Source organism: Pinus tabuliformis, chromosome 8 (genome assembly GCF_031772625.1).
Source record: "Pinus tabuliformis cultivar Carrire ecotype Pingquan chromosome 8, CPIR1, whole genome shotgun sequence".
Classification (NCBI taxonomy): domain Eukaryota; kingdom Viridiplantae; phylum Streptophyta; class Pinopsida; order Pinales; family Pinaceae; genus Pinus; species Pinus tabuliformis.
The window spans coordinates 214,192,491-214,264,579 of NC_142294.1; the positions used below are offsets into that span (position 1 = coordinate 214,192,491).

The 72,089-nt window shown below is 38.7% G+C and overlaps 1 protein-coding gene across 1 annotated transcript; it reads right to left on the bottom strand.

The window, feature by feature from the left end:
• Positions 1-15,575: 15,575 nt before the first annotated feature.
• Positions 15,576-42,579, bottom strand: LOC149234895 (zinc transporter 5-like). The gene is made up of 3 exons (XM_089371988.1): positions 41,832-42,579; positions 41,541-41,693; positions 15,576-16,047 (listed from the first exon to the last, which is right to left on the bottom strand). Exons 1-3 carry the CDS (start codon positions 42,420-42,422, stop codon positions 15,757-15,759), a joined length of 1,035 nt encoding a protein of 344 aa, XP_089228114.1. The 5' UTR covers positions 42,423-42,579; the 3' UTR covers positions 15,576-15,756.
• Between the last annotated feature and the right edge of the window lie 29,510 nt (positions 42,580-72,089).

The following is a 72,089-nucleotide window of genomic DNA, read 5'->3' on the forward strand; positions in this document are numbered from 1 at the left end:
TTTTGGGAAAATTATTATAACTTTACCTTGGCGCATCAAATTTTGGTCAGACCGTATATAAAAGACATATCAAGGTACTAGATGCCCAAATTTCAAACTTGTAAGGGTTGAAATTGTAGAGATACTCCATAATTAAGGTTAACCACTAGGAAAAACTTCATAATAGTGTTTTAAAAGGCATGTTAACTTAAAACTACCATAACGTTTGATTGGGATGTTCGATTAAGGTAATTCAAAATCCATTGTAAAGATAAAAAAAAAAATTGAAGAATATATGTGTGAAAGGATGATAATTGTTTATATCATTGTCTTTTTTTTTAATGTGGTTCACGAACCCTAGAGATTGGTGACTGCTATATCCACGAAATTTTGTACTAGGCAAATCCACCCAAAGAGATTGATTTTTTGTCGACTCAACCATGAATCCTAAAACTTGAGAGTGACAAGAGAATTGAACCCATGACCTCTCAATAACAACATTTCTTTAACGATGGGGAATCGACTAATTAAGCTAACCCTCAAGGCTATCATTATTGTTAATATATTGAAGATGTAATATAAGTGTTTGGGTTAGACCTCAATTAATAAATAATGGCAATACCTAAATTTGGTGAACATGAAGAAAAATATGCAATCAATCCCATAGAATGGCTGAGGATAGTAAAGGAATATGTCAATTATCCTTTATTGGAAAGTCAATATTTTATTGGTGAAGCTCATGAGTGGTGGTGGAGTTTTGACATGGATACTAGATGGAACATTACATGGGAAGCATTTGAAAAATTATTATCCAATAAATGGATAAAGGATACAAAAATGGAGGCATTGTATAAAATTCAAGATGAATTAAACAAAGATCAAGAAGAAAGGTGATGAGCTATCTAAGATACAAAACCTTAATGAAGCACTCATTAAGGAGATTGAACAATTAAAACAGGGAAAGAGTAGCAAGGGGAATTGGAAAAATGATGACTCAAGGGAAGAATTGAAAAAGAAAGATGAATAAATCTAAAGATTATGAAACCATAATAGGAAACAAATAGATGAAATTAAGAGAGTGAAGGACGAAAAGAAGCAGTATCAAATTCAGGAAGCCTACAAGGATCATAGATGAAGAGACTACCAAAAGACTTGAAGAGGAAATTTGTAAAATGATTGAAGAATCCATGGACATGAATGTGATAAAATCATAAATTCATTCGCGAATTGAAGAAGGATGTCAAAGTTTGATAGATGATGTCACATTGGAGCTATTGTCACTCACTGCTAAGTGTGTTTTCAGCTGTGAAAAGTGCCAAAGAGTAGTGAATTTTGAAGCCACCTTCCAAGCCACATAAACTCTATAAGATAAATCGGACCCACTCCATCAGATAGTGCTCGGAATAAGCTTTCCAGCAGTATGTGGAACTCCTCAAATGGGCCCCAGAATCAGAAGATATGGTTCGTTAAAGATGGGGGTTTTGTTGCCTTGAAATGGAGGAGAAGAGCATATCGGAGGTCCAGGAGCCCATCGCAAATCGCTATCAGCCCATTCCTCTTGTCATACATCTCCGCTCATCTCCCTTATCCTTTTTCAATTGCGATATCACATATCGCAAAGTTTCCTGCTCACCACAATAGAGCTTTGTCTCCCCTCGCCGATTGCGATATCGCAAACTCCGCCAATATCACATATCGCAATTTCCCTGCCGATTGTCACATCTAAGTCCCTTCTCCGCCCACCAATTGCAATAAGATCCTCTCCGTTGATCGCGATAAAACCTCCCCCTGCCGATTGTGATATCACAATCGGGGGTCGCACAAAAACATAAATCCCTCCTCCGCTGAAATCCCTTCCGACTTGTGATTGCGATGGACCCAAAAGGTTTTGTATCATGGTTTTGAGAAATTTCAAATCTGACATATTGGGAAATCACCCTAAAATCAGTGTTAAAGCCCCTTTTCGCCTTCCGATGGCGATATACGAGTCTTGGCTCCGGATGCGATATTTTATGTGTGTCATGCTTTATTGAAGGTTCACGTCCAAACAATCGGAAGGCACTATGAAATGTGGTAAAAAGGCCCTCTCCTGCATTTGCAATTGCGATATCCCAGGGGGGCCCAACCTCGCATACCGACGATCGCAATTGTCAAGGGGAGGCACGCCCGTCCCGTAAGGACTTTTAATGTAAAACTTGATGCGATAGCTCTACGATGTAGTAACAAAAAGCTTTAAAGGCATGGTGGGTCAAAAATTGAGGCATTTAAGAAAGGAGGTGCAGCATTCAAAATCGGCATTGGTTGACCCAGAAAGGCCCACTGTGACACGAAACCAAGGTCAATAAATACAGAGTAAATGAAGACATGGAAGGTCAAGGGGACTTGATGATCCAGCATGGTGCTCCATACAGAGGGAAGATGAAGTATTACCCAGGTTCCCTCTGCGTTTCTATTGTGGTATTAAACTAATAAGCTGACTGCTCCCAGTTTTGAAGAACAGATGATCCGAGTAGTAAAGGCAGAAGCGACGGGACCAGTTGAGTAGCTAGAGGGATGCATAATGACAAAGAGGTGGTCTGACCAGGGGTTTTCACAAGAACAGCAGATGGATACTTCCTCCCATCATCTTTCAGTTTCCTTTATTTTTTATTATTCTGTAATTTTTGTTTATTTCCAAGAAGGGATCAAATCTCGATTGTAATAATTTTTGGGCAGCAGAGCCTTACACACCAAGACGGCTAGTCTGTGAGACAACTGGAGCTAAGGCAAAGATATTTTTGAAAATTGTTAATTCAAATCCCCCCTTCTCTGTATAAATAAGGGGGAGAAACACTTAATAGAGGTTCCGGAATTCTGCACCTGCAGTGGTCCAAAGTCTATGATTCCATTTTTGGTTCTAAGTTATCTGTTCATGAGGGACTTGACTGATACACTGCTAAATGTTATGGAATGGTTATTTGGACCCTCCAAATATTAATGAAACTATCCTAGTGATTCCAAGCATATCAATGTGCAGTATGTTTCCTCTTTGTCAATCTCATTTCATTTGTGTTTTCTTTTATCTAAAACAGTGTAATGAAGCGATCAATTTCTCTCCGATGCATGGATTTATCTAGGCTACTAAATAAGAAAATAGACCCTGTTGTATCTCTGAGATGATAATGGTCAGCTATAATGCCAGAGCATCTAAGATAATTGTTTTGGGGGTTTTGTTTTAATTTGGAGGCCCAATGTATGAAATAGATGTAACACTGTAATGCCTAACCTTGTGAATAATATTAATATCAAAGCAGAGGGCTGCTATAAAATTACACAGTGATATAGCTTGTATGGTGGCGAGGAGAAACAGAGAAATAATATGATTATCACAGTTTTCAAATTGAAAATTAAATAATCATAAGTATGAAAACCTTTAAATGATGTTCAAAAGGTTTAAGAGAATGTGCTTAAGCTTACAAAAGATGTTGATGATTTATTGATTCAGAGGGAATTAATTAAACAAACAATCCATTAATTCATTCTCTTTATAGATTATCACTTCAGAAGCTTATAGGAATAGATTGAAACCTAATTATTCCTACTTAGTTATCTCTGTAATACATAAGAATATGAAGAAAAACATAATGAGTGATAGTGGAAAAACTTACAAGAAACACAAACTGTGTAAAACAGAGTTCAAAATCCTTTGCTTTGTATTAATGACCCAGAAAAGTCAAGTACATAAAGTGTTTAGAAATGCTTCATCAAGGGCGCAACCCTTAATAACTCATGAAGAGAGTTATTTATACAACAATAGAACTAAGAAAATATCCTAAACTGTTTTTACAAAACATAGATTATTATAAAATAGAAATAAAGACTGCTAGTTGATCTGGCACTATTTTGATGTTGCGCTCTTAGTGACTATCATTGAAAAAACTGAAAATTGTTGAAGCTGGTTGATTGTTCTTCCAAAAGCTGAATGCTATTCAATTTTCACGTTGGATGTCATATTTACTGATGAGCTTTCATCTGATACACTTTCATCTAATACACTTTGACTTGTATTTCTTTATCTGTCTCCTCTGTTTAGTCTTTTACTTTTACTAGTCACAATAAATCACATCATCATGGTATCTTTTACTCTTATCATGCATTTATGTCTTTAGTAAAAGTGAATTTCACTGAAGACCTGTTTAACTTCATGTAAAAATGTGATATGTTGTTGCTGATTTATCTATGTTTTAACAGTTACTGCCTCTGTGAATGATTTCTTCTACTATGTGTATAATTGTCTTTTCCTTTTGAATAAAGCCTTTTGAGTAGATTTCTTTGCGAATCTCGGAGTAAACAGGTTTTGGAACTAGTATCAAAATTGTTTATCCAAGCTTCTGGCTTTCTAATCACCTGCAAAATAAAACAATTTATAAAACAGGTTGGCAGGGAGGTGATAATGGTTTCAGGGAACAGGAAAGTCTGTGGACGGAGTCTGGAGCGTGTTCAGGAGGTAAACAGTGGTGAAATTGGGTTGCAGATGCTCTGTGTGGCACAGGAAATCTTAGGTAGGTTTCACTGTGCAAACGGGCGAAAAGAGCGAGAATGAGGGTCTTTGGCTTTTTAACGGGTAACAATTAAAATTTGCTGCAAAATTCGATAAGTGAATAGTGGATGGTTTCGACCTACGCGGGGAGGCAGTATTAAGGTTCATCGCACCGCTTTTGGCACTCGGGCGGTTTTTTTATGAGAGCACGCGAGTTAACCTAAAGATGCCACGTAACCGAAAGAGGCCCGAGCAAAACCACGAATCTCGCGTGCTCTCAAGCTTTTAACTGTCGGACATCGGGAACACGCGATATGGATGTGGGTCGTTGGATTTTGAAGCGGGTGATCAAAGGGCTGTCACGCGGTCGAGATGCACCGAAGGAAATCGGGCGGATATTAGCGGGGCCTGGGGATAATTACAAATTATTTGTAATTATTTAATGATATAAAGCGGGGTTTTAAATATAATGAACGGGTTTAATATAGTGGGACCAGGGTTAAATGTGGCAGGGATTTGTTAACCGCACCAAGGGGGTGGGTTAAAAGGTTTTATATCGGGAAAATGTGAATTGGCAGAGTTAATTAAACAAAAGCAGGGGGAAGACAAAACTTAGGATAAAGGGCTTTTTTGGGTTTTTTGGGTGAAATAGGGAAATTAATAAGGGGAAAGTGATTTCTTCAGAGGGGAATGGGTTTCACGCTAGGGAAAAGGGGTTTTGGGTTGGAAAATTACCTTTGGAGAGTAATTTGCTAAGGAAATGTGTAAAACCAAGGGGCAAGGATGAAAATGAAGGGAAAAGGGTATTTAACAAGAAATGATGGGATAATGGGGAAATTAGTAAGTATGTAGTGGGGATGAAATGAAATGAGGGGAAGTTCATTAAATTAGCTTGTGAACATCCTTTCACTTTCATAACTACTCCTGCACATTGAAACATTGGATTATGCATGATGAATGTGCTTATGCTTCACCAACCTTGTACTTCTGCAACCTTTCTTCTACCTACACTTTACTTACCCTAACATTTTTATTCACTTAGTTGGGTGCATTTAAGCTAGCAACCCAATATTTCCTTTCATGAATAATCTACCTCTATACCTTATTCTCTCCATTGCCTTGGATTAAACTGTTGAGCCAATTTTATTTTCTACCTATGACAATCAATTTAAAACAAATCCAATTATGATTAAACTGTATAATTGGATTAAATAAACTAGTGTGCCATCTAAACAAACTGCACACAACTATTATTTTCAAAAGCGAATTAGAGTAGAAATAGTGGCATTTAGATTTGCAACACTTTCAAAGTTTATTTCTTTTTGCTTTTCTCTCTAACCTAACATTTTATCTTTGCCTTCATTTTTTAGGGCATCTATTCTAACATTTTCTTTGATATGGACATATTTATCAAAATATTTCCTAACATTTTTATTCAGTATTATTTTTGTCCATATCCTAGCTTAACATTTTTTGAAAAATATTTTCACTTTTTGGACTAATTTATTTTAACTTGCAAAAACCAAAAAATGCCACAACAGTCCCTACGTTTAAGACAAAGTTACTTCTCTTAGTCTGTAACCTATAGTACCCATACAAGACAGATTTACTAATGTTATTTTATTAACATGCGGTACCTATGCGAGCCCGGATTGATTCATTCTATTTGGCGATAATGGTACCCATGTTATATTTGGTATGAAACCTTAATAAGCACTTTGTTGTTTCTACCATTCCATCTCCTCTCTCTTCCATATTTCTGCTGGAACATTGTTGCTTAGGATTATGTTCATCTACAACCCTATGCATCTATTTCCCTCCTTCCTCTCCTCCTCTCCACCTTTACTACAACTTTAGTATTAAGCTATCTCATTGTTGTGTGTCGGCCACCAAAACAAAACATTTCTCTTTGAGGTCACCCCAATTTACCCCCTGCATTTGGATCCATGTGTTAGCTTGAGTCTACCTTAATGAAGGCCTATTGAACGAAGCCCTTTTTATTATCTTTTAACTACGTGATAATTGAAGTGCTGCAAAAACCCCTCACTGATAATCTCCTATGCACTCCTCTATTCAAGATCGCATAAGCACTGGTCTACAATCAACTTAGAGGTTATCTCTAGGAAGATTTCTATGTCTCCCGAAGCACTTGTGCTACGAGTGTCGTTAAAAGCGACAACATCTTTCTGGTGTCGTTGCTAGGGAACATATTGAAGGATTTTTCCCCTGGGATACGACAAATTTTTACATTCCCTCTGTCAGGTGAGCAAGGGAAGTGTGGGTTGAAGATATATCATCTTGGCAACTCCGCTGTTTCAATCTTATGGTAAACATCTTGGCGACTCCACTATCCATATCTCTATTTGATCGTCATGTCTTTCAAGCAGCCTCATACTCATTCTGATGCTAAAATAGCCAGAAACTTTCCCTACCTGTGAAACTGAGATCACTCATCTAGGGAGGTTTTCTAAATGTCCATTCTTGAATTCATGGCCAACAAATTTGCCCCATTGGATTTTTCTTCTATCATTGGTTATCCCAATCATGTCCCTTCATTTCATGAATGGAATACCTATTTGCCTAGATTCAGTGGGAATACAAATAGAAGGCCTGACCAACACCTTAAATATTTTCATGAATGCATGGAACAGCAAGGTATTTTTCTTGAAGATGTACAAATGAAATTGTTCATGTATTCTTTAGATGAGGATGCTAGAGTTTGGTACAAAACCATACCTCGTGGCAGCATATCTTCCTTAAAGAGTTTTCATATAGCATTCAATCAATATTGCAAAAGATTATATTCACCGAATGCTCTATTTGAAGATTGTTGCACACAGTTTAATGTTGAAAATATTCCTAAGTTTAATGATCATGTTGAAGATGTTTGTGAGACTCCATTCCAAGAAGATACCTACTCACATCAAGAAGCAATGCCCACTAATCAAGAAAGTAAAGAAGGAAACATCATCGAGTTGCAGATGAACCCTCAGAGATCTAATTTAGTCGAATTTGATGATTCTCCTTCTTATCATGAGTATGACTCCGATGGGAAGTCAAGTGATGCAAAACTATAACAGTCCCAATCATGGGAAGATGCATAGAACAAAGAGACTCCAATCCACAATGCACATCCTTCACCTGGAGCACAAGTTCAAGAACCTCCTCTGATTTATGATTCGTACGATTCTCAAAAGGATGAGATGGTCATGAATTATCAAAGGGACCTACTTACAAACAAGTGGAGAGAGGGCTTCTATCGACAAATTTTTCAAGAAGAGCCCAAAGTTGAAGAGTCAAGCAAAGTGTGTGGTTTCCTGTTGCAGAAAGATTCATCCCTGGAAACTGTTCATGAAAGGGAGACAACTACAAATTGTCCCCATCAGTTTCATGATCTAGTAGCTGACTACATGGTATCTTTCTTTGGCCTGCAACAATATACATCTATTCCAAGGTATGTGGCAAACCTTTGGTCTGAAGCTCTTATGGGGTGCATGCACATATTAGCCACTCATTTTCAAGAACCCAACCCCATTAGAAGGTTCATGGAGGAGATTAAAAGAGTTGATCATCAATTACCAAGGTGGGGACACATATCAAAAATTTTGTCCAAAGATTTTTCATGGTGCATGTTGGTTGTAATTGTTAAATTTTAGCAGCATGAAGGCATTAGGTCCAGCACCCAAATGCTGGCCTAGCTCCATTGGAGGGTTGAACTCACTTAGGTGAATTGAGCCATGTATATAAGTAGGAGTGTAAATAAATAAGCTCATTAGTTGAGCATTTACTTTCCAGTTGTTAGAATTTTTATTTATGCATTTTAGTTTGATGAGGAAAGTACCTCCAGCGAATAAAGTCCCATGGAGATTTTCTAGTTGTATTGGTTTATTATATTTCTAACTCCATGCCAATGGTAAAGGCTACTGGTCTGCAGGTTCTCAGCGCCTTATCAGCAAGGCACTATCCCCAGTTGGAGCCAATGTTGTCACTCATTGCTAAGTGTGTTTTCAGCTGTGAAAAGTTTAAAATAGCAGTGAAGTTTGAAGCCACCTTCCAAGCCATAGAAGCTCTCTAAGCTAAATCAGACCCACTCCAATGGATAGTTCTCGGAATAAGCTTTCCAATGGTATGTGGAACTCCTCAAATGGACCCCAGAATCAGAAGATATGCCCTGTTAAAGATGGGGGTTATGTTGCCTTGAAACAGAGGAGAAAATCATATCGGAGGTCCAGGAGCCCATCGCAAATCGCTATCGGCCCATTCCCCTTTGTCATACATCTCCGCTCATCTCCCTTATCCTTTTGTGATTGCGATATCGCATATCGCAAAGTTTCCCACTCACCATAATAGATCTTTGTCTCCCCTCGCCAATTGCGATATCGCCGACGATATCGCATATCGCAATTTCCTCGCCGATTGTCACAGCGAAGTCCCTTCTCTGCCCTTCGATTGCAGTAAGGTGCTCTCCGCCGATTTCGATAAATCCTCCCCTCGTCGATTACGATATCGAAATCAGGGGTCACACAAAAACATAACTCCCTCCTCCGTTGAACTCCCTTCCGACTTGCGATTGCGATGGACCCGAAAGGTTATGTATCATGGTTTTGAGAAATTTCAGATCCAGCATATTGGGAAATCACCCTAAAATCAATGTTAAAGCCCCTTTTCGCCTTCCAATGGCAATATATGAGTCTTGGCTCCGGATGCGATATTTTATGTGTGTCATGCTTTATTGAAGGTTTGCTTCTGGACAATCAGCAAGCACTATGAAATGTGGTAAAAAGGCCCTCTCCTGCATTTGCGATTGCGATATCCTAGGTGGGCCCAACCCTGCATACCAGCGATCGCAATTGTCAAGGGGAGGCACCCCTGTCCCGTAAGGACCTTTAATGTAAAACCTCGATGTGATAGCTCTGCAATGTAGTAACAAAAAGCTTTAAAGGCATGGTGGGTCGGCAGCTGAGGCATTTAAGAAAGGAGGTGCATCATTCAAAATCGGCATGGGTTGACCCAGAAAGGCCCACTGTGACATGAAACCAAGATCAATGAATACAAAGTAAATGAATACATGGAAGGTCAAAGGGACTTGATGATCCAGCACGGTGCTCCATACAGAGGGAAGACGAAGTATTTCCCAGTCGCCCTTTGCGTTTGTACTGTGGTATTAAACTAATAAGTTGACCGCTCCTAGTTTTGAAGAACGGACGATCCGCGTAGTAAACGCAGAAGCGACGGGACCAAGCAACTAGAGAGACGCACGATGATAGAGACGTGGCCTAACCAGGGGTTTTCACAGGAACATCAGAGGGATACTTCCTCCCATCATCTTTCTGTTTTCTTTATTTCTGATTATTCTGTAATTTCGCTTTATTTCCAAGAAGGGATCAAATCTCAATTGTAATCATTTTTGGGCAGTAGAGCCTTACACGTCGAGACAGATAGCTTATGAGACAACTGGAGCTCATGCGAAGATATTTTTGTAAACTGTTGATTCAAAGCCCCCCCTTCTCTATATAAATAAGGGGGAGAAACACTTAATAGAGGTTCCGGAATTCTACACCCGCAGTGGTCCAAATTCTGTGATTCCATTTTTGGTTCTAAGTTGCATGTTCATGAGGGACTTGACTGATACACTGCTAAATATTATGGAATGGTTATTTGGACCCTCAAAATATCAATGAAACTATGTTGGTGATTCCAAGCAGATCAATGCTCAGTATGTTTCCTCTTTGTTAATCTCATTTCATTTATGTTATCTTTTCTCTGAAATAGTATAATGAAGCGATCGGTTTCTCTCTGATGCATGGATTTATCTAGGCTGCTAAATAAGCAAACAGTCCTTGCACTTAAGGTAAAGTTAATTTTGTTAGTCTGTAACCTACAGTACCTGTACAAGATAGATTTACTAATGTTATTTGATTAACTGCGATCCCTGTGTGAGCCCAGATTGACTCATGTTGTTTGGCAATAATGGTACCCATTCATGTTTATTTGTAATCGACGTTTCGAACCAACCTCTCTGGTTCATCATCGGGATCAGATGAATGAATAAGTCAACGATAAATAGGGCAATAAATAGAGGAGAGGGTTGGGATGGGAATGGATGGAGAGTTTAGAAAATGATATGAAATAGATCTATTTATTATTTAATTAATTTTTGTTAATGAATATTAAATTTCTATTAATGAATATTAAATATTAGATAGTTATATTGTTTAGACATTGAGTAAATGATTATAATTGAATGTTGTGACCTAATAAATCCACTAACTTATAGTTTTTGCACAATTAATTGGTTTATGTTAATTACAAAATTTTAATGACAAATTCTTAGTGATGATAATAATGTTTTAAATATTGTATGATTAAAAATGTTAAGTACTTATTAAAATATCATGATTAAAACTAACATATTCCTATATGTCTAATTAATTGAAATTTTAATTAAAACACAATAATATTGTTTTAAATATTGTATGATTTAAAATGTTAGGTACTTATTAAAATATTAGTACTTAATATTTTAATAAGTACCTAAGATTTTAAATCATACAATATTTAAAACATTATTATTGTGTTTTAATTAAAATTTCAATTAATTAGACATATAGGAATATGTTAGTTTTAATCATGATATTTTAATAAGTACTTAACATTTTAATCATACAATATTTAAAACATTATTATCATCACTAAGAATTTGTCATTAAAAATTTGTAATTAACGTAAACCAATTAATTGTGCAAAAATTATAATTTACTGGATTTATTAGGCCACAACATTCAATTATAATAATTTACTCAATAACTAAACAATATAATTATCTAATATTTAATATTCATTAACAAACAAACAAAAAATTTAATTAAATAATAATTAGATCTATTTCATATCATTTTCTAAATTGTCGGCTCCATCCATTATCATCTCAGCCCTCTCCTCTATTTATTACCCTATTCATCTCTGACTTATTCATTCATCTAATCCTGATGATGAGCCATAGAGGTTGGTTTGAAACGTCGATTACAAATAAACATGAATTCGATGACTCCAGAAGATATCACCACACAAAATATAGATTGCGGAAGCCTCAAATCTATAATGGTACCCATGTTATATCTGGTATAAAACCTTAATAAGCACTCTGATGTTTCTACCATTCCATCTCCTCTCTCTTCCATATTTATGTTGGAACATTATGGCTTAGGATTTTGTTCGTCTACAGCCCTATGCATCTATTTCCCACCTTCCTCTCCTCCTCTCCACCTTTACTACAACTTCAGTATTAAGTTGTCTCATTGTTGTGTGTCGGCCACCAGAACAAAACATTTCTCTTTGAAGTTGCCCCAATTTAACCTTTGCATTTGGATCCATGTATTGGCTTGAGTCTACCTTAATGAAGGCTTATTGAACCAAGCCCTTTTTATTATCTTTTAACTACGTGACAATTGGAGTGCTGCAAACACCCCTCACTGATAATCTCCTATGCACTCCTCTATTCAAGATGTCCTAGGCACTAGTCTACAATCAACCTAGAGATTATCTCTAGGAAGCTTTCTATGTCTCCTGAAGCACTTGTGCTACAGGTGTTGTTAAAAGCAACAACGGGAGCTTCAACAAGAGAAAGAAGACAAGATACAAGAAGGTCTTCAGAAGATACTTGAAGAAGTTGAGCTCCATTTAGAAGATATACATGTCAAATATGACGATATTATCTCCAATGTTGAAGAAGTCAAAGAACAAGCAAAGAGGATAGAGGATGCCATTATTTCTTAAAAGAAAATAGAAGGAAAACTTGTTATGCAAAGTGAAGGAAAACCATCAAATTTAAAATCGAATCAACATCATCATTACAAAGAAATATTTCAAGGAGGACAAGAAGATTAATATCAACATTATTAAGGGAGACAAGAATATCCATATGAGCATTATCAAAGAAGAATGTAGAGTACCCATCAATGTTCATGAAACAAGGCATCGCCAACTCATTGTTCAACATGATGTTATCAAATACCAAAAACTACTACAAATTAGGGAAGTCACAACAAGAAGACATGGAATCAAAGGAAAGAAGAATATGAAACAACTAATCATCAAGAATTAAGACTAAAAAAAAATGAGTTTAGATGGATAGATTATCATAAGTGGCAACAAAAATGTAGGAATCTAAGGAAATCCTATTATATGGTTTCATCACATGTAATTCCCTTGACAACAAAGCTTTGTGGACAAAGCTTTTTGAAGGAGGGTATTATATTTGGCCACAAGGGGGGCCTATATTGAGTTAAATGTATATGGTATGACCCCGAGGGGAGTGCATACATGGGGTTGAATGCATATATAATAGGGTCATCCTAATAGTGAAAGGACTACATGTGCAATGTGTGGATGGGTATATATAGAGATAATGTATTCATTACGGAGAACATGTGATTTAGATGTTTGAATGTATTTGGGTATTTGGAGGATCTTATCCTATTATTCGCTGTATTGGAGTTGTGCTCCACACTCACATTTCTATACATGGCGTATACTTCCGATTTGTATGCATTTGGATCATAGAAATCCTTGGAGACTTCTTCAATTTTGACATGTGGTAACCAAGGTAAACCAACAATGTAGACTATAATATACCTAATGCACCAAAACTTCAAGTAGAACACAACACATATAACCAACCTAAAAACTTGACCCAAGATTTCTTATTTTAATTTAAAGCACTCAACCGCACAAACTAACCCATGGAACTTAGCTATTTATTCTTTGTATAATCATATATAATAGTAGAGATACTCTATTCTATATTTCTCTCAAAAATAATTATGACATATCTATCAAACTTAGGTTTAAAAATGAACCATTAATACAATCCTATCTAAAAACAACTATGTAAAAAACACTAAACTACCCATCCTATCAAATGAAACTCAAGTTCTTATTTTCATATTATGTCTGCCTATTAATATTAAATTAAATTATAATCAACCAAATAAAAAAACTTATGATATCATGCTCGAAAAAAATACATTAATAACAGTCTATAAATATTAATTTTAATTTTAGAGATATAACAATGCATAAATCATTTCCATGCATAAATCATTTCCATGTTTTAAAATAGTCTTGAAATTTATAAATGAATTTTTTTTTGTCTTCTCAAGCACTATTTATAGCTTTTTAAAGCTTTAATACTTTATAATATGCTTTTTCAAGTATTCTAATAAGCTTTTCAAGTATAATTTCATTATTCTAAAATGACAATGCAAGGTATACAAAGAGACGACATTGTTTATGTATGAAAAAACAATAAACAAGTATATTCGTTAAGCAAAGAAGGAAAATGACAATATTGTTTACGCATGAAAAAACAATAAACAAGTATATAGGTCAATCGAGGTAGGTAAATATGGGGCCCAAATGATTTATATAATTAAAAATAAAAATAAAAGCATCAATATGACATAAAGCCAATAATAGTGCCTATAGATTTGGTGCATTTGAAATTTAAATATAATTTGAATATAGGTATAAATTAACATGATTCTATACATAATTTAAGAGGTTATTTTAGTTAGTTATATGCTAGTAAGATGCTATTTAAACTTTTTAAATGTATTTTACTAATTCTATGTGAGTAGATATGTAATTCAAACTTATAAAATCATCAATATGACAAAGTCAATAATAATGGCTATAGATTTGATGCATTTGATAAATTGACATGATTTTATACCTAATTTAAGAAGTTATTTTAGCTAATTATATGTTAGTAGTATGTAATTTAATTTTTTTTAAATGTATTTCACTAATTCTAGGTGAGTAGATATGTCATTTTAAATTTTTTAAATGCAGTACACTAATTTAAGTTTATGGATTTGTTATGGGTGCTATCTATAAATAAGAAATACATCATTTAAATTTCTCAACTCATTCTATAAACCGAACTCAATTTGATCTTTATATCTTGAGAAAATTACATTTAACATAAAATTACCTCAAATTCCCTCTTCAAAACCTGGCTACTATATGACTTGTGCAACTTGTAGCTTTAATATATAAGTAAAAATGCAAAAGATTTTTTATAAGTCTACAAAAAAAAATTTCACTTTTAAATGTTTAACTCAAGATTTGTATATGATGATTTAGGGAGACAGATTGTTATTTAAAACAAAATTTAATTATTTCGCAAAAGAAAAACAATCAAATACTTTTTTCTCATATATATATATATATATATATATATAAGAAAAACAATCAAATACTCTATATATATATACATTATTATCCAATTTTAGAGTCACGGCCAAGTCAAGCTAGTCACTAAATTGGTGTATGAGACCCACTTATTTGTGGAACAAGTGGAACACTCTTTTCACTATATATATATATATATATATATATATATATCCAATGCCAAGTCAGACACCAAATTGATGTATGAGACCCTCTTATTTGTGGGACAAGGGACCCCAAATTGGTGTATGAGACCCACCTCTGCAGAGTGATTTGACAATAAGTCTACAAAAGCATACATACTCTACCCCCTCTAGTTTTGAACTTGTAACCTCTTAAGAGAAAACACATGTTCTTAACTATTAAACCCACTCAAATTATATATATATATATATAATGTCATTAATATTTTAGATTAATTTATAAATACAAATATATATATTTATTGATTTAAATAAGATAATTTTATAAATATAATTTTTTTTATTCAAATTAAAATAAAAATGTTCAACCATTTTGAGTTTTCCGTTTTTCCGTTTTATATTCAAATTAGAATACTCAACAAATTTGAGTTTTTGTAATGGTATGTTTTTCTTATTATTAAAATTGGAGCATTGAATAAGCCAATTTTTTATCAATTTCTTTTAACCTTGGAATCAAATTTAAATGATATAAACTTCTTGAAATAAAATTTTATTATACACGTGAAATTCAAACTACCTTGTAAATTTTAACCAATAATTTCAACTAATTTATTCTTTTTATTAATTAAAACCCCCTCATTACCATATCGACTTATTTCTCCTTAAACATACAATCTCCCTTTCAAGGTTTTAAACACAGGTAAATCCAATACTTAGATATAGTTAAGGTCAAACAAGTGGATATTACAATAAGCCGTATAAATTCAGTTATACATAAAGTAAAAGATAAAGGTCTCATAGGCGACGGAATATTGGTTTAGTATTCTCTTCAAAATTCAATGTCCTTCGTTTATATATATATATATATATGGTATGGTAATTTCAAGTCCATTTGATGACTAAAAAGAAAACCCCCAACCCCAAAAGGAGAACCATGTATGCCCATATCTGAATCGCTCCTCTCTTTTGCGTCTCTGACTTGGAAAAATACGCAGCAGAAAGATCCACCAAACACATGTAAACCATAACTCCTGCAGATCCGATGATAAATACTCTTTCAACAATCACTACTGCTCGGCTGCTATCGGATGATAGCAGTCCAATACCTGTTGTAGCACCCGCCAAAAAGCCAAGTATTGATGAAACAACTGGAAAGTTATTATTGAAACCCTCCTGTTTGGCACACAAAATAAACAAACACAATTTGTTATCCTTTTCCTGAAATAAGGGAAAAATTCAAGGATGTTTTATATTGGTTGTGATCTCTAATAAAACAACAAACCAGTAAAGCAGTGAAAAGGGCATTTTGAAGAAAAAAAAAAATTAATGGAAAAATTCAAAGATGCCTTAGATTTGAGTGTGAGCGATAATGATTATTTTCTAAATAATGGGAAATTTTAAGGATGTCTTGTATTTGAGTGTGATCTCTCGTAAAGCAGATAATGATTATTTTCTAAATAATGGGAAATTTTAAGGATGTCTTGTATTTGGGTGTGATCTCTCGTAAAGCAGTAAATGTAGTAAAAAAAACAATGTTGCGACTGTTTTTGTTTTTATTTTTGTTTTTCCAAGAATAATGAAAATTTTGAAAAAAAATATGTTCTCCGTAAACCAATAAATTAGTGGGTATAGAAGCGCATTTATTACTGAAACCCTCTTGCTTGATGTTATTTCAAATATACAAATAAACTAAATTAGTGAAATGGGATCAGAGAATCACACAAATGTATTAAAAAAAATAAGAATAATGAAAAAATTGAAAAATAGGTTGAAGCAAAAACTAGTGAAGATAGCAAAAAGGGCATTTTATTAATGAACTTTTTAGCTTGATGTTATTTCTGATAAACTAATAAATTGGGGAGTTGTTTTTAGTGTAATTTTTTAGACTTTCAGGAGCCGGAATTGGGTGGGTGGAAAAAATTGAAGTGAAATTGGGTGTGTTATTTAAACTGGTTTTTTGACTATATATGGGTTCAACACCCTGAAAAACTCCTTGGGCACTTCCATTGTGTAGGAGTTACCCATCAAACTTGTAATTTCAATAAATTCCTGCCAGATTCTAAAGAAATTAGACCAGAGAAAACCCACCCAACAATAAAACATTTATAAAACAACTAATTACAGTTAAAATAATTTGAACAATATAATCATGACAACAAATTAATTTTAAAACAGTTTGAATCATATTTGAAATCAGAGAAACAATGTAACATTAATGATATCTGATTATTGCTCAATAAAAACAATATTGCTAATTGTTGATTATTGTTAAAAAGTTTGAATGTTTAAATGGTAGTTTATTTGGGTGAATTTGTTAATTAGATTTATTATAGATGGTTAGGAAAAATTATTTTTATCTTGTTTACGTAGATTTAGTTCTTATAAATGATATTATAAGTGTTATGGTAATGGCTTCAAAATGGTTGTCATTGCAAATTTTTATCTTGTTTACGTAGATTTAGTTCTTATAAATGATATTATAAGTGTTATGGTAATGGCTTCAAAATGGTTGTCATTGATGTGTTTGCAGAGTCTTATAAACATGTAGATTTTTCATATGAAGTATAATGATATTTTTCAGGAAAATAAATGTTTAATTTGAGGAAGAAAGCTATGAAGTGTATACTTGTTTAATTTGAAGAAGAAAGCTATGAAGTGTAGACTTGTTGGTTGGGGTTTGCGGGTCTATAATTCAAACCTCATGGAAAAAACAAAAAAATAAAATCCCAAAAGGCATTCAAAATCGACCTAACCTCACACAATTTTCAGTGATAGCATGTCTCCACAATACTAGTAATGGCATCCCCCCCGCTAAAAGTTTATCCTTTTTTTCGTGCAATAGACAAACTGGCCCCAATCTGAGTTCAACTTAATGAGCTAACCAGCCTGCTATCGGGCCTTTAATGCACCCGATAGTGGCCTCACCATACATACATGCCCATGCCATCCATCGTTTCTCCTGGAGCTCGATGGCAACTTTTTCCCGGAACGGGTGACCCACCACCTCCGAGCTGACACCCGCTGTGCTAGCGCATTTTCAAACGACCCCTCTCGCCAAACATTCATTTGCTCCATTCACGCTCCCGGAACAGGTCCTCTGCAACCCTCTCGAGCATTCGTTTCTCCTGCTCACAGTGTTGGCTCACCTCGCAGGTCCGCTCACGGTGTTGAATCCTTGCTCTCACGGTGCTGAAGTCCTTGTGGCTTCTGTTGCTTAGACTGTGGCCCACAAACAAATGTCCAACTCGGAACCCTCTGTTTCCTTTGTTAATGAGAGTGACAAGCTTGGACTGATGTTCACACACAAGTCGGATACAGCAACAACAAAAACTGAGATATACTAGACCAATAGCAGTAACATGCTTGCATTCTTGCGAGCAGATTTTGATTGCAGAACCATATATTTCCTTCAATTATAACTTGGATGCCTGCTCTTATAACCTAGATGCTGCAGTAATAGCACAAAACATGCATGTTTTATTGATAGTAACATGGATGCATGCTCTGATAACCTAGATGCCATGGTAATAGCACAAAGTATGCAATGTTTTATCATCTGCAATTGGTAATTTGGTACACGGTTCAAAATTATATCCCTTTATTTCAGAATCCAGATTCTAATCTGCGTTGATGTAAAGTTTTTATGTCCAGAATATTTTCTGTTTATATAATTTCATTGGTGCATATATGGATCTGCTGCACTATTATACATGGTAGACTACACATTATTTACATATATGTGATGCTTACAATTTAAGGGAATATAATGTTAAGCATGAGTTTGGGCAGGGAAAGGGTGAATCCTAGTGGTCATGAAAATAAGAATTTTTTGGAGTGAAATTTGCCATAAAATATTTGAAAATAGATGTTTTTTTCTTTTTCGCTATTTTTCTTCTGGGATTGAAGATAACAAGTTGTGCAAAACTATGCTGTCTCAGTAATCCCTTCCGCAAATGGTTATTTTATCTCAATAATCCTTTCTGCCAGTGTATGTTGTCTCAGTAGTCCCTTCTGCAAATGGTGATGTTGTCTCAATAGTCCCTTCTGCAAATGCAAGACAGAAAGCTTCCGAGTACTGGAGGCAGCATCTCATAATGCGTATTTTAATAGCAACAACCTTACCTTCTGCAAATGCAAGACAGAAAGCTCCCGAGAACTGGAGGCAGCATCTCATAATGTGTATTTCAATAGCAACAACCTTACATTCTGCAATTGCAAGACAGAAAGCTTCCGAGTACTGGAGGCAGCATCTCATAATGCGTATTTCAATAGCAACAACCTTAAATTGGAGAAAAAAAATGTCACTCAGGAGAAATCTTCTACGGCATAAGGAACCTAAAGACATCCACTTCGAGAAAGAGCTTCCCCAGGAAACAATTTATTCAGAGGCAGAACATGCATGTAGCTCCACGACTATGAACTAAGCTTGAAAAATTTGTGAGGTCTAGAGGGACCAACATGCATTAGAGCCAGAACATGCATATAGCTCCACGACCGTGAACCTTGAAAATATTTAAAGGGGCAGAGGAGGGACCTACATACATTAGCCCTTGAAAAAATTGCAAGAGCTAGAGAGGTTGGTCCTTGTTGAGGTCATCCATTAACTTCCTTGCCATAACCTGCTCTAGCCATAAAATAGATCATCCATTAACTTCCTTGCCATAACCTGCTCCGGCCATAAAATAGTTGAAAATTCTGATATCAAACATTGATATCAAAAGAAATTACTGATACCAGTCACTGCAAACTTAATCTTTTTGAGAGATTGGAGCCAGACTTCATGAGTAATGAACCTAAACATAAAATTGACTGAATTGGCACACTATCTATACAGAAATCTTGCTCCTTCTTAAATAGTCTATTCCTGCTATCAGTATGCCAAAATGGAATTTTCTGAGGTAAACCTAATCCCCGTTATCCATGGATAATAAGTAAGTTTCACTAGGAATAGGCATCAGACCTCATGAGCCCTGTTTTAAGAAACGGCCGTTTCGAAACCGAAACGGCCGGCTTGATCCGATTCAGTTGCAAGGATTGTGACTCGGCCTAGGAAACGGTCCGGTTGGCCGAGTCACCCATGACTCGACCGAGTCATTGAATGACTCGGCCGAGTCATGGGTGACTCGGCCAACCCGGCCGTTTCCGATATGACTCGGCCAACCTGGCCGTTTCCGATATGACTCGGCCGAGTCACAAAGGAATGGCCCAGGCGCGTAAACAGCAAACAAATGTACTTTTTTAATGTATTTTTTAAATGTTTTTTGTTTGGTTTGGACCCCAAACAGCTATATGAATATGCTAAATGATTTTTGGGGTCCATTTCCCCCTCCCAAACCCTATTTAACACACCCAAGTGCTCTCATTCACTCACAGCAGTCTTATGCATTTGAGTGAGAGTCTTCTTTGAGAGTTAGTGAGCAGTTCTTGAGCTTGTTTTGGAGCAGCAGTGAGGAGTCTTGGAGGAGCATTGTAGCTAGAGTGAGGAGCTTCTTGGGCAGCCATTTGGAGCAGCATTGAGGAGCTGATTCTTGGAGCAAGCTTGAAGAGGCAATTTGTGCCTGGAAGTATTTTTTTCCACCTCTATAAATCTGTTTATGCCAGTGTTGTTAAAAGCGCGATTAAATCGCGATTTAATGAAAAAATCGCGATTTTTTCAGCTTGCCGATCAAATCGCGATTTTTATACGAAAAAATCGCCTACTTTTTTTTTTGCCGATTTTTACTGAAAAAATCGTGTTTTTTTCAAAAAATCGCGATTTTTTCGAAAAAAGCGCGATTTTTAACGAAAAAATCGTGGGGGCTCAGGACAGCATAGTTTTATAACTTTTTTTGGGTTTTTTCATGCAATGTTTTTTGAAAGAAACAAATAATTTTTGAGTGGGGTAGCTTAATGATCAAGTCTAGGCCCTAGTATGGATATGCTATTCATGGTAATGTTAAATTCTTAAAGTAAAAGTGACATTCTCCTTAATCTTCATTTTCATCCTTTTACTTAAATTTTTAACATTACCATGAAATGACTCAGGATGTTTGAGAGTGGTTCCAGCCTCATTGGATTTCATATGGAGAAAGTAGAATTTTAGATTTCATTTAAAATCCAGCAGACTTATCAGTTTTTCAGGATTTCAGGATTGGGAGATTGTAATGTTTCCAGGTGACACCACCTGCCCGGGCTACCCCTGCCACCAGTAGAGGACGTGGTCTACCTCCTATAGCTCCTACTTCTAGTTCTTCAACGTCTAGATCACATCAGACTCCACTGCCATTTCCACCTGCACGGGCACCAGCATCTACATCTAGAGGGAAAGGGAAAGCTGTGGCATTTTCTCGCAAGAGGGGCAGAGGAAATCAATAGGATTAGACTTTCATTTTATTGTATATGACATTATGACATGATGAGATACATTATCATATTTTTTGTTGATATTTTGAGGCTGAGTTGGGACTTACTATTCAGGACATGATTCAATGTTATGTGTGATTTTAGCGCTAGAAATGATATTAAACATCTTATATATTAGTTTTTTTATCATATTTATGTGTCAATGTATTTATTTTATGTTGTAGATGGTTTAGATATTAAAAAAATTGAAAAAAAATGAAAAAAAAATGATATTTTTGTACCAAACGATTTTTTCCCGCTTTTTTCCGATTTTTTCCCGATTTTTCCGATTCGTTCCCCGCGCCGATTTAATCCCGATCGCGCTTTTAACAACATTGGTTTATGCTTAGTAAATTTTAGGTGCATATCTAGAAAGCTTAGAGAGTGTTTTTTGTCAAATAAATGAACATTGAATCAATGTTTTTTTTTGTCATTTTCAGATTGTTTGCTTTCATTTCTTAGTCAAAAAATGGCACCTAGAGCAAGAGATCCTGCTTGGGCATATGTTGAAATGGTTGATAGTCAAATGCAATGCAAATTTTGCCATAGGAAAATTAAGGAAGGTCCTGGGGGCATTAATAGGCTGAAACAACACTTGGTAGGGATTAGAGGCCAAATTACCCCATGTTCCTCACCAGAAATTAGGGAGATTAGAAAGAATTTGTTGGCCAGCTTTGAGAAATTTAAAGAAGATAAGGCTAGGCAAAAAGACATACAGGCTGAAATTGGGAGGAAGAGGGAGATACAAAAAATGATGGCTACCAACCCCCACTATGATTTTGAAGGTTCTTCCTCTATCCCTCAAACTGAGGCATCCAACCCTTTCCAATATGTTCCTCCCTCTTTTGGTTCTGTTCAAGATAAGGGAAAAGGTAGAATGAATTTGAAAAAGGGTGATGTGACTATCAAAATTTATTTCACTCCCTCCTCTCCATCAGATGCACATGGTCCTGAAGTTAGTAAAACTCAAATGCAGCCCACTTTAGATGACCATTGGAAGAAAGAATTAAGGGAGACTGCTTGGGATTACATAGCTAGATGGTGGTATGATGCTGATATCCCCTTTAATGCTGCTCGTTCACCATATTATGAGCCTATATTTGATGCCATACATGTTGCTGGAAAAGGCTTCAAAGGCCCTACTATGCATGAGCTAAGGGGGTTTCGTTTGCAGAAAGAAATTTAATCCATTAATGAGTATTTGCAAGAGTTCAGGGACTCATGGGCAAGAACAGGGTGTACCATCATGTCAGATGGATGGACTGATCAAAGAAACCGTACCATCATAAACTTTCTTGTCTTCTGCCCACAGGGAACCATGTTTTTAAAATCAGTCGATGCATCTAATAAGATAAAAGATGGCCACTTGTTGTTTCAGCTATTGGATCAGGTTGTTGAGGAGGTGGGGGTGGCTAATGTTGTTCAAATCATCACAAATAACGCCTCTAACTATGTTCTTGCTGGTAAACTGTTAGAGGAAAAACACAAGACCATATTTTGGACCCCATGCGCTGCACATTGCATAGACCTCATGCTTGAGGATATTGGAAAATTAGATTGGGTCAAAAACACTATAGATCATGCCAAAAGCATAACAAAATTTATCTACAATCATACATTGGTTTTGAGCCTCATGAGGAAACACACTGGGGACAAGGATATTATTAGGCCTGCCATCACTAGATTTGCTACACATTTTTTGACATTGCAATCTATGCTTTCCCAACATAGAAACTTGCAAAAGATGTTTTCTAGTGATGAATGGAATCAAAGCAATTGGTCTAACAAACCAAAAGGCAAAGAATTGAAAAGGAAAGTCCATGAAGAAACTTTTTGGAAAAAGGCAGCAGAGATTGTGAAGCTTGCTGAGCCACTAGTTAACGTGTTGCGGTTGGTGGATGGGGAAAGGTTGGCTATGGGCTTCATTTATGAGGCTATGGATCAAGCAAAGGAGCAAATAAAGACGGTATACAAGGATAGAGTGGCAAAGTATGGGCCCATTTGGGCAATCATTGATGAAAGATGGAACAATCAACTCCATCGCCCTATACATGCAGCTGGGTATTTTTTGAACCCACTGTATCATTATAAAGCTAAGGAGTCAGGAGCTTTGAGGGGGTAGGTCAGAGATGGACTGGTTGATTGCATTGAACGCATGATCCCATTGGAGTCTGATCAGCTGGAGATACACCGACAGGCCAATATCTTCAGCAATGCAGCAGGTACCTTTGGGAAGAACCTAGCAAAGATTGCAAGAGAAGCATATGAGCCAGGTAAACAAAAATTTCAATTTTCAAATTCTTAATAGTTTTACTTTTTTTTAAAGTTTGTTAAATCGTTTATAATTTGAAAGTTAGATATAATTTGTAATTTTGTTGAGCTAACTCATTACACTCCTATGTTTTTTGCAGCACAATGGTGGGAGGCCTTTGGTGGCCATTGTCCTGAATTGCAAAGGTTTGCAATTCGTATTTTGAGTCAAACTTGCAGCGCATCTGGGTGTGAGCGCAATTGGGCTGTCTTTGAGAGGATTCACACAAAGAAGAGAAATTGTTTGGATCAAAAACGGTTAAATGATCTAGTTTTTGTCCAATACAACCTTCGGCTCAGACGAAACCATTTGCTGAACAAAAGACCTGATTCAGATCCCATTGTGTTGGAAGACATTGATCCAACATCAGATTGGGTAGTGGAGAGTTGTCTAGCAGAGTTTGATCCTGATGAGGATCTTGATTTAGATTTAGATCTGGAGACATCAATTGAACTTGAACATGCTGTTCAACTTCAGCCTATTCAGTTGAATACAGATCCCAATCCACCAGCCTCAGTCTCATAGCCAGCAGGGACTCCAGTTGTAGGTGCTTCCTCTGCTCAACCACGACAGAAGCTCAGCTGCATATCTACTCTATCTCAGCTTGCATCTGCTGCAGTTGCACAGCCTGCTAGTGGTACCACTTCTACAGTTGCAGTTGGGGATGATGATGATGAGGAGGAGCCATGGGGCCCCCTGTCCGACTCTGATGATGATGATCCAGAGATTGATCGACGTGATCTTGGCTCCTCTGACAGTAGCTACTAGCCAGTGGCCCAGTAGTACTGTAGTACTAGTACTGGAGTCTGGTCACCGTCACAGTTTACTTTTGTTGTAGAGGCAATTTCTAGCCTCCTTGGTTATGTGTTTTTTGTTTTGAGTCTTCGATCATGTATGACAGTTGACTATGTATTGCCATTGGGTACCATTTTGATATAATGGATTGGTTCATGAGCCTACTTTGATCATATGTTGTCTTCCATCTATATTATAATGCTGTGTGTTTGGAAACATGAATGAAAATCTTTAAAATTATGTTTAAAATCTTTAAAATTATGTTTTTTTATAATTAAAAAAAATATTTAATGTATTTTTTACAACGACCGAGTCATTGAAATCGAGCCGGCCGAGTCATTACCGTTTCGGAGTCGGAGTCGGAGTCGATCCTCGGCCGAGTCGGAGTCGGAGTCGGAGTCTTAAAACATTGCTCATGAGTCATAACTGTAACGATATCATTCTGACAGATTGTGTTCTTAAAACAACCTTGCTCTCAAATTGATTTAACTTGGTTGTATCTTACAGTAGTGCCCGCTTATGCACAGGCAGCAGCAAAAGTCAATGTTGCAGTAACCCGCAATAGTGAATTTTCAGATGAATTTTTTATGAGAAAATTAGTAAATCCTACAGGCATAATGGATCCACTGCCTGGTTCAGTAAATTTCTCCTTACCCCATCAGCTACAACAAAAAGACTGACAACAAGAGAATTTCGTAGACTGGGCTTTACAAGCAATGCATATCCATCAATTATTGCCAGTGATAAGCTCCACAAGAAGGGCCATTGGCTTGTAGGTTATATGGTTAGTTTTTGTGTTGTTTACAGACATCTGGGGGTCACACATTTGGGAGAGTGTTTGTTGTTGCAGCAACATTAAGAACTTAAACCTTAAACTATGTATAGACAAAAATATGATTGGGTATTTCCAATTGGAAGTATGGTGCATCTAAATCAATGATATGGATGTTTTTGTTGTTCCTGAAGGGGCTGCCCTTAATATTGCATATCAACATATGTCCAAGATCCCTAAAAAAAACATGCTAATATAGAAATGGACTCTAGACAATCTAGGTAACCTTTAGCTTAGCTCTAATATGTCTTCCATATCAAAACTTCCAGTGGACATTATTACCCCGAAAAGGTAATTGGCTTGATGCAAAAAGCTTTATTCTCGTGGAAAAATCAAGCTGCATACACTTCTGGTGTTAAGTGTGAATGGACTTCTTCAACAAGGCACACCAAATATTACCTCTTTGCCAACATCCAATGTGTAAAAAAGAAAATGATGGTGAAACCATGAACCAACTCAAGAATTCGATAGCTGTAGCAGTTTCATATTTTGCACAGTGATTCTGGGCACATTCTATTAAATCATTTCCAATGAGAATAGTAGTACCCGCTTATGCACAGGCAGCAGCAAAAGTCAATGTTGCAGTAACCTGCAATAATGAATTTTCAGATGAGTTTTTAATGAGAGAATTAGTAAATCCTGCAGGCATAATGGATCCACTGCCTGGTTCAGTAAATTTCTCCTTACCCCATCAGCTACAACAAAAAGACTGACAACAAGAGAATTTCGTAGACTGGGCTTTACAAGCAATGCATATCCATCAATTATTGCCAGTGATAAGCTCCACAAGAAGGGCCATTGGCTTGTAGGTTATATGGTTAATTTTTGTGTTGTTTACAGACATCTGGGGGGGCACACATTTGGGAGAGTGTTTGTTGTTGCAGCAACATTAAGAACTTAAACCTTAAACTGTGTATAGACAAAAATATGATTGAGTATTTCTAATGCCTAACTCTTCTCCTCTCCACTCTGTTTTTATTGAAAAGTGGAATGCCCAGCTCTTCTCCTCTTCACTCCAATCTTATGAAAGCTTAGTTATTGCAGACTCCAATAACCATATTAGATTAGTGAAAAGTGGAATGCCTAATTCTGCTCCTCTCCACTCTGCTCTTATGAAAGGTTAGCTGATGCAGATGCCTAATGGCTTTCACCAACCACGTCTTAACCTACTGTGCTAGCTCATTCACTTATTTATAATGTACTAAACTGCTCTTCATCATTAATGACATCCGCCATTCCAAAAGTGGGAATGCTCAGATCAGTTATATGTTGTTTATACAGATAATCTGAAAGTTGTTATGGGATTGGCATAAAATACAAACTAGCCCAATAGTGCTAATTGACAGCCTAACTGCACCATGGGAAGAAGAAATAATCTGTTAGGATAATCAATAATTGGGCCTTGTACTGAGAAGGGCCATTGGCTTGTAGGTTATATGGTTAGTTTTTGTGTTGTTTACAGACATCTGGGGGTCACACATTTGGGAGAGTGTTTGTTGTTGCAGCAACATTAAGAACTTAAACCTTAAACTATGTATAGACAAAAATATGATTGGGTATTTCCAATTGGAAGTATGGTGCATCTAAATCAATGATATGGATGTTTTTGTTGTTCCTGAAGGGGCTGCCTTTAATATTGCATATCAACATATGTCCAAGGTCCCTAAAAAAAAACATGCTAATATAGAAATGGACTCTAGACAATCTAGGTAACCTTTAGCTTAGCTCTAATATGTCTTCCATATCAAAACTTCCAGTGGACATTATTACCCCGAAAAGGTAATTGGCTTGATGCAAAAAGCTTTATTCTCGTGGAAAAATCAAGCTGCATACACTTCTGGTGTTAAGTGTGAATGGACTTCTTCAACAAGGCACACCAAATATTACCTCTTTGCCAACATCCAAAATGTAAAAAAGAAAATGATGGTGAAACCATGAACCAACTCAAGAATTCGATAGCTGTAGCAGTTTCATATTTTGCACAGTGATTCTGGGCACATTCTATTAAATCATTTCCAATGAGAATAGTAGTACCCGCTTATGCACAGGCAGCAGCAAAAGTCAATGTTGCAGTAACCTGCAATAATGAATTTTCAGATGAGTTTTTAATGAGAGAATTAGTAAATCCTGCAGGCATAATGGATCCACTGCCTGGTTCAGTAAATTTCTCCTTACCCCATCAGCTACAACAAAAAGACTGACAACAAGAGAATTTCGTAGACTGGGCTTTACAAGCAATGCATATCCATCAATTATTGCCAGTGATAAGCTCCACAAGAAGGGCCATTGGCTTGTAGGTTATATGGTTAATTTTTGTGTTGTTTACAGACATCTGGGGGGGCACACATTTGGGAGAGTGTTTGTTGTTGCAGCAACATTAAGAACTTAAACCTTAAACTATGTATAGACAAAAATATGATTGAGTATTTCTAATGCCTAACTCTTCTCCTCTCCACTCTGTTTTTATTGAAAAGTGGAATGCCCAGCTCTTCTCCTCTTCACTCCAATCTTATGAAAGCTTAGTTATTGCAGACTCCAATAACCATATTAGATTAGTGAAAAGTGGAATGCCTAATTCTGCTCCTCTCCACTCTGCTCTTATGAAAGGTTAGCTGATGCAGATGCCTAATGGCTTTCACCAACCACGTCTTAACCTACTGTGCTAGCTCATTCACTTATTTATAATGTACTAAACTGCTCTTCATCATTAATGACATCCGCCATTCCAAAAGTGGGAATGCTCAGATCAGTTATATGTTGTTTATACAGATAATCTGAAAGTTGTTATGGGATTGGCATGAAATACAAACTAGCCCAATAGTGCTAATTGACAGCCTAACTGCACCATGGGAAGAAGAAATAATCTGTTAGGATAATCAATAATTGGGCCTTGTACTGAGAAGGGCCATTGGCTTGTAGGTTATATGGTTAGTTTTTGTGTTGTTTACAGACATCTGGGGGTCACACATTTGGGAGAGTGTTTGTTGTTGCAGCAACATTAAGAACTTAAACCTTAAACTATGTATAGACAAAAATATGATTGGGTATTTCCAATTGGAAGTATGGTGCATCTAAATCAATGATATGGATGTTTTTGTTGTTCCTGAAGGGGCTGCCCTTAATATTGCATATCAACATATGTCCAAGATCCCTAAAAAAAACATGCTAATATAGAAATGGACTCTAGACAATCTAGGTAACCTTTAGCTTAGCTCTAATATGTCTTCCATATCAAAACTTCCAGTGGACATTATTACCCCGAAAAGGTAATTGGCTTGATGCAGAAAGCTTTATTCTCATGGAAAAATCAAGCTGCATACACTTCTGGTGTTAAGTGTGAATGGACTTCTTCAACAAGGCACACCAAATATTACCTCTTTGCCAACATCCAAAATGTAAAAAAGAAAATGATGGTGAAACCATGAACCAACTCAAGAATTCGATAGCTGTAGCAGTTTCATATTTTGCACAGTGGTTCTGGGCACATTCTATTAAATCATTTCCAATGAGAATAGTAGTACCCGCTTATGCACAGGCAGCAGCAAAAGTCAATGTTGCAGTAACCTGCAATAGTGAATTTTCAGATGAGTTTTTTATGAGAGAATTAGTAAATCCTGCAGGCATAATGGATCCACTGCCTGGTTCAGTAAATTTCTCCTTACCCCATCAGCTACAACAAAAAGACTGACAACAAGAGAATTTCGTAGACTGGGCTTTACAAGCAATGCATATCCATCAATTATTGCCAGTGATAAGCTCCACAAGAAGGGCCATTGGCTTGTAGGTTATATGGTTAATTTTTGTGTTGTTTACAGACATCTGGGGGGGCACACATTTGGGAGAGTGTTTGTTGTTGCAGCAACATTAAGAACTTAAACCTTAAACTATGTATAGACAAAAATATGATTGAGTATTTCTAATGCCTAACTCTTCTCCTCTCCACTCTGTTTTTATTGAAAAGTGGAATGCCCAGCTCTTCTCCTCTTCACTCCAATCTTATGAAAGCTTAGTTATTGCAGACTCCAATAACCATATTAGATTAGTGAAAAGTGGAATGCCTAATTCTGCTCCTCTCCACTCTGCTCTTATGAAAGGTTAGCTGATGCAGATGCCTAATGGCTTTCACCAACCACGTCTTAACCTACTGTGCTAGCTCATTCACTTATTTATAATGTACTAAACTGCTCTTCATCATTAATGACATCCGCCATTCCAAAAGTGGGAATGCTCAGATCAGTTATATGTTGTTTATACAGATAATCTGAAAGTTGTTATGGGATTGGCATGAAATACAAACTAGCCCAATAGTGCTAATTGACAGCCTAACTGCACCATGGGAAGAAGAAATAATCTGTTAGGATAATCAATAATTGGGCCTTGTACTGAGAAGGGCCATTGGCTTGTAGGTTATATGGTTAGTTTTTGTGTTGTTTACAGACATCTGGGGGTCACACATTTGGGAGAGTGTTTGTTGTTGCAGCAACATTAAGAACTTAAACCTTAAACTATGTATAGACAAAAATATGATTGGGTATTTCCAATTGGAAGTATGGTGCATCTAAATCAATGATATGGATGTTTTTGTTGTTCCTGAAGGGGCTGCCTTTAATATTGCATATCAACATATGTCCAAGGTCCCTAAAAAAAAACATGCTAATATAGAAATGGACTCTAGACAATCTAGGTAACCTTTAGCTTAGCTCTAATATGTCTTCCATATCAAAACTTCCAGTGGACATTATTACCCCGAAAAGGTAATTGGCTTGATGCAAAAAGCTTTATTCTCGTGGAAAAATCAAGCTGCATACACTTCTGGTGTTAAGTGTGAATGGACTTCTTCAACAAGGCACACCAAATATTACCTCTTTGCCAACATCCAAAATGTAAAAAAGAAAATGATGGTGAAACCATGAACCAACTCAAGAATTCGATAGCTGTAGCAGTTTCATATTTTGCACAGTGATTCTGGGCACATTCTATTAAATCATTTCCAATGAGAATAGTAGTACCCGCTTATGCACAGGCAGCAGCAAAAGTCAATGTTGCAGTAACCTGCAATAATGAATTTTCAGATGAGTTTTTAATGAGAGAATTAGTAAATCCTGCAGGCATAATGGATCCACTGCCTGGTTCAGTAAATTTCTCCTTACCCCATCAGCTACAACAAAAAGACTGACAACAAGAGAATTTCGTAGACTGGGCTTTACAAGCAATGCATATCCATCAATTATTGCCAGTGATAAGCTCCACAAGAAGGGCCATTGGCTTGTAGGTTATATGGTTAATTTTTGTGTTGTTTACAGACATCTGGGGGGGCACACATTTGGGAGAGTGTTTGTTGTTGCAGCAACATTAAGAACTTAAACCTTAAACTATGTATAGACAAAAATATGATTGAGTATTTCTAATGCCTAACTCTTCTCCTCTCCACTCTGTTTTTATTGAAAAGTGGAATGCCCAGCTCTTCTCCTCTTCACTCCAATCTTATGAAAGCTTAGTTATTGCAGACTCCAATAACCATATTAGATTAGTGAAAAGTGGAATGCCTAATTCTGCTCCTCTCCACTCTGCTCTTATGAAAGGTTAGCTGATGCAGATGCCTAATGGCTTTCACCAACCACGTCTTAACCTACTGTGCTAGCTCATTCACTTATTTATAATGTACTAAACTGCTCTTCATCATTAATGACATCCGCCATTCCAAAAGTGGGAATGCTCAGATCAGTTATATGTTGTTTATACAGATAATCTGAAAGTTGTTATGGGATTGGCATAAAATACAAACTAGCCCAATAGTGCTAATTGACAGCCTAACTGCACCATGGGAAGAAGAAATAATCTGTTAGGATAATCAATAATTGGGCCTTGTACTGAGAAGGGCCATTGGCTTGTAGGTTATATGGTTAGTTTTTGTGTTGTTTACAGACATCTGGGGGTCACACATTTGGGAGAGTGTTTGTTGTTGCAGCAACATTAAGAACTTAAACCTTAAACTATGTATAGACAAAAATATGATTGGGTATTTCCAATTGGAAGTATGGTGCATCTAAATCAATGATATGGATGTTTTTGTTGTTCCTGAAGGGGCTGCCTTTAATATTGCATATCAACATATGTCCAAGGTCCCTAAAAAAAAACATGCTAATATAGAAATGGACTCTAGACAATCTAGGTAACCTTTAGCTTAGCTCTAATATGTCTTCCATATCAAAACTTCCAGTGGACATTATTACCCCGAAAAGGTAATTGGCTTGATGCAGAAAGCTTTATTCTCATGGAAAAATCAAGCTGCATACACTTCTGGTGTTAAGTGTGAATGGACTTCTTCAACAAGGCACACCAAATATTACCTCTTTGCCAACATCCAAAATGTAAAAAAGAAAATGATGGTGAAACCATGAACCAACTCAAGAATTCGATAGCTGTAGCAGTTTCATATTTTGCACAGTGATTCTGGGCACATTCTATTAAATCATTTCCAATGAGAATAGTAGTACCCGCTTATGCACAGGCAGCAGCAAAAGTCAATGTTGCAGTAACCTGCAATAGTGAATTTTCAGATGAGTTTTTAATGAGAGAATTAGTAAATCCTGCAGGCATAATGGATCCACTGCCTGGTTCAGTAAATTTCTCCTTACCCCATCAGCTACAACAAAAAGACTGACAACAAGAGAATTTCGTAGACTGGGCTTTACAAGCAATGCATATCCATCAATTATTGCCAGTGATAAGCTCCACAAGAAGGGCCATTGGCTTGTAGGTTATATGGTTAATTTTTGTGTTGTTTACAGACATCTGGGGGGGCACACATTTGGGAGAGTGTTTGTTGTTGCAGCAACATTAAGAACTTAAACCTTAAACTGTGTATAGACAAAAATATGATTGAGTATTTCTAATGCCTAACTCTTCTCCTCTCCACTCTGTTTTTATTGAAAAGTGGAATGCCCAGCTCTTCTCCTCTTCACTCCAATCTTATGAAAGCTTAGTTATTGCAGACTCCAATAACCATATTAGATTAGTGAAAAGTGGAATGCCTAATTCTGCTCCTCTCCACTCTGCTCTTATGAAAGGTTAGCTGATGCAGATGCCTAATGGCTTTCACCAACCACGTCTTAACCTACTGTGCTAGCTCATTCACTTATTTATAATGTACTAAACTGCTCTTCATCATTAATGACATCCGCCATTCCAAAAGTGGGAATGCTCAGATCAGTTATATGTTGTTTATACAGATAATCTGAAAGTTGTTATGGGATTGGCATGAAATACAAACTAGCCCAATAGTGCTAATTGACAGCCTAACTGCACCATGGGAAGAAGAAATAATCTGTTAGGATAATCAATAATTGGGCCTTGTACTGAGAAGGGCCATTGGCTTGTAGGTTATATGGTTAGTTTTTGTGTTGTTTACAGACATCTGGGGGTCACACATTTGGGAGAGTGTTTGTTGTTGCAGCAACATTAAGAACTTAAACCTTAAACTATGTATAGACAAAAATATGATTGGGTATTTCCAATTGGAAGTATGGTGCATCTAAATCAATGATATGGATGTTTTTGTTGTTCCTGAAGGGGCTGCCTTTAATATTGCATATCAACATATGTCCAAGGTCCCTAAAAAAAAACATGCTAATATAGAAATGGACTCTAGACAATCTAGGTAACCTTTAGCTTAGCTCTAATATGTCTTCCATATCAAAACTTCCAGTGGACATTATTACCCCGAAAAGGTAATTGGCTTGATGCAAAAAGCTTTATTCTCGTGGAAAAATCAAGCTGCATACACTTCTGGTGTTAAGTGTGAATGGACTTCTTCAACAAGGCACACCAAATATTACCTCTTTGCCAACATCCAAAATGTAAAAAAGAAAATGATGGTGAAACCATGAACCAACTCAAGAATTCGATAGCTGTAGCAGTTTCATATTTTGCACAGTGATTCTGGGCACATTCTATTAAATCATTTCCAATGAGAATAGTAGTACCCGCTTATGCACAGGCAGCAGCAAAAGTCAATGTTGCAGTAACCTGCAATAATGAATTTTCAGATGAGTTTTTAATGAGAGAATTAGTAAATCCTGCAGGCATAATGGATCCACTGCCTGGTTCAGTAAATTTCTCCTTACCCCATCAGCTACAACAAAAAGACTGACAACAAGAGAATTTCGTAGACTGGGCTTTACAAGCAATGCATATCCATCAATTATTGCCAGTGATAAGCTCCACAAGAAGGGCCATTGGCTTGTAGGTTATATGGTTAATTTTTGTGTTGTTTACAGACATCTGGGGGGGCACACATTTGGGAGAGTGTTTGTTGTTGCAGCAACATTAAGAACTTAAACCTTAAACTGTGTATAGACAAAAATATGATTGAGTATTTCTAATGCCTAACTCTTCTCCTCTCCACTCTGTTTTTATTGAAAAGTGGAATGCCCAGCTCTTCTCCTCTTCACTCCAATCTTATGAAAGCTTAGTTATTGCAGACTCCAATAACCATATTAGATTAGTGAAAAGTGGAATGCCTAATTCTGCTCCTCTCCACTCTGCTCTTATGAAAGGTTAGCTGATGCAGATGCCTAATGGCTTTCACCAACCACGTCTTAACCTACTGTGCTAGCTCATTCACTTATTTATAATGTACTAAACTGCTCTTCATCATTAATGACATCCGCCATTCCAAAAGTGGGAATGCTCAGATCAGTTATATGTTGTTTATACAGATAATCTGAAAGTTGTTATGGGATTGGCATGAAATACAAACTAGCCCAATAGTGCTAATTGACAGCCTAACTGCACCATGGGAAGAAGAAATAATCTGTTAGGATAATCAATAATTGGGCCTTGTACTGAGAAGGGCCATTGGCTTGTAGGTTATATGGTTAGTTTTTGTGTTGTTTACAGACATCTGGGGGTCACACATTTGGGAGAGTGTTTGTTGTTGCAGCAACATTAAGAACTTAAACCTTAAACTATGTATAGACAAAAATATGATTGGGTATTTCCAATTGGAAGTATGGTGCATCTAAATCAATGATATGGATGTTTTTGTTGTTCCTGAAGGGGCTGCCTTTAATATTGCATATCAACATATGTCCAAGGTCCCTAAAAAAAAACATGCTAATATAGAAATGGACTCTAGACAATCTAGGTAACCTTTAGCTTAGCTCTAATATGTCTTCCATATCAAAACTTCCAGTGGACATTATTACCCCGAAAAGGTAATTGGCTTGATGCAAAAAGCTTTATTCTCGTGGAAAAATCAAGCTGCATACACTTCTGGTGTTAAGTGTGAATGGACTTCTTCAACAAGGCACACCAAATATTACCTCTTTGCCAACATCCAAAATGTAAAAAAGAAAATGATGGTGAAACCATGAACCAACTCAAGAATTCGATAGCTGTAGCAGTTTCATATTTTGCACAGTGATTCTGGGCACATTCTATTAAATCATTTCCAATGAGAATAGTAGTACCCGCTTATGCACAGGCAGCAGCAAAAGTCAATGTTGCAGTAACCTGCAATAATGAATTTTCAGATGAGTTTTTAATGAGAGAATTAGTAAATCCTGCAGGCATAATGGATCCACTGCCTGGTTCAGTAAATTTCTCCTTACCCCATCAGCTACAACAAAAAGACTGACAACAAGAGAATTTCGTAGACTGGGCTTTACAAGCAATGCATATCCATCAATTATTGCCAGTGATAAGCTCCACAAGAAGGGCCATTGGCTTGTAGGTTATATGGTTAATTTTTGTGTTGTTTACAGACATCTGGGGGGGCACACATTTGGGAGAGTGTTTGTTGTTGCAGCAACATTAAGAACTTAAACCTTAAACTGTGTATAGACAAAAATATGATTGAGTATTTCTAATGCCTAACTCTTCTCCTCTCCACTCTGTTTTTATTGAAAAGTGGAATGCCCAGCTCTTCTCCTCTTCACTCCAATCTTATGAAAGCTTAGTTATTGCAGACTCCAATAACCATATTAGATTAGTGAAAAGTGGAATGCCTAATTCTGCTCCTCTCCACTCTGCTCTTATGAAAGGTTAGCTGATGCAGATGCCTAATGGCTTTCACCAACCACGTCTTAACCTACTGTGCTAGCTCATTCACTTATTTATAATGTACTAAACTGCTCTTCATCATTAATGACATCCGCCATTCTAAAAGTGGGAATGCTCAGATCAGTTATATGTTGTTTATACAGATAATCTGAAAGTTGTTATGGGATTGGCATAAAATACAAACTAGCCCAATAGTGCTAATTGACAGCCTAACTGCACCATGGGAAGAAGAAATAATCTGTTAGGATAATCAATAATTGGGCCTTGTACTGAGAAGGGTTAGTCTACTGTTCTAGTAATATTTTCTATATTTTTTAAAAGAAAACCATGGTTGATAAAAACTAACAACCTAGAGATATATGCAACAGCAGTCACATATATCATAAACTCATCCAAGATGTCTAGACATTCATAGTCCAGTCTAGTACATAGTATGGTAGAACAGTCTAGGCTGCTCTTTATGGCTGTTCCGAAGAGCAGTTTGAGCAGTATTATAGACTTTCAAATGCTTCATCTTGGCATAATCAATACATTGCTGAAAGAAACATAACAACATGCAAATCCGCTGCAAAGAAAATCCAACAACTCCTTGACAAATATGGATCATGACATGGGTTTATATTCTGAAGACCCAACCCTATTACTGAAACCTCTGTCTATGTAACTCAATTTTCAACAGAACCCTCAAGCAAAGGCGAATTTCCTGAAAGAGTTGGACAGCCAGAATGCCAGGTACGGTGTTTGTATTCTCCACAGCCTGTGAGAATTAATGCAATCTTATGTTCCTAAAAGTTTGAATGTTTCACTGCCCTTTTGACATTAGGGCTCATGTCAAATGAGTAAGAAGAGATTTGAAATTGTAGACCGTCTCGAGAGATACTATCCATATCCTTAAGGTGTTTGCTGGACAAAGCTCCCCCAGTTTGCAGTTTGCAGTAAAAAGTACCAAGTAACACCCCTGTTTTACCACATTGTCTTCACCATTTCTTACAGATGATGTAACCTATATTTTTTTCTCTGTTTGTGCGTGGATTGTTTCTCTTACTTACAAACATTGCTTTTTGATCCATGGAGAAGCAACAGTTATCCTAGCTCTGCATATTCAGGAATAGTGAGGACTCATTTTAGTTTCATAGGATATTTTTCTTGGAGTTTTTTTAAAGCGTTAGCCCCATTGCTCTGTCTCATTTAACCTAAGAAAGATGCACATTACCCATTTTTCGGGATCTGAGGAGAATTCTATGGTTTTCAGTCGATATCATCTCCAATTCTTCTGTTCAATTTGTGACTTGTGAAAGTGGTATTGGCTTCCCATATTTTGGAAATAGTACTAATTTGATAGCCTTTGGTTAGAATCAACAATGAGTTAGTTGGTTTCTGCATGGATCTCAACTAGTTGAGTGCCAAATTAGTGAACTTTTGAAGCTTGATGTTGATCCAGGATAAAAAGAAAATGCTGCTTCCAACTTGAACAGTAAATAAAACTTAAGGCTGAAAAGCATTAGCAATCTTAGCAAAGTATTTGTTATGAGTCAATATTTATCCCTTTATCAATTTGCCACGAACCTTTAAGAGTTTATCCTCTATTTGTTACAAATGATTGTTAATTCTTCTGTTCGTGGGTCTGTTTAGTTTAGGTGTTTCTTAATATTTTGTACCTCATTTGATGCTTGCTTTCTTCTATTTTTAAGAAGAAAATTTTCTAAACAACGGTCAGCATTGAGCTAATATGTGCTGAAATATGTTTGAACTGCTTCAACTAACTATGTCCATTGTCTATGACACTATGCATGTGTGGAGGATCTGGCAGATCTTCTTGGAGCTGTTCATTTAAGGTGCCTGACTTAATATTCTTCCCTAACTCTAGAGTTTCTGGGAGCTTTTCTATGAACATGCCCTGTTGCCTTTGTCATCCAACATCTGTTCTGCCTATGGAAGTTAATGAATTGTGCTTATGTCCCTTCGTAATATAGCATTTCCTTGCCTAATATTTTCAGGATGAAGTAGATACAACTTTGGAAGGTATCAATACCCCATTTTCTCAATGTTGTTTCCTCATCTTATTGAAAGAATCTTTGCATACTACCTAAGCAACTTTTAATTGTGAATTTGATAATTCGCTGCCAAGTGCATGCTTGCTTATGTGCAACTTGTGACACTGGAGGGTCTTCCTTCACATTCCTGACTGTACAAACAGAACATTTATTTGACGTAATCTGAAAAACAAAGATATATTTCAGAATGACTAAAGCTACCACTTATCCCAACCTTTTATGGTCAACATGATTTCAATTTGCTTGCTTGACACCTTTTTCCTCTATTTGTTTTTTTGAACCCAAAGTCTTTTAATTTAATTTAGGGGGATTGCCTGTTTAGTAAGTAGGGGTAGTGATACATTCCCACTAGGGTTTGATTCCCCATAGTACATGTTAGCTCATCATGGGCTGTCATGGCTGCACGGGTGGGCCAGATGCAGTGATGGACAAAGTTCTTAGTCCTAGTGCCAATGGTTTTCACTTAGGTGTTGATTGGGTGGCACTAATAGTAAAAGGAAGTGTATTAGAAAAAGGGAGTTTTTAATTTATGTTTTATAGAATATATTTATTGGTAGGACATTTATGTTTTGTACAGCCTGTGATAAATAATAAAATATCCATCAACACTCTCACATTACATTCCAACAGGTTTTAGGGATTATTGTATAGCTTTGTATTTAATCATAGCACTTGCTGCTGGAATGAGATTTGCTATGTGGCCTGGACAGAAAATTGGTCTTTGTAGTTGCTTGAAATATTTACAGGTGATAAGCCCTAGTCATTTTCTAATGACTCAAGTGCCCCAAATGTTTGAATGGTCACGTGCCTAACAGATAAAGGCTTTCTGGTTAAGTATAGACAACCTTGTTGGATGGTTGGTCAACCTGTACTTGGTTTTATTCATAAGCTTTACAGGATTGAATAGGTATCTTCTTTGCATTAGTAATATTTTACATTCTTTTTTAATTTTGCCACGTTCTGCTGGGTTCTGTCGTTGAGTCTTGTTCTCATCTTCTTTCCAATCATCATTCAGATTGGTATGTAAATGCTGTTACGACATACAACTTGCCTTCCGTAAACCTAGATGAGTTTTGTTGTATGGCATATGGATATTATCATATTAATACCTATGCTTGCTAAGATGAACTAAAGTCCAGCACATGGCTTGTTTCCAAATAGCAAGGATTTATCACTAAGTAGAAACATTTTGAATCCACCCAGAATTACCTCTTAAGTTGCCTTTTTGAACTATTGCTGTACCTTTGGATGTTTACACTTTCAGCTATCGTTGTCAGTCTATGAGTTAAAGTCTACAGGCTTGGTATACAAATAGTGCTCAAAGTAAATGTTTTGGTCAAAATCATGTTGCAACAAATTTGGTCAAAATAATTTGTTGATTTTATGCTTAGAATTCTGTTTCTATTGAGTGTGTGGACAGGAAGGATATCATCCAACATGAAGCAGGGGGAGTTTGTATTAGTGAAGTGCTTTGAGGAGGTAATCAACCACCTAAAGAAATAGATAGCATCCCGAGAATGATTTGCACAGGGAAGTGAAAAATAAAGTCATGGGAAGTGAAAATGAACCCCATCAGAATGCCAAAAAAACATCAAAACATGCAAGAACAAGCACATGTGGGTGAAGGAAGCAAACCCAAAACATTAAAAAAGATATGGCAAAGGTATGGGCAAGTATTGAGCATACATCCCAGTTGGAGAAGAGATCCTGGATTTCGACAGCCTCTGAGAAACTAATGCATCTTTAAATGATGACTCAATGAAACCCTAGATACAGTCCAGCCAAGGCAGAACACAACTACATCTCTCAAGAATAGTAAAATGCTTTGTTCACATGCTCTAACAGCAGTTTTTCGCAAAGATAGTAGTATTGAAAGTTATTGTATGCTTCCGACAGATATTTGTGTGAATTGGACCAAGATGAAGACACAAATATTGCACATTCTTGATGAGAAAAGGAGGTTGTGAGGCCTTTGTTAATTCAAGAAGAGGGGAAAGATATATTTTTCCAAGGAAACCTTGATATTTAAAGGATGTTTCCCTATAGTTGAGGACGACATTCCTAGTAAATCTGTTCAAATTGAAACCTATTCATACAAAACTAGCCAAATGTCTAAGGATTGGCAGCAACGAGTTAAGCCAACCCATTGGACTAAGATGGAGACAAATCAAACATAACAATCCCTGCTCTCATCCTCTGTATAGAACCATATGACTTTCAGAAGAGATTATCATGGATCTAGAAAATCTTTAATTTGATACCAGGAATCCATTTCCTGCAGAATCATATGATTTTCAGAAGAGACCACTCATCTTAAGATCTAGAAAATCCATTTCCTTCTCATAATCCCCAATTTCCCATACAAATTTATCACAATATGCTTCTGCTTTAGTGATATGGTTTCCTTGCTTCCAAATATGTGAAGCTAATTTAAAATTTAACATGATGTTTAACTGTGAAAACCTACATACACTAGTGGCTTCCTTCCTACTCTTATATCAGTGATGCCTCTTAGCTCTAGCAGTGCAACCATTGGCTTCCCTTCCTTACCAGTTTGGTAGGGCTATAAACTGTTAAGACAAGCCTGAAAATTGGCTAAAACTAAATTGCTATTCAAGCCCAACTTTGGTCTAAGTACAGGCATGGATCAGAGAATCTGACACTGGTAAAACTCACTCAGGAAGAGAATCTGAGTTCCATTATTTGAATCTTAAAAGTTCAACCCTCCCCACTTATTGGGCCTACAAATTCATTTCTGTAATCCAGAGAAAATGAACATGGTACTCAATGGTTTCTTGTGTAGAATTCTGATACATGCAACAGGAGGTGAAAAATATTTATGCTCCCACCTTGTATGGTTACAGCCAGTGACCCACCATTAAATCATGTTTGCTATAATTGTCACAGATATCTTGTTTGTGTAGAGCTCTCCATCTTGTTTGTGTAGAGCTTTCCATTCATTGGGCCTACAAATTCATTTTCTGTAATGCCAAAGTCTCTCTTGAGTGAACAGGGTACTCAACGGTGTGTGTTGTAGAACTTTCAAATATTCACCAGAATTAAAGAAATATTCATGCCCCAGCTCGTATGGTTACACCCACCATTAAATTGCGTTTTTATGATTGCCACGAAACACTTTGTTAAGCTCTGTAAACCCATGAAGCTCTGAGGTAGGTCACCATTCCATCATTTGAAAAAAATCAGACCATCATTAAACTTTCAGCCTTATGCTCCAAATTCTTATAAACAGACTGAACTAATTACATCCTAATTACTATGTGATTGCTTCACAGGCAACCAACTATGGGCCTAATCAACAACCAGTTGATTTCCCCAGAAAATTCCAGGCATTCAGGGCTATCTATAATTCCAACGCATTCTCTGAGATTTATTTGAATGGCATCAAATAGCGCTATGCTATTCTATGATAAAGATGGGAAATGTTTTTGTTAATCATGGTATGCGTTTTGTTAATGCACATTGTCACAGTTTAAAATTTAATGGGGACTTCGAGTACGCCCCGAAGCCCTCCGCCATGAACGGCACAGTGGTCATCGGCAAGAATTCTATTCCCTTCTGGCAGATCGGGGGCTTCGTGGAGTACATATCCTCCGGGCAAAAGCAAGGCGATATGCTGCTCATAGTTCCAAATGGAGTTCACGCTGCGAGGCTTGGAAACGAGGCACGACTGACCCAAAGAATCGAGGTAAAGAAAGGGTCCTACTATTCTCTCACCTTCAGCGTCGCTCGAACCTGCGCCCAAATGGAGACCTTGAATGTATCTGTTCCGCCAGACGCTGGGGAGCTGCCAATGCAGACGATTTATAGCACGGGGTGAGCCAGCATCGTGAGCAGGGATTCGTATGCATGGGATTCGTGAGCGGACCTGCGAGGTGAGCCAGCACCGTGAGTAGGAGAAACGAATGCTCTACAGAGTTGCAGAGGCCCTGTTCCGGGAGCGCTAATGGAGCAAATGAATGTTTGGCGCAAGGGATCGTTTGAAAATGCGCCAGCACGGCGGGTGCCGGCTAGGAGGTGGTGGGTCACCCGTTCCCGGAAAAAGTTGCCGTCGAACGCTCGGAAAACGATGGATGGCATGGGCATGTATGTATGGTGAGGCCGCTATCGGGTGCATTAAAGGCCCGATTACACTTTGAGGTAAAGAAAACATAAATATCTGATTAAATTGAGAAAAAAGGGAAAATTTGAGAGATTAATAAATGGTGACCTGAAGTAGGCATCCGCCGAGGTTCATTCCTTCCCAAAATTGCTGAAGTATAAACGCTGCCGCTAAAGCTCTAATTAGCATCCATGAACTTTCCGCTCCACCCACCGATATTCCAACAACAGCTGACTGAGCAATTATAGCCAATTCTAAAACCTGATCCATAAACTCTAATAAATCAGAAAAAGCCGTCACATCCAAAGTTCCCTGAATTTTTATTCACTGTATGGCCTGTAAATAAAAATTAAAACTTTATTTTTCAGAAATCGGATATATTAAAGTAAAAGATTTTACCGTAGAAATGACCCAATGGCGAGACCTGCTGTCCAATGGCGAGACCTGTTGTCCATGGGCGTGACCGTCTGAATCTTTGCCGTTACCTCCAAGCTCTTTATCCTCGGTCGGCTCCTTACCCTCATCAGTCGGTTTCTCCTGATCTTTCAAATGAGAGTAAGCAGTAGCCAGAGCATCCACGATAAGTGTGCACAGGGCCGTAAACATGGCTAGAAACCCTGGCAATGGGATATTGCGCCATACTGAAGATTCACTGGTAGGAAACTTTAAGGCGCCAGGAAGAAATTGCACCACGGCAGTTGCAAGAAAAAGACCCGCAGCAAAAGCCCTAATCACAAAAAATGTGTTTCTGTCAGGCTTGACAGAAGTAAAGGTTCGGCCTAAGAGAGGCAAACACACCCCAATGGTAATCCCCACAACAATAGAAGCGATTGCTCCGATCTTCACAGGAAGAATAGCTGTAGAATTGTCTATGCAATTTTCTTTCCTGGAGCAATCATTTTCCTCTTTAGCAGCAACCACAGAAATAGTGGAATAAGACGCTATTGCTGAAGCAACTATGAGAAATTTCAGGGTAAAAGAACATGCCATTCTTCACAGACAAATCAAATCCAGACCTCAGACTTTGATTCAAACACTTCAGAAACCGGATTTATGGTATGGAGTAACACCCGGCTCTCAGATGATATTTCCCTACAAATAAGGCCTGCCGTATTAGTATCTCGCTTTCCGAAAGGAAAATATATCTTATACGCGGAAGTCTTTTCATTTTCGAAATTGTTTTATATAAGGGTTAAAAATTATGTGTTAGTCAAGCAAGAATAGATGGTTGAAAATGAAACAGTAATATTTTAATTTAATTTTGTTTTTAAGTTAAATTAAGAATTAATTTCTAATTCTAATTTTCATACCCATGTGTAATAGATAACTATGCTAATTGTAATAGATAACTATGCTAATTTGATTTAGTTGATAAGAAGAGCTTTGGCATAAATCACATATAGAAAGACTTTTGTCACGGGTGTGGCTCATCGTCAGGACAAGTTGAAGAAACAGATCCAGCTTTGCATGTTAAATAGTATGAGCAGGGCCTCCAACAGCTATCTAGATTAACGGCTAGCTTTGACTTAGGGATAGTCAAAAAGTCAAATTGATTATTTCAAGGAAGATAATAATAACCATACCTATATATAAATATATAATTATATAAATGAAATAATTTAAGAAGGGGTTTACTTTAATAATTAATTAAAATGTATAATTTAATAATGAAAAAAAAACATTTATTAAATGGGAATTAGTTAAATTGAAGACCTAACTTATTTATAAATAAGGTAAGTGTAATTAAATAAAATAAAAAATAATAATACAAATCAGTAAATAAATAAATAATAATAATATATATTCGCTAGATAAATAAATAAATAGATAAAAATCTATATAAAAATAAAAGTAATAATTATATATATAAATTAGTTATGAAAAAAATAATAAAGTAAATACTAATAAGAAAATAACAATGATATATATCCGTTAATAAATAGATAAATTACCAATACTAACAATATATAAAAATTAGTGACGAAAAATAATAAAATAATAATAATGTATTTTCCTTAATAAATAAATAAAATTAGTATATAATAAAATAATAATAATATATATAAAAATTAGTTACGAAGAACTAATAAATAAATAAATAAATAATAATAATAAAAGCATAAGTAAATAAATATTTGTTATAACAATAATAATTAGGGAAAGGGGGACAACTCACCAATAAAAATAAGCAAAATAATAATATATATTCGTTAATAAATAATTAATTAAAAAAAAATATATATATATATATATATATATATATATATATAATAATAAGTAAATAAATAATAGCTATAATAATAGATACCAATATCAATCCGGGAAAAAGGAAAGATGAAAGAGGGGGGGAGACTAAGAAGAAAGGGCAGGGATCCAACATCTACTGATCTTCCAGCCGTCATCTCTATTGAGATTGTTAGGCCTTCTGTCGATCTCAATAGCTTCCCTGAGTTTCCGATGATGGAACTGGGCAACCTTGGCAATAACCTTAGCCTCCTCAATACAAACGAGATGCTTGGTCTTATCCACATGCTCTGCCAGCGCTGAAGACTTGATTTAGTTGACTCAATTAATTTGAGTTGGGAATCTATTTAGAGTGATCTCTAAATTTTAAGGGCTCATGTTAAGCTTTTTTGAATTGTATTTAATTCAGTTTAACTTACTTAAATTCAGTTAAACTAGTTCCAATTCATGAAGGAATTAGTGAGACATCCAATAGTGGGGTGTAACCTACACTAGTGGGGTTTAACTAGCACAGCTCAACTGGTAAATTGAAGATTCACTCATAATTAACTCATGCATGTCAGATCAGAGAAAGACCCAGTTGAGATTGGAGTTTAAGAACATTGTACTATTAGTTGTATAATCATCTGATTTGTACAGGTGTTACGCAGTTATGGATGAGGAATTTCCCAATTAAATATGGGTTAATTCCCTAGGAAACTACACAAGGAAATAGGATCTTGGTAGGTAGCAGATTTGGCTAAGTATTGACTGGAGCTTGTTTGTGAAGCAGTGAGATAGATTGAGATAGTGCAAAGGTTGCTCGGGCTTGAGCACAGCATTGTAGTCTTTTCATATTTTCTAGTTAATGCAATGTATAAATAGCAAGGATTTTTAGTTGTGGCTTTCCCCATAAAATTATTATGTTATGTGTGATTGAATTCTTTCTCTTTTATGCTTCGTGATTTCATCGATCGTTTATTGTTTCCACTAATGAATAGAGTAGATTCAAGTCATTTGTTTTAGCATACTACAATGTGCAGTTTGAATCTACAAGGAACTTCTACATGGTATCAAAGCTGAAATCACTATAGAAGAGGAGAATGTGAGTTTGTCTTTTGCAAGAGAAGTCAAATTTGAAGTATCATACTTCAGAGCCAGTAGGATGTCGTACTACGGATTGAGACTTGAATTTGCCCTTAAGGGTAATTCGAACTATATTGCTTGGAAGGAAAAATTGGAGGCAGTGTTGGAAGACAACGAGCTTAAGGAATTCATAGACAAAAATATTCCTAAGCCAATTGATGCTGAGGATCCGACAGAGTGGAGAAAGTGTGTGGAAAAGGCGAGAAGGATTATCCTAGAAGGAGTTCAATATCATTCTGTTTCGAACCTCCACGGTAAGAAAACTCCATTTTCAATGTGGAAGACCTTGACAGACCTGTTCCAAAACAGCAGTGACCACAGGATGCTAGCACTGAAGGACAAGCTCAGAATGATCAAGATGGAGAAGGGCAACACAATACCGAAATACTTGACTAAGTTCACCCAATGTCGGGATGAGCTTGGAAGTGTCGGTGTTATAGTTGTTGAAGACGATCTGGTGAGCCTAAAACTTCTAGGACTTCCCAAGAGTTGGCACAGCTACCAGGACTCAGTTAATGGGAGGGAGAAGCTACCAGAGTGGGAGCGATTGTGGTCTGACTTGGTACAAGAAGAGATTCGGTAGAACACCATAAATGGATCCTCATCCAAGCATGATGATGAGGAGAAATGTGCCTTAGCTGGAAAGGAGAAGAAAGGGAAGGGGAATTCATCCCATTCCAAATCAGATTCCAGTCAGGGCGGCAAGAAGAAGGACATGTCGAAGATTAAATGTTTTCATTGTCACGAGCTGGGACACTATGCTACAAATTGTCTGCACAAGAAGGTTGGTAAGAAGCCCTCAGGAGAAGCGGCAGGTGAAACTCTTGCTTCAAAATTCAAACTGGATTTCACCGTCATCGCTTGCATGGTGACATCGTTGATGGGTAGTGTGTGGTACCTGGATAATGGAGCCTCATTCCATATAACCGACAACAAAGAGTTCTTCAGTGACTTTGAGGAAAAGGACCTCCAAATACACATCGAGATGGGAGATGATGGGAGGTATAACACGACCGACATCGGTATTGTTACCTTTCAGAGGAAGTCTGGTTCTCCCTTCACATTAAAAGATGTCATGTATGTTCCAAGTTTGAAGAAGAATTTGGTTTTAGTTTCCATATTAGAGGATCATGGCTATGATGTGATATTTAGCAAGGGAAAGGCTTCCCTTCATCACAAGCCTCAAGACAGGTGAAGCGGATCGGGGTTCAAGTGAAGAACCTCTATAAATTGGATGTAGAAGATTGTGCTTCTTTGAGCACCAAAGAAGAGAAGGTGCAAAGTCGAGACATCGGTCACTTGTGGCAGAGAAGATTGAGTCACTTGCACCACGAAGCCTTGAATATCATGTAACAAATTTCTACAGGACTTCCCAAGGGTACACTAAAGCAAAGAGACACATTCCAAGGGTGAACATTGGGGAAGTACACCAAAGCTTCCTTTCATGATAAATATGGTCAAGCGCAAGCGATCCTTGATTGAGTTCAATCAGATGTGTTGGACCGTTCTTGACAACATCCACGGCCAAGCACGAGTATTCTGTAATATTGTTTGATGATTTTTCTCGTAAGTGTTGGATTTTCTTCATGCAGAATAAAGATCAGACGTTCGCTAAATTTTGTGAATTTAAAGCACTTTTCAAGGAAGATACTGGCAAAAAAGTTAAATCTCTCAGAAGCGATAATGGTGGAGCATATGTGTCGAATGAATTCAAGAACTTATATGCATTAGAAGGCATTCAACGAGAGTTAATAACACCTCATAACCCACAGTAGAATGGGGTGGATGAAAGGAAGAATATAAGTATTGCGGGAGCAGCACATACAATGTTACATGATTAGGGCCTACCGTTGCACTTGTGGGTTAAAGCATGCAACACAATTATTTATTTGTAGAACATAAGCCCTCGTCGAATTTTCAGGTAAGGAACTATATGTGGCACACTTCGGGATCTTTGGTTCATTAGTCTACTATCATGTTACCAAGGATGCACGAAAAAAGCTAGAGCCAATAGCTGAGTTGGACATATTTGTGGGGTACACTGATACACCTCACAACTATTAAGTGTACCTGCCATCCAACAAGATGAGAGTGGTTCGTAGAGATGTGAAGTTCGATGAAGAGAAGGCCATGAGATGTTCCCTTGAGTGAGAGCTTCAGTTACATGCAAATGAGGAGCTTTTAGCTCCAAAGGAGGAACTTCAAGATGATGTGGAACAGCCACATGCAAAGGAGCAGAGAGTGGAAGCACCTACTCATGCAGACACTTTCAGAGATGGAAGGAAGCACACCAGAGAGGTTGACAGATTGATGTATGATGCTAGAGAGAATGTGGGAGAACCCACATCACAACGTAGGCATAAGAGGTCACCAGATCGGTACACTAGCTATATGGCTCTAATGAGCGAGAGTGTAGAGGTCGAGCCATCCTCATTCGAGGAAGCGATGAAACAACCAGTATGAGTTGATGCCATGGTTGAGGAGTATGACTCCATTATCAAAAACAATGTTTGGGAAGTGGTCCCAAGACTAGAAGACAAGTCAATGGTGAGTTCCAGATGGCTTTACAAAGTAAAGCAAGCATCATATGGGAGTGTGGAGAAACACAAGGCCATATTTGTGGCCAAAGGGTTCTCTCAGGTGGAGGGAATTGATTACGAGGAGACCTTTGCTCCAGTAGCAAGGTACTCGTCAATCAGATCTATTCTAGCACTATTAATGTTTGCAAATTTTTGTGGGGTAGGTTATGTGATTGAGATGCCAAAATTTCTTCCACAATAGACATATTTGAATGTCGATGCTTCGAGTCTACAACAAGACCCAACATCAGGACAAAGGTTGAGAAAAACATAAGAGAATGAGAGGTATAAATAAAGGGATAACAACAACAAAAAATGGCCGACATAATTTTTATTTTTATTTTTTTAATCTTGATGAGTTTTACAAATGATTTTTTTTTAATTTAATATATTTTTATTTCATATATATTAATATTTCAATGTAACTTATTTTTTTTTCTAGGTAAAGTCTACTTCTATATTAAGGTAAGAAAAATATTTACATGGTTTACATCATCCGAGGGGGCCGTGGCCCGCCCTCTAACAGTAACGACCTGGACAGACTATCGATCCACTGAGACAGAGTTACAAAAACTTGTCCATTTGAGTTCCTTGGACAGCAGACATTTTGAACATGGACAGACAAAATACAGACCCTTTTTACTTCATTGACTCTAACCTTTAACGGGCTAACTATACTGACTAGAAGCAAACAGCCATGGTAAGGCTGAGAACTAGGACTGAAAATAACCGAAATGTGAACCAACAAAGACATTAACAACTGTGCAAAAAACCTTGAGAAGAGCACCCGAGTAGGTTCAAGTTGGGTGGCTGGGCGACGCTGGCGGCTTCCCCTGCTGCGGACTGGGCGGATCGAGCCATATAACGAACTCATCACCAATCTGAAGTTGCCCATCTGAACCCGGTTGAATGGAGTCATGTCCCTCGTCTCTGCCCTGAGCACGATTGAACGTCGGCGGAATTTCTTGCACTGACTCGGCTTGGGCCGAGTCCTCCTGAACCTGAACTTGCTGAGGCTGAACAATCTGCTCTATGGCATCCAGGGGACGGGGCGCACGATAAACCTTGCCATGCATGTCCCCCAGGAGTATATCGCTGCCCTGGATGCTTGCTGAGGCAGGGGAAGACGAGGAGGGGTCTTCAGGTGCCGCTTCCGAAAGATAAACTGAGAAATTGACAATTACATCAGACTGGATGAGTCTTCTAGGAATTCTGAGGCGGAATGTCTGGTATGTATCCTGCAAAACCAGAAACTCCTCCTCAGAACTGGAAGACGAGGGGGACACAGCAGCCATGGGAGCGATTGGGTGCGGCTCCTCCATTTCATTTGCAATTCGAGTCCCTGATCTACCGCCTCGTCGAGGCACACCTCTGCTACGCATCATAGCTCCTAACGCAAGGGCTTTGAGGCGCTGCTCAACCACCTTGATTCGGCACTCCGGAGAATTCCCTTGCCAATTTCCAGCGTCGAGTGGCTTGCCCTGTACATTGCAAGTCTGGGCATTCCTACTAAATAACAAATTCCTTGCAGTCACCGTAGGCAGAGGGCATGGCTCCATCATGCCTGAGCGCATCGAGTCCAGAGCAGCCTCGCTTGGTTTGAATGCGTCGTCCTCCTTGTTCTGAACCAACTTAATACCGTTTGCCATGAGCATTGAATTAAATCCTGTCTACATTGCTGGAATGTACATACCTGTCCTCTCGGCCTTGTCACAGATGTTGAGGCGAGTGCTTGCCTTAATGGCACGTAATGACACCCGCATCCGGGTTCAATGTAACTTATTAAGTTATATATAATAAATTAATATATTTGATTAAAAATATATTAATATATTAAAATTAATTGAATATATTAATATAATTGTTAGGACTCAGAATTGACCATTTTTGACCTTATATTTTTGCCATAATATTACCCTTTTTCAGTTCATAAGTTGAAAGCTTTGATTACATAATGACCTAATTACCCTAAGGTATGAAGCAACTCCCCGCATGACTATGTGTTTAATTATTCATTACATATTCATGTTATCTTTATATTTATCTTTGGAAAAGTTAACCAAGTTGCTAAGTTGAACTGTCTAAAGTCTGCAGGAATTATAATTCATAGTTGCTGTAACACCAGAAACAACAACTACGCAGTTGCTGCAACACCAGAAACAGCAACTACGCAGTTGCTACAGCCAGCAACAGCAACTATCTAAAACAGGGAAATGTTATTTTGCAACAACTGGAATGCCGGAAATAACAAACGGCAACTATCAGAAGATCGCCAGAATTCCACGCTGACGCAGCATGATCAGCAACTGTCCAAAAAGGGTAAAACACAGTTACAGTTGCTAAAATATCAGGAACAGCATGGGTTTACTAAATCAACAACCATGGGGAAGTGGCAAAGGATAGTGCGAGGATCCCAAGAAGACGGTCGAAGTTCGGTTACCAGCTGTGTAACAGTAAGAAACCCAAGAAAGAATACACTGTCACACTGTTGTAACAGCATCCTGTAACAAGGATGGATTTCTTATTTTTGACAGAAAGGTTTAACTGAATGAACTATGACAGTCTATTGTAATAGATGTCTCCTCTATAAAGAGGAGACATCTACATTAGAGAAGGGGGGAGAAAAACAGTCTGTAAGGGAAATTTTGAAAGACAACAGCAAAGTCTGAACTTTTATTGTAATTGGATCTTTTGGCAGATGAATAGAAGATTGTTCTGAGCACCTAATCTAGCATTTGTGTTCTGGGGAATCTTGTGAGAGGGACCGTGCCCACCTTCCTCACAAGATTCACCCATTTACTTTTCTGTCAAGTGTGTAAGTGTGTTTGGTAATTTCTTTTTGTTGGTACTCTGTTTTAGATTCTGTAGCATTACCTCTGATGATTTCCTTTTTGCTAGTACTCTGTTATGTTAATTGCTTGAAGCTGTAAAAGGATATTTCACCGGTGAATTAGAGTTGCAGTGTGTATTAGCAATCTGGTTACAGGGGCAGGTGCTGAACGTCCTTACCTGGAGGATAGGGTCCTGATCCTATGCTAACAGAGCATCCATCACTTCTCTTTTTAGATTTGTATTCTTAGTTAACTGCTTTCATTTTATCTTTGCAATGTATTGTTATAACATAGAGTGAGAAACAGAATCGTGTACACTACAGCTCTTTAATGCTTTTAAAAATTAAGTACATATAGTACACGGTAGCCTTTGAAATAAAAGACTTTCCGAGGTTGACAAATTAATGTGGTACTTGACTGTTTAATTAATAAACAATTCAACTAGCCAACAATAATCAAATATATTAATAAGTTCAAGAGTAATGAATATAATTTGGATTTAATCAATAAAGGATTGAATTAATGATAATTAAAATAAATCATCCATAGTTTAAGAAAGTTTATTTTAATTAATCATTCCTTGATTATTAAAGGTTAGTGATACTAATGGAGGAACGAGGGCCAAGTGGGAAGGATTAAAGGTAGAAGTGGATTTTAAGGGTTGTATTTTTTTGTAAGTAGAGGTACCCAGTTTTTTCTAACCTCAATCCCCCCATCTCTGTTAATATTATTGGGGTGTTTTATGATTTTCAGTGCCTCATGCTTCTTCCTCTTGTAGTAATTTTTCTCTTTGGATAGTAATTCCACGTCCTCCAGGAAAATATGATGACTAGTCTTCATAGAGTGTTCTGCAAGAGCTAAGGACTTGATTCTTCCATTCTTGATGTCAGCAATGTGCTCCTTGAGTCTAGTTTTGAAGGCTCTTCCAATGTCCCCAATGTAACACTTACCACATGAGCACTTGATTTTGTAAACCCCTTTTTGTTGAAGGTGATCTAATCTGTCTTTCACAGATCTCATCTTTTGTCTGATAGTATCTAAGGGTTTGAACAAGGTTGATATACCTTTCTTTCTAATAATTTTGGCTATTTTGTCAGTGATACCTTGGATGTATGGAAGATGTGCCTTTCCAATAGGGAGTTTTGAGAGGAAAATGAGGTGGGATTAGTGGTGGATCTGGATTGGGCTCTTTTGATTGCTTTGTTGATGTCTCTGAGCTTGTAGCCAGTGTTCAAGAAAACCTTCTTTAGATACTCTATTTCCTCTTTCACATAGGAAATTCTTAATGCTCTTGTGAAGAGTGCATTGAGAACCCCCATTTTCTGGGCTAGATGGTGATGTGAATCAACATGTAGATAGTTGTCTGTGTCAGCATAGATGGGATGGAAGATACATCAGATGGATGTGAAGATAGCATTCCTCAACGATATGATTGAGGAAGAGGTGTATATTGAGCATTTAGAAGGATTTGAGACCTTCAACAGAGATTTGCATGTGTGCAAATTCAAGTGAGGGTTGTATGGACTAAAACAAGCACCCCGTGCTTGGTACACCAGAATTGACTGTTATTTCATTGGGTTGGGTTTCACCAAAATTGACGCAGATGCGGACCTTTACCATATTGTGGTTGAAGGCACATTTTTTATTATAGTATTATATGTCGATGGTTTGATTTTAACAGGGCATGAGAAGCCAATAAAATCTTGCAAAGAGGATCTTGCAAGATAATTCGAATGAAGGACCCGGAGCTCATGCATTACTTTCTTCGTATGGAAATATGGCAAGAAGATGAGGAATTGTTTGTCTCTCGGGTGATTTGAACTTAAACAAGAATGCAACAAATTACAGATATAACCATAAATGCAGAGATGCATCAGAAATAACACTTCATTCCATTAACATCAAAATACTGAAATATGCTTACAAGTAGAATGGAAATCAAAATACTAAAATATGCTTACAAGTAGAATGGAAATCAAAATACTAAAATATGCTTACAAATAGAATGGAAATAAACTATCTCAGGCGGTGGTAGCTTATCTCTAAGAAGAGATGTGGTGGCTACATGCCTCTGAACTGTGTTACAATGAGGCTCAAGGGTCTATTTATTATTGAACAATAAGGGAATACCCTAAACAACCAAAAACCTAACCCCAGGAGATGTAACACCAAGAGTTTGTTGACCTCGTTGGGGTTTGTTGGGAAGCCAACTTCCCAGAGTCGTAACTTGGTCATATAATCTCCATTTGGCACGTATGATACATTGTTAGAAAGATCTCTCCAACAGCTACGGTCTCGCTTCAGACCTCAAAAAAATGTCGTTTAGGGGGTCAAAATTGCTCCCAAAGTTCAGGTCCCGAAAAACTGCTAAAAATAGTAAATGCTGCAATAAACAAGGAGACATATGAAACTAACTGGAGGTCTAGGTGGAATAGATGGGTGTCCACCAATTTCCACCTAGATCATTAGGGCAAGTACGACAACGAGATACTGAAGAAGTTCCACATGGAGAGAGGCAAACCCACAAATATTCCTCTAGCAGGTAATAGGAGGAAGGAGGATGCTATTTCAAGTGAAGTAGTGGAGGTTACTATTCATAGACAACTTGTGAGTTCACTTACGTATTTGGTGAACACACGACCGAACATGTGTTTTACAGTTAACCAGCTTTGTCAAGCCATGGTTAAGCGAACCAAACATTATTGGAAGGCATCTAAACATGTGTTGAGATATCTCAGAGGCACCACTCAGTTTGGTCTTTGGTATAGACGGACAGAGGGAGTGAAGCTTCAAGGCTTCATAGATGCAGATTGGGCAGGGAGTCCATCCGAAAGAAAGAGCACATCAAGGGGAATCTTCAATATTGGGTCAGCAACAGTTTCTTGGTACAACAGGAAGCAGAGATCAGTTGCACTCAGTTCAGCAGAAGCAGAGTACATGGCTGCTAGTCAAGCAGCTTATGAGGCTATCTGGATGAGGAAGATCCTTGTTGGGTTTGTTAGGGTCCTATAATAATAGGATTCATAATTTTGAATTGGCTATGATTAAGTCTTGTAATATTGTACATACCTTTGCTTTCTGCAAATGTTTTCCATACTAAAATTAAAAAATATAAAGAGCATATGTCCTAAAAGAAATATCAAAGGACAAAAAGAATAAGAAAAGTGAAAAAAAGTGAAAAAATATGAACCCCAAACAAAAACAGATCATGAAAGTGTGCAAGTCCAAGTGCCACTACTCTTTACTTTACTGTCTAAAATAATGGTTGTGTGCAGCTTGTCATACATGCCACAACCCATGATAGTCAAACTATTTAATCTTGACTACTTCATGCTTTAAATTTCCTATTTATAGTTAGAGAATAAAGATCTAGCCAAACAATTTAATCTTGGTAGATCAGTAGATAGGTAGAGAAATAAAAGAAGCCCATCAGTTTAATCTGATCCCTTGGAAGATATAAGGTTAGAAGTAGATAGTGTGTTTCATAAAAGAAAAATGAAAGAAAGGGTTTGCTAGCTTAAATGCACCCAATAATGTGAAGAAAAAATGTTAGGGTAAGTAAAATGGTAAGTAGAAAAAAGGTTGCAAAAATACAAGCTATTTGAGGCATAAGCACATCTATCATGCTTAATCATGTGTTTCAGTGTGCAGGAGCAGTTATGAAAGTAAAAGGATGCTCATAAGCTGATTTGGTTAACTTCCCCTTCATTTCATCTCACCCCCCACTACATACTTGCTAATTTCCCCTTTACCCCATCATTTCTTATTAAAATACCCCTTTCCTTTAATTTTCACCTTTGACCCTTGGTTTCACACATTCCCTAGCAAATTACCCCCCAAATTCATTCCCCTACCCAAAAACCCTCTTTTCCCTAGTGTGAAACCCTTTCCCCGTGCAAAAAATCATTTTCCCTTTGTTAATTTCCCTAACCCCCCCCCAAAAAAAAAACCCATAAAACCCTTTATCCTAAGTTTTATCCCCCCCCCCCACACATTACTTTATTAACTCTGCTACAATATCATTTTCCCGACAAAACCTTGGCCCCACTTCATAAACCCGCATTACATTTTAACCCCGCAATTATCCATTAATTAATTATACTTAAGTGAAATTATTTCCTCGGGCCCCACTAAATGTCTCCCCCATCTCCCGCCGTGCAACTCCGCCATGTGATGGCCGTTGGATCTTGCACCCTCAGATCCTATGACCCTCGGCCATATTGTGTCCACCCATCTCCCGACCTTTACCAGCCCGAGAGCATGCAATATGGGCGATATTGCTCGGGCCCCCTTGGGTTACGTGGCGACACCACATTAAGTCGCGTGCTCTCGGGAAAATACCACCCAATGGCTAAAAGCAGTGCGATGGCCTCCTAAATCGCCTCCCCATGTAAACCAAAACCATCACTATTCATTACGAGTTTCCGCGCCAATTTTTAATTGTTGCCAGTTAAAAGGTCGCAGACTCCCATTTTCACCCTTTTCGCTCATTTGCTCTGCGAAAGCTTCCTAGAAATTCATTCACAAACTTGAGCTTCTGCAACAAGTTATGACCGCCAATTGCCTCCCGAACACACTCTGGAAGCCCAATTCAGTTGTCCAGTGCGCAACTGAAGCCACAGAACCCTCTGCAACCACCATTCAAAACTAGTTTGCATTTTGAACCACAAATTCCAGGTATTTCAACAAAGAACCAGAACGACCCTCTTAGTTTAAAACGTACAGTGAATTCAAGAAATAATTAATTGAATTTAATTGATTTCCTTTTGAATTGAGAGTATTTCCCCCTAAAATACCAAAACCCCTATCCTGCAAACTGCCAATACCCTATCTCTAAACCAAACACATTCAGACTTCACTTCTAGAGATGTATAAGCCCAATTTCCACATTTTATCACAAAGATGACTACCTAAACCTCCTTGGATGTCAGACTTGTATCAACCCCTCACCTGGACATTGACCATTTGGCCCCAACAGACATGGATTTCCAAATTAAAGACATTTCTGCTTCAGGCCACCTTCTGCAAATCCACTGTTGGAGTCAGGATAGGTTCCTAAACCATATAGATGACATTCACCTTTGGGAGTCCAATTTACCCAACTACACATTCCTAGAGGTTCACCCATTCCCTGATATTGCACACTTTTGTCATGCCTGCTATATCCCAAGCCAAAGGGCTATAGTTGCCCCAAACCAAGAATTGTTATTCACCATTACACCAGAGTCTATCAACCAGATGCTGAAAATCCAGCCTAGTCCTAATCTGACCCCTTTGTCCATTGGAAACCTATTGGACTTGTACATCACACTAGACCCAGTCAGAATGAAGCGCATTTCATCATTGAGGAATGCCATACTCCTACAGACACTCCACCCTATGCTGCCACCATTTTCTCAGAGACTGGCAGGCGCATAATAACCATGCTCTCATGCATCCTTGGATATACCATAAATGAGCATGTGGATGAGGTCATATTGGCCTTCTTGTCCATTTTTTCTCCAGACAAGCCTCCTGCTATCATGTTTGATTATGCTCAATTCATTGCAGACAGAATGCATGAACAATTCACTAGATTTTCCACTGAAAGAGTTTTCAAATACTCTTTAGTGTTGTTTCATATGTTCTTGTATTACCAGATAGATAAGTTCCCTTTGAGCATCCAGAAGCTGGATACGAAGGGAAAGGAGAGATCAATCATCTACTGGACACCCTTGGTCCACAAGTTTTCCACAACATTCACCTACAAAGACTTCATAGACTCCTTTGTATACCCTTTCATGGACATGCTGACTTCTAAGCCCAGAATCAACCCAGAGATCAAGAGAGTACTGCAATTGGCCAAGAACAACAAGGTGGGAGATTCGTACTTGTACCAAAACCACACTGAGATCAGAATTTATGGCTGTGAGCTAGCCCCCTATAAGTTGCCCAAATACCTCCCTATGAGGATATTTTCTCTTGAATACTTCCGACAAATCATTAGCTCTAATGAGGTCCACTTCCTAGCTTATAGGAAGAATACCCAGTTCAAAGTGAAAAAACAAATGGGCCCATTCATTTTCAACAATAGAGAGGTTGGATCAGAGGCCTACAGGTTACTTCAACAAATTAAATTCAGAAACAGTTTCATCTAGCACTATGACCCTTAGGGGGTCATAGACAAGCTTAGACTCAGGGTCAAGTTGGGAGCATACATCCACCACCCAAGACCTGACATTGAACAGTTTTCTAACCAGGATGAGTGGGTGGAGAACACCTTGATTGATATGGACAACATTGTTATGGATGTAGAGAACACACTCATTGACCTAGAAAAGCAATTTGACCAGAGCTCTTTCCTGCAGGTTCCGGATTTACAAGGGCCAATGAACATTCCTTCTATCATACAGACCCCAGCCAATGAAGAGAAGGATCCTAAGAGGAACAGGGATGAGGCATCCAGCTCTGCCATGGAGACTTCAGATGAACTGTTTAAGCTGAATAAAAGGCCCAAGTTGAATCCTGTGTCTAAATAGGAGGAGAACATTGCATCAGTGGAAATAATTGAGACTAATGCAATAGGGCAGAGAAGTAAAGAAACAGCTGAAACGACTGCACCATGTGAAACAGAGCAGCCATCAACTTCCAATACACAGATTATAGAGAGACATCAGAGTATGGAGGTTTCTTCCTTTGCCAGGCCAGCTGAATGTAATATTCCCAATTAGCTATGGCTAATTGGAATATTCGATTTTGTTCGATTTTTGCCTTCTATAGTTATTTGTAAATAAAAAGTGAGGAAGGGGGAACATAACTCACTTTAGAATAAAAAGTCACTTCCTAGGTAGCACAACGTTGTGACTTAAGGGGGAATCAAGGGGGCCAAAGGGGGACACAGAAATGGGGCCCGCGCAAACACATGGAGGGACTACGCAGGAGGGAATGAACACATGGCGAGAAGGGGATCACGCAAGAGAAGGTGAGCCTAGGGATTGTGAGAAGCAGAGGCTATAAAGTAGATAGGAACCCCCTCATTTGGTATCATTCTGGTTATGAGCATTTGTGATAGTCATTTCGACTTAGAGCACGCTGGCTGTTTAGCTAGTCTGCAGCACTGTTTAGTGCATTGAGTGTCTCCGTTCGGAGATCTCACCCTTAGCCCCGGGGGACTTCGAGTGCCTGCTCGAGCAAGGTATTTCCATTGGCATTCCAGCAATAGTTTCATCAGCATTTCAGCAGCAGTTTCATCAGCGTCTTTGAGGAACTGTGCAGAACCCCAAGGGGGTGATTTTCGGGGGTCGGCCATTTCAGAAAAGCTTTCTGGGTTTTTCTGGGTTTTTTTAGTAGAGTCTGATTCCAGAGTTTCAACCTTTTCTGAGGAGGGGAGTAGCCCCAAATCCTCATTTGATTTCCAGCAACAGCAATAGCACGACAGTTTCCCAGCAGCTGGGATGCAGATCAGTGTGAGGCCATTCCAGGAAAGCTTTCTAGGTTTTTCTGGGTTTCTTAAGTAGAGCTTGAATCTAGAGTTTCAGCTTTTTCTGAGGAGGGGAGCAGCCCAAATCATCATTTGTTTTCTAGCAGCAATAGCAACGCAGCAACAGCATCCACCCAGAGAGGCCATTCTTGTCATTCTGAGAGTATTTCTTCACTTGCCTTGTGCAAGTCAAGGTGCCATCTGTCTAATCATCTCTTGTACTCATTTATTGCTCAGTATAATAAAATGGCTTAGCATTTCTCGTTGCATTTCTTGTGTATTTGTTTATGGTTTATTTGATATATATAGTATCGTTGTTACTTGTATCTTTATGAGCATTCTCGGCTATTATACCACTTGTGTGTTTCTATTATACTCAAGGACAGAGTCTGGAAAGGGCCAGGTAACCTCCGGATCTCGTCCTCTTTTTAAAGGCGACATATCTGGTAAATGCCCTCCTAGTCCATCTCTGGTTGGAGTTTGCTTGTGTTTGGGGTATATTCCTGATATGGGATATTACAGTGGTATCAGAGCATAGATCTGGCTCAGCCTGTGGAGCTAGCAATCTATGACATCGGGGGAAAAACCCTATATCTGTTACAGAGGTTAGAGATACAGAGACACTGGGCATAGGTTGGAGAACACTTACAGAGAGGGAGACTGTGTTCCAGTGGTGGACGCAAAACAAGAGGAGCCTGTGGTGGACATGGAGCAGGAGGATCTGATGGCAGATGATGACGAGAAGAGATTTGTAGATATGCTCCTCAAATCCGTGCAGGATCTGTCGAGGCAGATTGAGGTGATGGGGCAGAGATTCACGGCAGTAGAGGCCAGACAGTGTGAGAGCCCACGGGTTTTTCAGGTTGGTGAGGGATCGGGTGCATCCCACCATTTGCCAGAGCAGCGTGATACTGCGCAACAAGTGGCCTCACATGCCCCTACACGCTCTACCATGCCCACTTTCTTAGGAGCCGACACGGGGGTCGTAGCCCAGCAGGAGGCAGAGCCCGGACATATGGGCGATTATTTTGCAGAGTACCAAGCCTATGGGCAGGAGTTCAGGGAAGCCCTCTCATTCAGAGATTTTGTTCAGCTCCAGCGGGATAGTAGACCCCGCGACCATCACAGAGGGTACCAACATTACCATGATGGTGACACCCACCGTGCAACGAGTAGATTCCACTTGCCTGTGTTTGATGGCTCATCAAACAGTTCGGCAAAGTCTTGGGTGGAGAAGCTGGACATTTATTTCCAGCTTAACTAGATGTTGGATGCAGAGGCCATCAAGGTGGCAACGTTGCATTTGGATGGCGAGGCCCAGGATTGGTGGTTTCAAGGGATGGTTACATTGGGGCACTCCATAATGACGTCATATGCTGAGTTTACCAGGAGATTGATGGAGCGATTTGATTGGAGGGATCCAGAGCAGCATTTCGTTGAGCTGACGAGGCTCAAACAAACAAGGAGCCCTGAGACCTACATTGCAGATTTCTTGAGGGTCTCTGTGATGGTGCCAGACCTATCCACGACACGGAGGATCTATATGTATATTGAGGGGTTAGCAAAGCCACTTCGGGGTCTAGTCCGATCCACTAGACCAGCTATGCTCCAGGACGCTATCAGCAGGACCCGGGACTTACAGGATGTCTCACCCAGGACCCGGACACCTTACCCCCAGAGGCAGACTTTCCAGTCTAAGGGGAAGGATGTGAGGATTCCTCCTCCAAAGGAGAATCCAGGACGAGTACAGTTTGATGATGATGCTAGGAGGGAGCTGAAGAAGAAGCGGTTGTGCTTCACTTGTCAGGAGCCATGGGCACCAAGACATAGATGTGCTGCTGGTAAAGCACATTTTATTGAGGTCTTCTCCGAGAGCAGTGGAGAAGAGGATGACGAGGAGGATGTGGAGGCAGGAGATAGCCATGCCATACTGGGACCTTTGCCACCTCCACCACCAACAATAGGTGGTGCATCTTTTGCACCCATCGGAGGGGCCCTTGCAGCATTGCGGGGAGTTCCCAAGTATCTGACGCTACGCATATGAGGGACAGTACGTGGCCAGCGCATATCAGTTTTGCTTGATAGTGGGGCAACCCACAACTTCATCGATGCCCAGATGGTTGAGCGGAGAGGTATACAAACAGAGAGCTTCGATGGGTTTTCAGTCTTGGTCCCAGGAGATCAGACCATGACATGTGCTCGTTATGTTCCAGAGCTTTCAGTGACAATGGGCACCTACACATTGACTGATCACTTTTTCGTGTTCGATATTCCAAACACCAACATGATACTGGGTGTTCAGTGGCTTATCACTCTAGGGAAGGCCACGACAGATTGGAAGACCCTGGAGATGGAGTGGGATGATGAGAAGACAGGGAGGCATGAGAAGATACAGGGGCAGCACACATATCCGCCTCAGACTGTCTCGGCTTATCGAATGGAGGTAGTCTTCCGAAAAGGAGACATAGAGTAGGCAGTGGAGCTACGTGCATCAGAGGCAGGAACTACGGGGCAAACGATATACGTAGAGATACAATCTATCCTTGATCGATATGCCATAGTGTTTGGGGAGATTCCACTGGGACAACCACTAGATCGGGGGTTTGAGCACACCATCGAGCTTGAGCAGGGCATACAGGCCGTGATTATCACCCCCTATAGGCGCCCCAAGGCCTATTGGGATGAGATTGAGCGGGCTATCCAGGAGTTGCTTACATTGCCAAATTTCACGCAGCCATTTGTTTTGGAGTGTGATGCATCGGGAGAGGGGATCGGCGCAGTATTGATGCAGGGAGGTCACCTTATAACATTTGAGAGCCGGAAGCTCCTTCCACACGAGAGGTTTTATTCCATATACGACAAGGAGATGCTGGCCATCATGCATGCATTGGCTAAGTACCGACAGTATTTGATAGGCAACAGGTTCAGGGTGAGGACTGATCACAATAGCCTCAAGTTCTTTTTAGAGCAGAAGCAGCTATAGGAGAGGCAACAGAAGTAGATCAGTAAGATCCAAGCATATGACTTTGACATTGAGTATGTCAAAGGTAAGAACAACGTGGTAGCAGATTCCCTTTCACGTAGACCAGCCACGTTGTCTCTTATGAGCTTGGATACAGATTGGAGGGCTCGACTCTTAGTAGAGTACTCCAAGGACAAATTTGCATGTGAGGTTCTAGATGGGCAGGTGGCAGATGACAGGTACAGGGTGGTCGATGAGATCATCTACTACAGGGACCGGATCTTCTTGACTGAGGGGTCTCAGCTCAAGAAGAAGATACTCCAGGCATCACATGATTCCCCATTGGCAGGACATCAGGGTTTTACCAAAACCTACAGGGCCATTAGGGAGAGGTTCTCATGGAAGGGCCTCAAGGAGGACGTACTCCAACACATCTGGGAGTGTGATGTTTGCCAGAGGAACAAGGGAGAGATGAGCCATCCCGCAGGATTATTGCAGCTTTTTCCCATTCCAGAGGGGAAATGGGAGAGTATTTCGATGGATTTCATCACAGGGTTGCCCATGGTACAAGGCAAGGATTGTATCTTTGTCGTCGTTGATCGACTGACAAAGTACGCACATTTCTTTGCCATATCCGCACACTATACAGCAGCACAGGTGGCCGAGCTGTTCTTCAGGGAGATCTTCAGGCTACATGGTCTTCCTAAGACCATCGTCAGTGACAGGGACAGCTGTTTCATGGGCGGGTTTTGGCAGGAGCTTTTCCGATTGGTGGGGACGGAGTTGACACCAAGTACCAGCTATCACCCACAGACGGACGGACAGACGGAGATAGTTAACAAGTGGCTGGAGAGTAACTATGTCAGTGGGCAGCAATGAGCATGGCTGAAGTTGCTGCATCTGGGGAAGTACTGCTACAATACTTCGCATCACATGTCCATTGGTATGTCACCATTCTATGCCTTATATGGGTATCATCCTTTATCTTTTGTCGACGTGATGTTTGGTGATAGCAGGGCTCCTAGAGCCAAGATTTGGATCCAAGAGAGTTAGGATATCCTCCGAGCTCTCAAGGATAACATGGCTACAGCGCAGAACCAGCAGAAGCTGTATGCCGACAGGGGTCGGGTGGAGAGGCAGTTCGAGGTAGGGGACATGGTCTACCTATGATTACAGCCATACCGACAGTCATCGTTGAAGTAGAAGGGGGCTGAGAAGCTCAAGCCCCGCTTTTATGGGCCATACAGGGTGATACGCAAGATTGGACAGGTTGCATACGAGTTGGAGCTGCCCCAAGGCAGCAAGATTCATAACATTTTTCATGTATCATGCCTGAAGAAGGCATTGGGGTAGTAGGTGACCGTGACGAATGAGCTACCACCCATGGATGATGAGGGGCATTTGGTATTGCAGCCGGAGGCTATCATTGACTCTAGGGAGAGACATTTACAGAGCAGGACGGTCCGGGAATTCTTGGTGAGATGGAAGAATTTGCAGGATGAGGATGCCACTTGGAAGAGTGAGGAGATCTTATAACAACCATCACTTCAGTTGCTTGAGGACAAGCATCATTTTGTCAGGGGAGACTGTAATATTCCTAATTAGCTATGGCTAATTGGAATATTCGATTTTGTTCGATTTTTGCCTTCTATAGTTATTTGTAAATAAAAAGTGAGGAAGGGGGAACATAACTGACTTTAGAATAAAAAGCCACTTCCTAGGTAGCACAACGTTGTGACTTAAGGGGGAACCAAGGGGGCAAAAGGGGGACGCAGAAATGGGGCCCATGCAGACACATGGAGGGACTATGCAGGAGGGAAGGAATGCATGGCGAGAAGGGGATCACGCAGGAGAAGGTGAGCCTAGGGATTGTGAGAGGCAGAGGCTATAAAGTAGAGAGGAACCCCCTAATTTGGCATCATTCTGGTTATGAGCATTTGTGATAGTCATTTCGACTTAGAGCACGCTGGCTGTTTAGCTAGTCTGCAGCACTGTTTAGTGCATTGAGTGTCTCCGTTCGGAGATCTCACCCTTAGCCCTGGGAGACTTCGAGTGCCTGCTCGGGCAAGGTATTTCCATTGGCATTCCAGCAGTAATTTCATCGCCAGTTTCATCAGCGTCTTTGAGGAACTGTGCAGAACCCCAAGGGGGTGATTTCCGGGGGTCGGCCATTTCAGAAAATATTTCTGGGTTTTTCTGGGTTTTTTTAATAGAGTCTGATTCCAGAGTTTTAGCCTTTTCTTAGGAGGGGAGCAGCCCCAAGTCCTCATTCGATTTCCAGTAGCAATGGTAGCGCGACAGTTTCCCAGCAGCTGGGACGCAGATCAGTGTGAGGCCATTCCAAGAAAGATTTCTGGGTTTCTCTGGGTTTCTTAAGTAGAGCCTGAATCCAAAGTTTTAGCTTTTTCTGACGAGGGGAGCAACCCCAAATCATCATTTGTTTTCTAGTAGCAACAGCGGCGCAGCAACAGCATCCACGCAGAGAGGCCATTCTTGTCATTCTGAGAGTATTGCTTCACTTGCCTTGTGCAAGTCGAGGTGCCATCTATCTAATCACCTCTTGTACTCATTTATTGCTCAGTATAATAAAATGGCTTAGCATTTCTCACTGCATTTCTTGTGTATCTGTTTATGGTTTATTTGATATATATAGTATCATTGTTATTTGTATCTCTGTGAGCATTCTTGGCTATTATACCACTTGTGTGTTTCTATTATACTCTTAGACAGAGTCTGGAAAGGGCCAGGTTGCCTCCGGATCTCGTCCTCTTTTTAGAGGCGACATATCTGGTAAATGCCCTCCTAGTCCATCTCTGGTTGGAGTTTGCTTGTGTTTGGGGTATATTCCTAATATGGGATATTACACTAACAAGGAAAAGGATATCAAAGACAGATTTAAAGAGATAAAGATGAGAAATGAAAAATTGAAAGAAGACACATATGCCAAATACCTCAAGCTTACACCACCAAACCAGACCAGACTGATGTCAGCCTTTGACATCAAAGAAGGAAAAATGCACGTGTCATTTTTGCAGCCCACTATACAACAACCAAAGACCTCAGTAGATTACAAGAAGACTAATTTTGAGGTCTTGGCCAGGGATGTTCATCCCATTGATCAGATAGAGTTTCACAAGCAGGCTGGAGAAATGATTTACTCCACCCTCACAACTAAGGCCATGGCTACTTACAAGCTACAGGATTCATTGGACAATGTGACAACTCAATACAAATTGGAGAGGGCCTCTTCATAGGCTAAAGACACTAGGATAAAGTCCTTGGAGGACTTTGTTATTGAACTGGGCCATGACCCAAGTGATGTTAAGGTCACAGAGAAACTAATAAAAAAGAAGAATGAGGACATAACAACCTTCAAGAAACAGCTCAAGTTGCCTCATTTACAACACCCATAGACAAAGGAAGTCCTAGAAAGCCATACCAATCATGAGGAAATGATGGACTTAGTGCTGCAACTGAATGACCAGTTAAAGGAGATGGAGAAAGAGTTGGATAGCTTGATTCAACTCAAACAAGCTAGTATTGATAATGCTCCTGCAACTATCATTCCAATAGTGACCACAACTGTACCTTCTACTTTGGCAGCATCATTAGCTCCCACTGCTCCAATGGCCACTGCACTACCGACATCTGCACTGACTACATCAGCAACAGGATCAACAACAATAGCCTCCACAAGTGATGAAGCAAACAGGCTGGTCAAAGCAATGGAAGAAATTTCCATTCAGACCACTGAGATGAACAGACTGAAGGAGAAAGTCACCAACCTGGAGACAGATTGCAGACTTGCCCAGATCATGCATAAAGAAGAACAACAAAAGGCTACAAGGATGAATGAAAGAATAAAAAGCCTGGAGAAAGAATTGACACTCAATGAACCTATAGGTAAGGCTAAGGAGCAACTGTGGGCCAATATCATTGACTTTGTCAATGATATTTGGCCATCCATCCAGGTTATTTTTGAACAAATGGATTTAATAAAGCAGGCTACAGAAGCCATTGAAAAGGTTAAATAAAAAACTTGGAGATATGCTAGAGGAAGCAACAAGAATTATCCACTTCCTCAACTCCAAGAATAAGTATGAGCTGCAAGAACTTGAGATACCTGGCAAGACAAGTACAATTTTGGAAGTCAGAAAAGTCCTCACTAAGAGGAATTTGATGTTGAGCTTAGAAGATAAGTGTCAAAGCATGCAACTAGTCGTTGACAGGTTCATGGCTAAGTTTGAACTTTTGAAGGAAAAGGGATTACCTAATCCCTTAGTAATAAATGATAAGTTAATGACACATGAGGATTACAATAAGAAGATCAGGGAAGTGGCCAGAGAATAGGTAATCACTTCATCCATGAAGGGCTTACCAACAGGCAAAGTGTTGTATCAAACTTTTGAAAACTTGTTTTACCTACAGCATGAGGTAAAACACCTGTTTATTAATAAGTCTACTTTTGCCAAATATACAGAGGCAGATAAAATATACAGAAAGATGCTGGATATCCAATTACCAGATGAGAAAAGATGGGAAAAACTGAATAACAGGGACATCAAGCAGCAGTTCAATAGCTATCTCTATCTTCTTGCATGAAGATATTTTTTTTCCTAGATTAGTTCTCAATGTAATTTGAGATATTTTGTAACTCCTTTTTGTATAAATAATTCATAATTCGAAGTATTAGGGTGGATTATTTTACATTTGTAGAGTCATTTTGATCTTAAAACCTAAGGGTGATTGTACCATTTTCAAGTCAACAACTAGAGCAAGTAATAAAAGCATTTCGCTACAGGATTCATGAGATGAGATATTTGCAGTGAAGTATCTTCTTTGTTTGATTTTGGTACTTTCTTCTGTGTTTCATAATCTTAAATGTGTTCTAAATTTGAATGAATTAACTGGAGATATCACTCAGAATTTGTTTAAGTACACTCTGTTTTGCACAGTTAATCATTTACATGTTTTTCCTCTGATACCCAGATTTGAGAACCCTTAATTGCTCTCCCATCCCAGTTGATCTCATTCATTCCTTCCAGAGTCTGGACTAGGGAACCCTTAATTGCTCCCTGGATTCGATTTGAAACCATTTCACCATTTAGCCTTTGAGATCTGCAGTAACTCATCTATCTTGCCCTATAGACATTGTTTTTTAGAACTGAATCCAATCTTGTTTGTTTGACATTCGACCCCATAACCCAATGGTAAAAGCAAACCTCTGTTCATCTAAGTAAAGTGATCCCACCACCCAAATTCAAAACAAAACCCAAGTGTAAACAATAACTAGCCTAAAATCATCTTAACTAAAACAAAGTTAAATTATAAAGAGAGAGCCCTCTCTGAGCATTAGGAAGGCTAGGTCCTGATCTCCAAAAGTGGTTTGTGGTTACCTTTGACTTTTCTTCCTTCTTTAACTTCGAAAGAAATATTAGAGTGATAACATAATTGGCGACCATACTGGGGACTTCGATCCTCAATCTCATAAAACTTTAAGGAAACCTTAAATTTCATCTTAAGCCCCTTAAGGTCATTTTCTAAAGTTAATCTTGAAAATTTTCATAAAAATAGTTTAAAAAGTTAAAATTCTAGCTCCTAAGAAGACTCACTATACCAGGGCCAATCCAGATCCAAACCCTGCTACTATAGTTGATGACCCAGACAAGATTTTAAGAAAATAAAAAAACCAAGAAACTCAGGCAAGTAGTAGCCAGTTAGTCAAAGAAAATTCACTCCCTGAAGAGTTGTCAACTTTAGAGGAAGTCCCATTTGATTTGTCATTTGACCTCTCACTATTTAGAACTAAATTTGAGAATTTCATCCATGAAACAGTGTTATACCCTGATTTTACTCAACTTATTGAATCAAAAAGGGTTATCCATCCAGATTTAGATAAATTTGTCTTAGACGTTTTTGACAAGTTAGAAGCCTTGACCTCTACATTGATCAGCAATATAGATAGTGCTTACCTTCAACAATCTGTTGAACTAGCTGCCCTTATTGCTGCTGCCTCTGAAATGTTTGCACAATCTTCACTCACTGTAAATACACCTTCTTTTACTACCACCTCACCAATAGTATTCACAATCCAATCCCCTAAACTAGTTATTCATCAACCATCCTCACCATCATCTACTTCATCTCCATCCAGTTCAAGTCCTTCCTCAACTACCAGCACTTTACCCCCAGTCATGCTAGAATCCAAGCCATGGAATACTGATATGCACCTCTGGTTTTACTTGAACAACTCCATGCCATGCCCTAAGATTATCAGAGCAAAATCTTCTTGTTTGATGCTACTGGTCAGTACACTGCCCAACAACATGTAAATAAGATGACTGACTATTTTGAGTTGCATGAGATAGATGAATCAGATGTCCAAATGAGGTTTGGCCAAACATTAACTGGGGATGTCAAGAAATGGTTCAAAGCTTTACCTACCCACCATGTTGCAGACTTAGCTAATTTCATAGAATATTCATTGATAAATGGGAGAGAAAGAAAAACCCTTTACAAATACTTTATGAATATGACAACATTAGAAGAGCTCCTAATGAGTCAGTTTAGGACTATTGTACCTGGTTTAATAATATCTACATTGCAATCCCAGCTAATATTAAGCCTCTACCTGACCTAGCATTAATTAAATTCCCTGATGGTTTTGACACTGACATGTCATACCAGTTAAGGGAAAGAAACCCTGAAACACTGGAACAAATGCAAAGCAATGTTGTTAGTGTAGAGGCCAACCTATTAGCCAAGAAAGCCCGAATGAGAAATGAAAAGAAAGTTGTATTTAAAGAGGAAACTTCCACTTCAGATGGAAAGGTAGATATTTTAGCTAAGAGTTTAGAGAGAATAATGGATAGATTAGAAAACATGGAAAGAAAAACTCAATGGAAGAATCAACAACCACCCCGAATAAGAAACCCTAATTTTAGGAAGAACCCTAACATTAGAAAGAACGCTATACCAGATCAACATATTAGGTCCCCCTTCCAAGAGAACTATGCTGAGGGTCCACAGGACCAAGAAGGAGAGGATGATACCCAGATAAACTTACTAGAAATCAAAGACGAAGATGTTGTTTTTCTTACTCAAGAAGAACAAGAGTTGTATATGCTGCAATAGTTGTAGTTAGAATTTGGTGAATCCTTTGATTTAAACAGGGATATGAGTCAACTATATATGAGGTACACAAACAATATAGCTTAAGAAGTAAAAAGAATAATGAGACTCCCATTAAAAGATCCATCCAGACCCAGAGTAAGATAACAAAAGAAACTCCAGTTACCAAAGTGTTAAGAATCCTCCCTAGGGGAACACCAGAGACTTCTACCCCTAAAATTGTAGATATAACCTCCACTAAAACTTAAATAGAGACAATTACTAAAATCAATCAAAATAAGAGAAATCAAGGAAAACAGTAGAAACGCGAACTGAAATGCCTAGTACTGAGAAACAGGATAAGAATACACAAACTGCACATGTTAAGGAAGATCTAAATCAAACTAACAAAGCTCAACTCCTTTTCAACATCAAAACTGAAATAGCAAAATTAAAGATATCAGTTCCCTTGATCGAACTAGTAAAGAATGAATCTTATAGGTCACAGATAACTGAAACTTTAAACATAGGAGAGGGAGAGGATGTTGTTAACTTGAATGATGATCAGTCTGAATTATTGTTTGGCCCTGAGGCCAATGGTATTCATGAGCAAGGGGGAGTTCCTCCTTTCTACATTAGCCTGAACATTCATGAAAAAATATTGCATAATGCTATGTTAGACTTAGGGGCATCCCATAATTTGATGCTAAAGGCAATCATGGAGAGACTGTGTTGAAAAGTGTGCAACAAGAAATGCTTGTTGAGAATGCAACAAGATGATGGAGCTTAGTGGAAATGAGTCACCTTCACTAAGTGGGTCCGCAGGCAAATTATGGCGCCATGTCTATTTTTAGACATATGGATCATGGTCTATGAGTTGCAGGATGTTGTTTATGGATGATTGGTCATGTTGGGAAAAATAGATGGACTTCTATTTTTGGATCACAGCAGGAGTGATCAGAGTCTATTTTTAGACTGCTAGTCAAAAATAGAAAAGTCAAATATTATTGTCTCATAATAATATTTAGACTATAAACTTTATCTTATCCTCTTGGAGCACTTCAGTTTGAGCTACAGATGTGGCACATGCAGCTGTCAGAAGGAAATACGCTTTTTTTGTGGGTCAGTTGAGCTATTGCATGCAGGACATCAGTTAGAACTCATGTGGTTGAGTTCTGTGGAGTTGGATGAGCAGTTAATGGAGTTGTGTTCAGTTTGACTTAGTTGAACTAGTTGTATTTACTCTAACTGGCCAATAGACTAAGTGATGAGTTGTGTGAATTAGTTATTAATTAATTCACTAATTATTAACTCATAATGCAACCGAAGAATACATCAGTTAACTCAGTGCATGTACAGTTCAGTGGAGACAGGTGTTAGAGGTTGAGATTGCTATCAGTTGTGACTATAGTTGTGCATGAGATTTTGCAAAATCAAAGGATTGAGTATGCCCATGAGAATTGCATATGCCCAGTGGTATAGCCTGTGATCATGTGATTTTGAGTGTGAGTGATTTTCCAAGGTAAATAGAACTTGGAATGAGTTTGGATTCAATTCATTCTCTTGCAGGATTGTGCAGTGGAGGTAGGAAAAGCAGCGGGGGAGATTTGGAGATCAGATATGAGCTGTATTGTGTGTAACAGGTGGAGATAGTACTGAGTACTTGTGAGGAGTATTGTACTATGTAATGTTACATGTTCTCAATCATTAATATACAGATAGTGTGGGGTTTTCAGCTGTAAGCTTTCCCCGGGTTACATATTGTGTTAATGTGTGCATGCGATTGATGTTTCGTTGTTTTTAATGCTGCTAAATTGATGATCAACGTAGAGGAGGTTATGTATTATGCATGTATTCCGCAATAGTGTATAATTGGGATAATCTCTGTGAATAAGTGTCATATTATTCAAAATTTCTACATGGTATCGGAGCGAGCTGATTTGTAGAAGAAGTTCTACATGATATCAGTGTTGTATTGATCATCAAATCTATTATTCAAAAAGTGTTTACATTTTATTTCTTCAGGCAGAGTCTGTGATCGGGCCAGGTAGCCTCTGGATTCATCCTTCTTTTGGAAGGTGAGATATCCGGTGAATGCCCATACAGTCGATCTCTGTACGAGAAATACTTTGTTCTCACGAATTTTAGATCAGAAGCGGTTGAGTTTTTTTTAAGCTGGTGGAATTCGAATTTGTAGCAGTGTTTTCTTGGTGTCAAAGTTGAAATGTCTTTCAATGGATTGCGATTGGAGTATGCCCTTGAGGGCAGCTCGAACTATATTGCATGGAAGGACAGGATGACGGCGGTGTTAGATGATAATGGGTTGAAGGAGTTCATAGATGCGAATGTCCCAAAACCTACTGATGTTGCTCAAGTCGGGGATTGGCAAAAGAAGACAGCAAAGTGTCGAAGGATTCTGTTGGAGGGCGTGAGGGATCACATTGTGTCCAGGCTCCATGGAAATGCTTCTCCATATTTGATGTGGAAAATGTTGACAGAATTATTCCAAAGCAAGAGCGGCCAGAGGAAGTTGGCGCTCAAGGATAAACTCAGAAACATTAGGTGTGAGAATGGAGACAGTATGCCCCAGTATCTCACGAAGTTCACCCAATGACGGGATGAGCTGGGAAGTGTGGGGGTAACTGTTGAGGATGAGGATATGGTGAGTCTAGCACTCCTTGGCCTTCCTAAGAGTTGGCATAGCTACCAGGACTCGGTGAATGGAAGGGAGAAATTGCCAGGATGGGAGAGGGTCGGATCTTGTGCAAGAGGAGATTAGACGGCGCACCAGAGACAGTTCTTCATCTATGCATGATGAGGAGAATTGTGCCTTAGCGAGTAAGGCGAAGAAGGGGAAGGGGAAGATTTCTCTTTCCGAATGCAGTTCTTCCAATGATGGGAAGAAGGTTGGCAAGTCGAAGGTGCGATGCTTTCGTTGTCATGAGTTGGGCCATTATGCTACTAATTGCCCAAAGAAGAAGTCCAAGAAAGGATCCGGGGAAGGATCTGAAGGTGAGGCACTTGCTTCACAGTTTGAGTTGGATTTCACAGTCTTCGCGTGCATGGTTTCATACATGGTGGGAAGTGGTTGGTTTCTTGACAGTGGAGCTTCTTTCCACGTGACCAGTGACAAAAGTTTGTTTAGTACTTTGGAGGAGAAAGATCTCCAGATACTCATAGCGATGGGTAATGATGAGAAGTATAGTGTCTCAGGTGTAGGCACAGTTATTTTTCAGAGGGAGCATGGAGCTCGCCTTACCTTGACCGATGTCAAGTATGTACCAGGACTGAAGAGAAACTTGGTGTCGATCACTATGCTGGAAGACAGAGGCTGGTTTTCCTTAGACACATCATCACTAGATAGGTGAAGCAGATTGGTTCATGGGTCAAGAACCTGTATGCTTTTGAGGTTCAAGATGCATGCAAAGCCTTGAGTAGCAAGGCAACTGATGGATACTTGGTGGTTGAGAGGGAGTGTATATTACCTCTCAACATGCAGAGCCAGAAGAAGTCTCAGACAATTGTGGAGGAGCCACGATTGGTGCAGCAGCTTCAGGAGGTTATGGAGCAGCCACAACAGGGGGAGCTGAGTGGAGATCGAGTAGAGACATCTACTCATCTAGAGACCTCCAGTAGGGGGAAACTTCGAGCTAGGTGGGCTGAGGGATCACATGCAGCCATACCTCCAGGTAGGAGGTGGGGCGATATAGAGTGATCGTTCCAAGGAGGAGGGGCAGGATCCTTGAGGTACCCAACCTCTTGGATGAGACCTTGCTACGGGAGCCCCAATGTGTAGTAGCAGGAACTGACTGATTGGGTAGAGACAGATGCGGATGGAGCGGCAGAGAGAGCGACAGTGCAGGGAATCCCAGGACAGCGCATAGCATGCAGGCTGCAACAATGCGAGAGGCACAAGTGTTTTGCACAGTGCTAGGTGGCACAGAGAGGTGTGCAATGGTGCGAGATGCATGGAGATGTTGCAGTAGCGCAGATGTCAGAGAGGGAGCACTTGTCAGCAACAGGTAGAGCTTCAGCATCAGAGTATGTTCCTAGCCCAACAGAGTGGTCAGTTGGGAGTGTTTTTGTTCCAAGTGTTGTTGGAGCAAAGTGGACCGGGCAGATGTGTTGCATGCAGAACATTCCAGAGTTACAGGATCGGGTTTGAGAGGAAGCCTTTCTTGTTGAGAGGGAGTGTTGAAAAGTGTGCAACAATAAATGCTTGTTGAAAATGCAACAAGATGATGGAGCTTAGTGGAAATGAGTCGCCTTCACTAAGTGGGCCCGTAGGCAAATTATCGTGCAAAGTCTATTTTTAGACTATGTATATTTTTAGACATATGGATCATG

Bases quoted from the DNA above. Each gene is read 5' to 3' on its own strand.
- LOC149234895 (XM_089371988.1), bottom strand. From the start codon at position 42,422: ATGGCATGTTCTTTTACCCTGAAATTTCTCATAGTTGCTTCAGCAATA. The intron at 41,694-41,831 runs GTAAAATCTTTT...TTTATGGATCAG, and splicing joins GCCATTGGGTCATTTCTACG to GTTTTAGAATTGGCTATAAT. The intron at 16,048-41,540 runs GTCACCATTTAT...TGTGCCAAACAG, and splicing joins TCGGCGGATGCCTACTTCAG to GAGGGTTTCAATAATAACTT.